A 70,904-nucleotide genomic window follows, 5' to 3' on the forward strand; every position below is an offset into this window, starting at 1 on the left:
TTTCTCGCCTCCAACAAACACCTCATGACCTGTTCTCTGTAGTCTGCGGCCCAGTGTGGCAACTCAGCCACTAAGACAATGGAGGCATTATGAGGTTGGTTGGTGTTTCAGAAAGATATTTCACAGATTTCTACATGTTTATGGGAATAAACATCCAGCAGGTGCTTTCCCAGAAATAGGTATCTGTTTATTTTTCAATGGGTGGAAAGTAAGAGTCCATTAACATGGCATTCCTGACTCAGCAGTGTTTGAAATCTGGCTGCATGATTACTTCATAATTTCCTTCCTTTTGTATTTTTTCCCCCTCTTTTTCACACAGACGTGACTGTAGAATAGCCATGCCAAATCAGACTTTGGTTCCACCTTGCTCAGCATGAATTGGAGGTTCCCCACCTCTGCCATAGGGTATAATGGAGTGCAAAGCAGACTCCCCCCCACCCTCACTTTCTGATAACCCTGAAGCGGGAGAGGGGCTCCAAACGTGGGGATCCCCTGCCCCCAACTGGGGATTGGCAACCCTGGATTTTCAAGAGCCTTTTTAAAAAGGCCATGATAACAATGCACTGATCTATCTACTAAGTCCTCTGAAGTCCTTGATAACCAGTTTGGTGTAGTGGCTAAGAGTGTGGACTCTTATCTGGGAGAACTAGGTTTGATTCCCAACTCCTCCTTTTGCACCTACTGGAATAGCCTTAGGTCAGCCATAGCTCTCGCAGAGTTGTCCTTGAAAGGGCAGTTTCTGTCAGAGCTCTCTCAGCCCCACTCACCTCACAGAGTGTCTGTTGTGGGGGGAGAAGGTAAAGGAGACTGTGAGCCACTCTGAGATTCAGAGTGTATGGCAGGGATATAAATCCAACATCATCTTCTTAAATTTGCAGCTTTAATTTTTTAAAAAGCGACTCTCTAGCTCCTTTTGTTCTAGACATATAATTGCAGATATATAAGGGAAAAGGCATATGTCTGCAAGGAAAACTTGTCCCCTTCCCACCCCCCACCCCCCAAAAAAAGAAAGCTGGGTATTCAGAAAAGCCTCCCGATAGTCAATCGTCGCTCCAATCCAATCCTTCCCCAAACTGGATTATTTTGTTACCTGCTCCTTTGTGGTGTTTTTTTGAATTGTCTGGTTTCACCTCATAGTTTTCTCCATCTGGATAGTTCTGCTGCAATATTAACCAACTTTCAGATGTCTGAAGACTGTCCCAGAGCACAGTTTAATAAGTTATCGCTGCTGTTTCCTACCGGAAACATATATTGGCCACTGTGTGACACAGAGTGTTGGACTGGAGGGGCCATTAGCCTGACCTGACATGGCTTCTCTTGTGTTCTTATGTGGCTCAGAGTGTTGGACTGGATGGGCCATTGGCCTGATCCAACAGGGCTTCTCTTATGTTCTTATGTGACACAGAGTGTTGGACTGGAGGGGCCATTGGCCTGATCACTCATGGCTTCTCTTATGTTCTTATGTCACACAGAGTGTTGGACTGGATGGGCCATTGGCCTGATCCAACATGGCTTCTCTTATGTTCTTATGTGACACAGAGTGTTGGACTGGAGGGGCCATTGGCCTGATCCAACAGGGCTTCTCTGATGTTCTTATGTCACACAGAGTGTTGGACTGGATGGGCCATTGGCCTGATCCAACAGGGCTTCTCTTATGTTCTTATGTGACACAGAGTGTTGGACTGGAGGGGCCATTGGCCTGATCCAACAGGGCTTCTCTTATGTTCTTATGTCACACAGAGTGTTGGACTGGATGGGCCATTGGCCTGATCCAACAGGGCTTCTCTTATGTTCTTATGTGACACAGAGTGTTGGACTGGATGGGCCATTGGCCTGATCCAACAGGGCTTCTCTTATGTTCTTATGTGACACAGAGTGTTGGACTGGAGGGGCCACTGGCCTGATCCAACAGGGCTTCTCTGATGTTCTTATGTGACACAGAGTGTTGGACTGGATGGGCCATTGGCCTGATCCAACAGGGCTTCTCTGATGTTCTTATGTGACACAGAGTGTTGGACTGGAGGGGCCATTGGCCTGATCCAACAGGGCTTCTCTTATGTTCTTATGTCACACAGAGTGTTGGACTGGAGGGGCCACTGGCCTGATCCAACAGGGCTTCTCTGATGTTCTTATGTGACACAGAGTGTTGGACTGGATGGGCCATTGGCCTGATCCAACAGGGCTTCTCTGATGTTCTTATGTGACACAGAGTGTTGGACTGGAGGGGCCATTGGCCTGATCCAACAGGGCTTCTCTTATGTTCTTATGTCACACAGAGTGTTGGACTGGATGGGCCATTGGCCTGATCCAACAGGGCTTCTCTTATGTTCTTATGTGACACAGAGTGTTGGATTGGAGGGGCCACTGGCCTGATCCAACAGGGCTTCTCTGATGTTCTTATGTGACACAGAGTGTTGGACTGGATGGGCCATTGGCCTGATCCAACAGGGCTTCTCTGATGTTCTTATGTGACACAGAGTGTTGGACTGGAGGGGCCATTGGCCTGATCCAACAGGGCTTCTCTTATGTTCTTATGTCACACAGAGTGTTGGACTGGATGAGCCATTGGCCTGATCCAACAGGGCTTCTCTTATGTTCTTATGTTCAGAGCGAAAGGAGCCTCAGACACCTAGTTTACGGTCGCCATTTTTTTAACTACTTAGCAATATGCGCATAACCGCATGTTTTAACCTATATGCACATGCGCATAGGCGCATAATGCATGCGTGCGCATAATAGTGGAGGGGGAAAAGAACCGCATGGTGCCGTCGTGTGTACGGTTTCACCGCAGAGTGATTCGAATTGCAGTAGGGCAGTAGGATCGATAATATCTGGAACAAAGATATTCGGAACAGAACCGAGTCAGTTTAACATGGACGCAACACGCTGTGTGAACAGGGCCTATGTCTGTTTTTACTTTTCCATATTATGTTTATACTGTAGCCTGGTCTTGAGACTGTAATAAACTCTGAGGTTGGATGCTGTGTCAGAACAAACCTCTGTTGTATGAAAGCTAGCTAAGACTATAAGATCAGTATCTTATTGATCGAAAAAGAATCAAGTTTGTAGCTCTCATCGTTAAATCATCAGACTGAAGGCACGGAACGCTGGTGAGTCATGGCCATAACGACGAGATATGTTTGGTGCCTCAGACGAAACACCCGGCGGCTGCTTCCTTTGTGTTGCCAATATTATTATAATAGTTTTGATGACAAATTAGTTTTCGGCTCTTCAAAGGCGCTCCACCCCAGCTTCCTGAAGTGTCGGCTTCCTTCTTCCTGATGCCCTATGACCCAGAAACAGGATGTCTACCTTTGCCCGTGGAATTCTCCAGACTCTCCTCTGCTCAACAGGTGAGCGTTGTGAGGTGTGTATGCGTTGAGCAACTCCAGATGTGGGGATGGAGTTTCATCTTAGGAATGCTTTAGTGAGGAACAGGCCAGGAGCGGAGTTCTGGAACCTCTAAACTTTATTGCGCTCTTTCTTTCTCACTACCCCCCCCCCAAAAAAAAACCCTTGCTTCTGGGCTCCATTGTACAAACCCCCTCTGAGAATTTTGCTGAACTAAAGATTTTACAAGAGCCCCGTGGCGCAGAGTGGTAAAGCTGCAGTACTGCAGTCGGAGCCCTCTGCTCACGACCTGAGTTTGATCCCAGCGGAAGCTGGTTCAGGTAGCCGGCTCCAGGTTGACTCAGCCTTCCATCCTTCCAAGGTTGGTCAAATGAGTACCCAGCTTGCTGGGGGGAAAGTGTAGATGACCGGGGAAGGCAATGGCAAACCACCCTGTAAAAAGTCTGCCGTGAAAAAGTTGTGAAAGCAACGTCACCCCAGAGTCAAAAACGACTGGTGCTTGCACAGGGGACTACCTTTATCTTTTTAATGATTTGACAAACTTTCTAATATTTCCCCCAACAAAAAAAATGGGAAAATAACTACAAAATATAAAGCAGACAGATGGAAATCTTCCTCATGCCACTGTGCCCACCACAGAGGAGAAAGTCATTTGAAAGATAGGATGGGAGTAAGGTTTTATTAGGACAATTCTAATTCAAGAAGCATTTTAAGGTAGATGCTGAGCTGATATAATTTAGCATCCCTTCCGGTGATGTCAGGGTACGATTGCTAATCCCCAGGTGGGGGCAGGGGATACCCCAGTTTGGAGGGAAATATCTGATGGGCACGCCATTATTCCCTATGGAGTCCAATTCCCATAGAGTATAATGGAGAATTGGTCTGTGGGTATCTGGGGCTCCGGGGGGGGGCTGTTTTTTGAGGTAGAGGCATCGCATTTGCAGCATAGCCTCCAATGCCTCTCCTCAAAACACCCTCCAAGTTTTTAAAGGATTGGACCAGGGGGTCCAATTCTATGAGCCCCCAAAGAAGGTGACCCTGTCCTTCATTATTTCCAATGGAGGGAAGGGAAGGCATTTAAAAGGTATGCACTCTCTTAAATGTGATGGCCAGAACTCCCTTTGGAGTTCAGTTATGCTTACAGCCTTGCTTCTGGTTCCACCCACAATGTCTCCTGGCTCCACCCCTGAAGTCCCCAGGTATTTCTTAAATTGGACCCGGCAGCCCTCTGTCAGGGGTGCGTGGCATACGCAAATGAGCTCCGGCATCTCTTTTTCTACGAGATGGCCTCGGTGAGGAATATTGGCATGGGAAGCTCCCTGCAGTCTAGCTTCTTTGTGAACAAAGCAGTGCAGAAGAAGAAGAATAACTGCAGATTTATACCCCGCCCTTCTCTCTAAATCAGAGACTCAGAGCGGCTTACAATCGCCTATATCTTCTCCCCCCACAACAGACACCCTGTGAGGTGGGTGGGGCTGACAGGGCTCTCACAGCAGCTGCCCTTTGAAGGACAGAGACTCAGAGCGGCTTACAATCGCCTCTATCTTCTCCCCCCACAACAGACACCCTGTGAGGTGGGTGGGGCTGGAGAGGGCTCTCACAGCAGCTGCCCTTTCAAGGACAACCTCTGCCAGAGCGATGGCTGACCCAAGGCCATTCCAGCAGTTGCAAGGGGGGGAGTGGGGGAATCAAACCCGGTTCTCCCAAATAAGAGTCTGCACACTTAACCACGACACCAAACTGGCTCTCGCTAAGAAATTCGGCACTGGCAATAGCCCAAATGCTGTTGGCAGATGGAAATGTTACAACTGTGGTGTGCCGTGGAACGTGGCACACTTTGACTCTCCGGGGCTAGCTAGGTTTGCCACCCTCCAGGTGGGACCTGGAGATCTAGAATTACAACTGATTTCCAGCCTATTAAGATTATTAGTTATTATTATTATAATTATTAGTTTATTTCTATTCCGCCCTTTCCCCCTTTTGCGGGGCTCAGAGTGGAGTACAGCAATCAATTCCCCTGGAGAAAATGGCTGCTTTGGAGGGTGGAGTCAGGGGCATTATACCCTGCTGAGGTCCCTCCCCTCTCCAAACTCCGCCCTCCCTAGGCTCCGCCCCAAGTTGCCCACCCAATGGCCACGACCCAAGTCTTTTTGCTATAGTGTGTTCTGGGAGCTTCTGAAGAAGAAGAAGACATTAGATTTGTATTCCGCCCTCCACTCAGAGCGGCTCACAATCTCCTTTATCTCCCTCCCCCACAACAGACACCCTGTGAGGTGGGTGGGGCTGGAGAGGGCTCACATTGCAGCTGCCCTTTCAAGGACAACCTCTGCCAGAGCTATGGCTGACCCAAGGCCATTCCAGCAGCTGCAAGCGGAGGAGTGGGGAATCAAACCCGGTTCTCCCATATAAGAGTCTGCACAATTAACCATTACACCAAACCGGCTTTACGATCTTTGTCTTCTCCCCCCACAACAGACACCCTGGGAGGCGGGTGGAGCTGAGAGAGCTCTCCCAGAAGCTGCCCTTTCAAGGATAGAATCTCAGAGCGGCTCACAATCTCCTTTACTCTCCTCCCCCACATCAGACACACTGTGAGGTGGGTGGGGCTGAGAAAGCTCTCCCAGAAGCTGCCCTTTCAAGGATAGAGTCTCAGAGCAGCCTACAATCTCCTTTACCTTCCTCCCCCACAACAGACACCCTGTGAGGTGGGTGGGGCTAAGAGAGCTCTCCCAGCAGCTGCCCTTTCAAGGACACAGTCTCCGAGCGGCTCACAATCTCCTTTCGCTTCCTCCCCCACAACAGACACCCTGTGAGGCAGTTGGGGCTGAGAAAGCTCTCCCAGTAGCTGCCCTTTCAAGGACAACCTCTGCCAGAGCTCTGGCTGACCCAAGGCCATGTTAGCAGCCGCAAGTGGAGGAGCGGGGAATCAAACTCGGTTCTGCCAGATAAGAGTCCGCACACTTAACCACTACACCAAACTGGCTGTCTCATACATTTGTCAGTCTTGAAGGTGCCATGAGCAGAGCTTTTTGTTTAGCAGAAATGCACAGGAATGCAGTTCCGGCTGGCTCGGTGTCAGGGGTTTGTGACCTAATATGCAAATGAGTTCCTGCTGGGCTTTTCCTACCAAAACAAATGCCCTGGCCCTGAGACAACTGTTGTGATTTCAGCTGCAGTAGATGAACACAGGCACTGTGTATGCTGGGCTGTAAAAAGGAATCAGAATTCTCATCCAAAAATGCCGTCAGCTACCTCAGGGATGCACATGTCCAAATATTTTGTTTGGCGACATTCTTAGCTTTGCTTTCCTCTAGTCCGGGGGTTATCGTGAGTCACGCAGGGCATGGACTCTCTGAAGTCTCCCGTAACTCCATCTACCGGCGTGAGAGATTTCAGCGTACCTTGCCTTCCCTCAGCTTTTCAAGCCTATCTTAAGAACATCGTATTGGAAGAGACAAACTAGACCAGGGAGGGCCAAATTGTGGCTTGGCAGCCAGGTGTGGCACATTTTTTTTAATTTATTTCTGTAAATTTATAGTCCGCCCTTTCCCATAATGGGCTCAGGGCGGATTCCAACATGGTAAAACAATTAAAACCATCAATAAAACGATCAAACAGTTAAAACAATTAAACTATTAAACAGATAAATTAGAAAAAAAAAACAGATATTAAGCAGGGCCTTCTCAGTGGCAGCACCAACGCAGTGGAAATGCGCTCCCTGAGGCCGTAAGAGCTCTGTGGGATCTCTCCCAATTCCGCAGAGCTTGTAAAACCGAACTTTTTAAACAGGCCTATAACGACTAGGGGAGAAGGCTGCCGCTTTTATGCTGTTGGGCAACTCCACCAGAAGGACCACCAACAGATAAACGGTATACTCCGTATAGCACCAATACTTTGCTTTAAATTGTTTTAAGTTATAACTGACTCTCCTATTGTTTCACATTTGGCATTGAGATGTTGGTTTTTATATGATTGTTAGCTGCCCCGAGTCCGTTTGGAATGGGCGGGCTATAAAGGGAAAGTAAATCAAATCAAATCAATCAATCAAGATCAATTTAAGGCACCGTGGATGGTGTGATCGCATAAATTAGGACATGAATGTCAGAGGCAAATCAGGTCTTCAGAAGATGTCCGCTGCATCAGCCCGATTTTTAGCAATCAAGACGGCAATCAGTGTTGGGAGGCCAGTTAGATGGTGTAATAAAATAAGGACTCCAGATGTCCTTTGGGCCAGCGATGGTCAAAAGATGTTGATCGGCGGATTCCCAGTAGTAATGTATGGCTGTGAGAGTTGGACCATGGGAAAGGCCGAGCGCAGAAGAATAGATGCTTTTGAGCTGTGGTGCTGGAGAAGACTCTTGAGAGTCCCTTGGACTGCAAGAAGATCCAGTCAGTCAGTCCTAAGGGGAATCAACCCTGACTGTTCCCTGGAAGGTCAGATGCTGAAGCTGAAGCTCAGATACTTTGGCCACCCAATGAGAAGGGAGCACTCCCTGGAGAAGACTCTTGAGAGTCTCTTGAACTGCAAGAAGACCACATCAGTCAGTTTTAAGGGAAATCAACCCAGACTGTTCCCTGGAAGGTCAGAGGCTGAAGCTGAAGCTCAGATACTTTGGCCACCCAATGAGAAGGGAGCACTCCCTGGAGAAGACTCTTGAGAGTCCCTTGGACTGCAAGAAGATCCAATCAGTCAGTCCTAAGGGAAATTAACCCTGACTGTTCCCTGGAAGGTCAGAGGCTGAAGCTGAAGCTCAAATATTTTGGCCACCCAATGAGAAGGGAGCACTCCCTGGAGAAGACTCTTGAGAGTCCCTTGGACTGCAAGAAGATCCAATCAGTCAGTCCTAAGGGAAATTAACCCAGACTGTTCCCTGGAAAGTCAGAGGCTGAAGCTGAAGCTCAGATACTTTGGCCACCCAATGAGAAGGGAGCACTCCCTGGAGAAGACTCTTGAGAGTCCCTTGGACTGCAAGAAGAGCCAATCAACCAGTCAGTCCTCAGGGAAATCAACCCAGACTGTTCCCTGGAAGGTCAGAAGCTGAAGCTCAAATATTTTGGCCACCCAATGAGAAGGGAGCACTCCCTGGAGAAGACTCTTGAGAGTCCCTTGGACTGCAAGAAGATCCAATCAGTCAGTCCTAAGGGAAATTAACCCAGACTGTTCCCTGGAAGGTCAGAGGCTGAAGCTGAAGCTCAGATACTTTGGCCACCCAATGAGAAGGGAGCACTCCCTGGAGAAGACTCTTGAGAGTCCCTTGGACTGCAAGAAGATCCAATCAACCAGTCAGTCCTCAGGGAAATCAACCCAGACTGTTCCCTGGAAGGTCAGAAGCTGAAGCTCAAATATTTTGGCCACCCAATGAGAAGGGAGCACTCCCTGGAGAAGACTCTTGAGAGTCCCTTGGACTGCAAGAAGATCCAATCAGTCAGTCCTAAGGGAAATTAACCCAGACTGTTCCCTGGAAGGTCAGATGCTGAAGCTGAAACTCAGGTACTCTGGCCACCCAATGAGAAGGGAGCACTCCCTGGAGAAGACTCTTGAGAGTCCCTTGGACTGCAAGAAGATCCAATCAACCAGTCAGTCCTCAGGGAAATCAACCCAGACTGTTCCCTGGAAGGTCAGAGGCTGAAGCTCAAATACTTTGGCCACCAAATGAGAAGGGAGCACTCCCTGGAGAAGACTCTTGAAAGTCCCTTGGACTGCAAGAAGATCCAATCAGTCAGTCCAAAGGGAGACCAACCCAGACTGTTCCCTGGAAGGTCAGAGGCTGAAGCTGAAGCTCAAAGACTTTGGCCACCCAATGAGAAGGGAGCACTCCCTGGAGAAGATCCGGATGCTGGGAAAGACAGAAGGCAAAAGAAGGGGACGGCAAAAGAGGAGACGGCTGGACAGCGTTACTGATGTAACTAACACAAATTTGAGCAGACTTCAGAGGATGGCGGAAGACAGGAGGGCCTGGCATGACTTGGTCCGTGGGGTCGCAAAGAGTCGGACTCGACTGTGCGACTGAACAACAACAACAAAATGACCTTCGGGGCTCATATGGGGAGAGACAGTCCCACAGGTTTATTTAAGGTGAAAGTTGCTTTCTTTCCACCTGTCTCTCCCTCCTGCCTGTCCTCTTCTGTTTGCCTGCCTGCCTGCCTTGTCTCGCAGCTCTCAAACATCGGATGTTTATTCTGCGTGGCTGTTAAGTAAGTTTGGCCACCCCTGACCTAGACATTGTCTCGAGCCCCAGCCCCCAAGGTAGGGGGTTTGCAAACAAGTCAGTGAGATAGACAGGCAGACTTCTTCCTGTTTACTCTCCCGGCTCTGTCTCTTTGAAGTATACTGATAGATCTCAGAGAAATTGCTTTTTCCTCTCCCTTTCTTTCTATCAAGAGCCCCGGGGCGCAGAGTGTTAAAGCGTAGAGGACTGGGGAAGGCAGTGGCAAACCACCCTGTCAAAAGTCTGCCATGAAAGCCTTGTGAAAGCAACGTCACCCCAGAGTCGGAAACGACTGGGGCTCGCGCAGGGGAGGACCTTTATCTTTTTACCTAGAAGGTGCCTGACTGGACTCAAGTTTATTCTATAAAACTGGTATTAACTAATAATAATAAACGACTGGGGCTTGCACAGTCCCCTGTGCGAGCCCCAGTCGTTTCCGACTCTGGGATGACATTGCTTTCACAACGTTTTCACGGCAGACTTTTTACCGAGTGGTTTGCCATTGCCTTCCGCAGTCATCTACGCTTTCCCCCCCCAGCAAGCTGGATACTATTTTACTGACCTCAAAAGGCTCTCCTTCCTTGGAGGTTTTTAAATAGAGGCTAGAGGGCCATCGGACAGCGATGAAGATCCTGTGAATTTGGGGGGAGGTGTTTGTGGGTTTCCTGCATTGTGCAGGGGGTTGGACTAGATGACCCTGGAGGTCCCTTCCAACTCTAGGATTCTATGACTGTTAAGAGCGGTTCCTCAGTGGAACAGGCTTCCTCCTTGGGAGGTGGTGGGCTCTCCTTCCTTGGAGGTTTCTAAACAGAGGCTAGATGGCCATCTGACAGCGATGAAGATCCTGTGAATTTAGGGGGAGGTGTTTGTGAGTTTCCTGCATTGTGCAGGGAGTTGGACTAGATGACCCTGGAGGTCCCTTCCAACTCTAGGATTCTATGACTGTTAAGAGCGGTTCCTCAGTGGAACAGGCTTCCTCCTTGGGAGGTGGTGGGCTCTCCTTTCTTGGAGGTTTCTAAACAGAGGCTAGATGGCCATCTGACAGCGATGAAGATCCTGTGAATTTAGGGGGAGGTATTTGTGGGTTTCCTGCATTGTGCAGGGGGTTGGACTAGATGACCCTGGAGGTCCCTTCCAACTCTAGGATTCTATGACTGTTAAGAGCGGTTCCTCAGTGGAACAGGCTTCCTCCTTGGGAGGTGGTGGGCTCTCCTTCCTTGGAGGTTTTTCAACAGAAGCTAAATGGCCATCTGACAGCGATGAAGATCCTGTGAATTTAGGGGGAGGTGTTTGTGGGTTTCCTGCATTGTGCAGGGGGTTGGACTAGATGACCCTGGAGGTCCCTTCCAACTCTAGGATTCTCTGATGCTAATATAAATGTGCTGTCCAAAAGATGCAAGATAGCTGCATTTGGCTGTTTTAGTGCTGAGACGACACCGTTGGAGTGAACACACAAGGAAGCTTAATTCTCCAAATCCTCAAGGCAGAAAAAAAAAATCCTAGTTTTTTTTTTGGGGGGGGAGGGGGTTGCATTTGGCGTCTTTGTACCTGCCACAGCAAGCCTACAGAAGCCTTATCTCCTTCAAAACCTAGCCCTTCCTTCCATCTATCCTTTGATCCCTCCTTGAAGGCATTGTTTCTCCTTTGTGAACAGCTGCTCTGGTTCTTGTGGGAACAGATCGCAAACGTAATCTGTCTGGGACACAGCGATTAGTGCTAACTCCCTAGACCACACAGTTCTGCTGAGTCCGGTCCTCTCTAAAGCACTGTCAAGGTTGACATGTCATTGTCTAGGGCAGGGCTGGCCAACGGTAGCTCTCCAGATGTTTCTTGCCTACAACTCCCATCAGCCCCAGTCAGCATGGCCAATGGTTGGGGCTGATGGGAGTTGTAGGCAAGAAACATCTGGAGAGCTACCGTTTTCCACCCCTGTGGTAGAAGAAGAAGAAGATATTGGATTTATATCCTGCTCTCCACTCCGAAGAGTCTCAGAGCGGCTCACAAACTCCTTTACCTTCCTCCCCCACAACAGACACCCTGTGAGGTAGATGAAGATATTGGATTTATATCCTGCTCTCCACTCCGAAGAGTCTCAGAGCGGCTCACAATCTCCTTTACCTTCCTCCCCCACAACAGACACCCTGTGAGGTAGATGAAGATATTGGATTTATATCCTGCTCTCCACTCCGAAGAGTCTCAGAGCGGCTCACAAACTCCTTTACCTTCCTCCCCCACAACAGACACCCTGTGAGGTAGATGAAGATATTGGATTTATATCCTGCTCTCCACTCCGAAGAGTCTCAGAGCGGCTCACAATCTCCTTTACCTTCCTCCCCCACAACAGACACCCTGTGAGGTAGATGAAGATATTGGATTTATATCCTGCTCTCCACTCCGAAGAGTCTCAGAGCGGCTCACAAACTCCTTTACCTTCCTCCCCCACAACAGACACCCTGTGAGGTAGGTGGAGCCAAGAGAGCTCTCACAGCAGCTGCCCTTTCAAGGACAACCTCTGCCAGAGCTATGGCTGACCCAAGGCCATTCCATCAGGTGCAAGTGGAGGAGTGGGGAATCAAACCTGGTTCTCCCATATAAGAGTCCACACACTTCACCACACACTTCACCACTACACCAAACTGGCTCTATAGAGGTTTATAGGGCTTTGGGGGGGGGAGCACAACAGGAACTCATTTGCATATTAGGCCACGCCCTGTCACCCATACAGGGCCTTTGAAGAAAAAAGCCCAGCGGAAACTCATTTGCATATTCGGCCACGCCTTCTGACACCGCCAGCCGGAACTGCGTTTCTGTGCGTTCCTGCTCAAAAATAGCCCTGGAGGTTTATAAGATTATGCCTGGGATAGAGAAGGTTGAGAAAGAAGTCCTTTTCTCCCTTTCCCACCATACGAGAACTCGTGGGGACTCCATGAAATTGCTGAGCAGTCGGGTTAGAACGGATAAAAAGAAGTCCTTCTTCACCCGAAGGGTGATGAACACGTGGAATTCACTGCCACAGGAGGTGGCGGCGGCGACAAGCATAGACAGCTTCAAGAGGGGATTGGATCAACATCTGGAGCCGTGCATCATTTTATAAACATCTGTCATGTCCCCGCTCCCTAGTCATCTCTTTTCTCAACCGAAAAGTCCCAGACTTTTCACCTTTTCCTCCGCCCCGTGCATAATTTTATAAACTTCTATCATGTCCCCCTGTTAACCATTTTTTCCCCCCAAGATCAAAAGTCCCAGACAATGTTCCCTCTAAGCCAGGGGTGGCCAACGGTAGCTCTCCAGATGTTTTTTGCCTACAACTCCCATCAGCCCCAGCCAGCATGGCCAATGGCTGGGGCTGATGGGAGTTGTGGGCAAAAAACATCTGGAGAACTACCATAGGCCACCCCTGCTCTTAGCTGTGGAGTCTTGTGAGCAAAAATTCTATGTGAGCTACTGGCATTAAAGTTGGGAGTTACTGCATAATTTATTTTACTCTGGGGTCATTTTTTCCTGAACTAAGACTCACTCCGCTTATAGGGAGATGCCAGGAGGCAGCCGTGTTGGTCTGAAGCAATAGAACAATGCAGTAGACAAGTGGCACCTTTAAGACCAACTAAGTTTTATTCAGAATTTAAGCTTTCGTATGCTCTTAAGCAGACTTCATCAGACAAATAGGAATGGAAGCAGCAATTCTTAATATAAGTGGGCAGCGTGGAATCATGGGGATGTTTTTAGCAGATTAAAAGAATCGCAAATCGGGATCTGTGTTTGTTAGCGTTAGGACGAAGCAGGGCTGAAAAAACACTAGAGGGTGATAAAAAAGCAGACTGCTGTTGCGGGTGTGAAGTGCCATAAATCTAGGTAACATTCTGGCTTTGTTAGTTTAAACAGAGGGCATGGTTACTCAAGAGATTATAACATCCATATAGTTTGCCATAGGATGGGAGGGGAGGGGGGGGAAGGAAGGAAGGAAGGAAGGAAGGAAGGAAGGAAGGAAGGAAGGAAGGAAGGAAGGAAGGAAGGAAGGAAGGAAGGAAGGAAGGAAGGAAGGAAGCCCTCTGGTTAGTCCTTGGATGGCAGCAGGGGTCGTTTTGTAAAAAAATAGGCGGCAGAGCTTATTAGCATAACTCATTAGCATATGCCCCCCCCACCAAAAGCAACCTGAAGAAAGAAAGGAGAGTCCCAGGCGAGTAAGGCCTGCTTGGGCTGGCTAGAGATCCAACCAGCCCAAGCAGGCCTCACTCGCCTGGGGCTCTCCTGGGCCACTCCCCCCCACCCATCGAAAGGCCAGCAAGCCACCCACCACCCAAAATCACATACGAAGTGGAGAAAGGGTGAGGCGGGATTCTCCAGGGGTTAATGAGGGCTGCTGGGGGTGTGGCAAAGCTCCTGGTGGCTGGCTAGCTGCCCGCTCTCCTAATCCAGGAATTGTTATGCAGCTGCACCTACTATTCAAAGGACAAGGTAGGTGGCGAGCCGCGAGGATGAGGGGGAGCCGTCAGAAAGGTTCAGGAGCTGGCTTCTCTTATGTTCTTCTGTCTGGGGCAGTGATGGTCTGCATTCGTGGTGTTGGGGGATCAAGAGTGGGAGGGCTTCTGGAGTCCAGGCACCACTGATGGACCTCTGGGTTTTGGCCACTGTGTGACCTAGAGTGTTGGACTGGAGGGGCCAGTGGCCTGATCCAACATGGCTTCTCTTATGTTCTTATGTGACACAGAGTGTTGGACTGGAGGGGCCACTGGCCTGTTCCAACATGGCTTCTCTTATGTTCTTATGTGACACAGAGTGTTGGACTGGAGGGGCCACTGGCCTGATCCAACATGGCTTCTCTTATGTTCTTATGTGACACAGAGTGTTGGACTGGAGGGGCCATTGGCCTGATCCAACATGGCTTCTCTTACGTTCTTATGTGACACAGAGTGTTGGACTGGATGGGCCGCTGGCCTGTTCCAACATGGCTTCTCTTATGTTCTTATGTGACACAGAGTGTTGGACTGGAAGGGCCACTGGCCTGTTCCAACATGGCTTCTCTTATGTTCTTATGTGACACAGAGTGTTGGACTGGAGGGGCCATTGGCCTGATCCAACATGGCTTCTCTTCTGTTCTTATGTGACACAGAGTGTTGGACTGGAGGGGCCACTGGCCTGATCCAACATGGCTTCTCTTCTGTTCTTATGTGACACAGAGTGTTGGACTGGATGGGCCAGTGGCCTGATCCAACAGGGCTTCTCTTATGTTCTTATGTGACACAGAGGGTTGGAATGGAGGGGCCATTGGCCTGATCCAACATGGCTTCTCTTCTGTTCTTATGTGACACAGAGTGTTGGACTGGATGGGCCATTGGCCTGATCCAACATGGCTTCTCTTCTGTTCTTATGTGACACAGAGTGTTGGACTGGAGGGGCCACTGGCCTGATCCAACATGGCTTCTCTTCTGTTCTTATGTGACACAGAGTGTTGGACTGGAGGGGCCATTGGCCTGATCCAACATGGCTTCTCTTATGTTCTTATGTGACACAGAGTGTTGGACTGGAGGGGCCACTGGGCTGATCCAACATGGCTTCTCTTGTGTTCTTATGTGACACAGAGTGTTGGACTGGAGGGGCCACTGGCCTGATCCAACAGGGCTTCTCTTATGTTCTTATGTGACACAGAGTGTTGTACTGGAGGGGCCACTGGCCTGATCCAACATGGCTTCTCTTATGTTCTTATGTGACACAGAGTGTTGGACTGGATGAACCATTGGCCTCATCCAGCATGACTTCTCTTATGTTCTTATGAGACACAGAGTGTTGGACTGGATGGGCCACTGGCCTGATCCAACAGGGCTTCTCTTATGTTCTTATGAGACACAGAGTGTTGGACTGGATGGGCCACTGGCCTGATCCAACAGGGCTTCTCTTATGTTCTTATGTGACACAGAGTGTTGGACTGGAGGGGCCACTGGGCTGATCCAACAGGGCTTCTCTTGTGTTCTTATGTGACACAGAGTGTTGGACTGGATGGGCCATTGGCCTGATCCAGCATGACTTCTCTTATGTTCTTATGTGACACAGAGTGTTGGACTGGATGGGCCACTGGCCTGATCCAACAGGGCTTCTCTTATGTTCTTATGTGACACAGAGTGTTGGACTGGAGGGGCCACTGGGCTGATCCAACATGGCTTCTCTTGTGTTCTTATGTGACACAGAGTGTTGGACTGGAGGGGCCATTGGCCTGATCCAACAGGGCTTCTCTTATGTTCTTATGTTCTCTGGGGAAGTCCCAGGATGCTATGCAGAAGCATGCAAGGGCACATCCCCTCTGTTCGTCCCTCCCCTTGAAAACCCTACACCAGTCAGCGGCAACACAATGGCCCTTTCTACCGCCACTGTACAACATTTATTTTAAAATACTTCTTGAAAATCTTTCAGGGGTAAAATGCAGAAGGAAGGAAAGGAAAGGTCCCCTGTGCAAGCAATCGTTTCTGACTCTGAGGTGACGTTACCTTCACAACGTTTTCACGGCAGACTTTCTTACGGGGTGCTTTTGCCATGGCCTTCCCCAGTCATCTCCACTTCCCCCCCAGCAAGCTGGGTACCTTGGAAGGATGGAAGGCTGAGTCAACCTCGAGCCAGCTACCTGACAACCCAGCTTCCACGAGGGATCGAGCTTAGGTCGTGAGCAGAGCTTAGGATTGCAGTACTGCACCTTTAACACCCTGCATCACGGGGCTCTTTTGGCAGAAGGAAAGCAAGAAGCCCGTCTCTGCCTTTATCAATGCCACTTGGCAGTCCTTCCTTTCCCGCTCTGCGTCGACAGTGTTGCAAAATAGCCTCTCTGCAATTTCATAATCGGCAGTGACATTTTTTGTTTTGTTTGTTTGTTTGAGTCTCCCTGTAAATGGATCCTGAACGCATCAGCTGTCTGTTTTGGGGGGAAGAAACAAATGAGTGTGCCTTTGGAAGGGGGGATCATGACTGGCTTTTTTCCTTGCGGTTTTGGTGAGGGGGGTGGTGGCTTCGGAGCAGGGCGTGCCCCCCCCCCACGTCAAAGCGGTGACTCAGTTTTGTGTTGCTTCAGCCAGCAGAGCGTCGGGCGGGTTATAAAAAGGCTGCCGAGGGGGTGGAGGCAGCTACTCGAGCAGCAGAGAAGCCCGAGGAGGAAGAGGGAGAGGAAAGCCGTCTGGACAGAAAACAGAAGCCGACTCGAGATGAAGATGCTCGTGGTCCTCCTAGCCTCTTGGCTGGTACTGGCAAGATCGGCCACCGTGGCCCCCAAAGGTGAGTTTAAGGAAGAGAGAAGGGAACTCTCCCAGGCTGGGCCTCTGCTCTCTGCTTCTTGATCGAGGGAAAGCCATGCGTTGGGCTGAACGGTCAGGCGAGATTTGCAAGGATAAGGCAGGGTGACACACTAGAGCGAGGGTGGCCAAACTGTGGCTCTTTCACACATATTGTGTGGCTCTTGAAGCCTCCACCGCCCCATTGGCTGGCTTCGAGAAGGCGTTTCTCTCTTTAAATCACTTCTGAAATCACAAGTTAGGTGTTGTGCTTCATGTGCGGACTCTTATCTGGGAGAACGGGGTTTGATTCCCCACTCTTCCGCTTGCAGCTGCCGGAATGGCCTTGGGTCAGCCATAGCTCTCGTAGGAGTTGTCCCTGAAAGGGCAGCTTCTGGGAGACCTCTCTCAGCGCCAACTGCCTCACAGGGTGTCTGTTGTGGGGGAGGAAGGTAAAGGAGGTTGCGAGCCGCTCTGAGACTTTGAGGTTCAGAGCGGAGGGCAGGGTATAAACCCAATATCATCATCTTCTTCTCCTCCTCCGAGCCAAGCCAGCCGGCAGCTTGGAAAATGCAGTTAAAGTTACTTGCTTTCCACCTCTCCCTCCCCCCATCTCTTTGCCTGCTTTCCTTCCTGTCTTGCAGCTCTCAAAATCCGACGTTCACGTCTCGCGGCTCTCAAAGATCCGACATTTATTCCGTGCGGCTCTTACGTTAAGCAAGTTCGTCCACCCCTGTGCTAGAGAACGTGCTCTGGCAGTGCAAACTGCGCTCCTAATTGCAGCTATCGACATGTCAGGACCAGTAAGGGCCACGCCACTGCGAATGCGGGCCTGTGCCAAATTCTGCAAAGTGGGGTGCCGGTGTTTGGCGGCTGAGCACTAGATTTGCCTGCCAAAGGCCTCAGGATTAACCCAAGGCTGGCCCGCTGGAAGGGACCTTCTTGTGGAGTTACTTCCAGACGACAGCCATGTCGGTTTGCTCCACGATATTCAATGGCTGGAAATAATTTTTTTACAAAATTGGCTCTGTAGGCGTCTTTTTGGACTCGTTATATTTACCATCTGCTCCAGCGGCATTCCAGATAATTAAATGTTGGGCTCCTAGGTATTCAAAGCCATCGCCTGGTTGAGGCAGCCAGGAAAACTTGCTCTCCAGTACGACAGGGTTTATCTCCGATTCCCGTATGGCTAGCTGCTTTCTGCTCTTTAAGAGAGCCAGTTTGGTGTAGTGGCTAAGTGTGTGGACTCGTATCTGGGAGAACTGGGTTTGATTCCCCACTCCTCCAACTTGCAGCTGCTGGAGTAGCATTGGGTCAGCCATAGCTCTCCTAGGAGTTGTCCTTGAAAGGGCAGCTGCTGGGAGAGCCCTCTCAGCCCCACCCACCTCAAAGGGTGTCTGTTGTGGGGGAAGAAGATAAAGAAGATTGTAAACCCAGTTTGGTGTCGTGATTAAGTGTGTGGACTCTTATCTGGGAGAACCGGGCTTGATTCCCCACTCCTCCACTTGCACCTGCTGGAACGGCCTTGGGTCAGCCATAGCTCTCTTATCTGGGAGAACCGGGCTGGATTCCCCACTCCTTCGCTTGAAGCTGCTGGAATGGCCTTGGGTCAGCCAGAGCTCTCTTATCTGGGAGAACCAGGTTTGATTCCCCCTCTCCTCCACTTGCAGCTGCTGGAATGGCCTTGGGTCAGCCATTGCTATTGCAGGAGTTGTCCTTAAAAGGGCAGCTGCTGTGAGAGCCCTCTCAGCCCCACCCATCTCACAGGTCTCAGTCCCACCCATCTCTGAGACTCTTTGGAGCGGAGGGTGGGATATAAATCCAATATCGTCTATCTTCTTAACCGATCCAGCATTTACGCTGGCTAGATTTAATGTACTGCCATCGGCAATTTTCACTGGAAGATGCCTAGGGTTGCCAATCCCCAGGTGGGGGCAGGGGATCCCCCAGTTTGGAGGCCCTCCCCCCGCTTCAGGGTCCTCAGGAAGTGGAGAGGGGGAGGGAAATGTCTGCTGGGCACTCCATTATTCCCTATGGAGACCGATTCCCATAGAGTATAATGGAGAATTGATCCATGGAGGGTGGGGGGCTGTTTTTTGAGGTAGAGGCACCAAATTTTCAGCATAGCATCCGGTGCCTCGTCTCAAAACACCCTCCAAGTTTCAAAAAGAGTGGTCCAGGGAGTCCAATTCTGCGAGCCCCAAAAGAAGGTGCCCCTCTCCTTCATTATTTCCAGTGGAGGGAAGGCATTTAAAAGGCGTGCGGTCCCTTTAAATGTGATGGCCAGAACTCTGCTCAGAGTTTAATCGTGCTAGTCACAACCTTGCTTCTGGCTGCTGGGCACTCCATTATTCTCTATGGAGACCGATTCCCTTAGGGTATAATGGAGAATTGATCTGCGGGTATCTGGGGCTCTGAACAGTGCTCCCCTTAAGCTGAGTTAGCGTGAGCTAGCTCACAGATTTTTAGTCTCCAGCTCACACATTTTTGTCTTAGCTCGGGAAGAAGGACCCCAGAGCACAATAATTTATGCAGTAGCTCACAATTTTAATACCAGTAGCTCACAAAGAATATACAAAGTAGAATTTCTGTTCACAAGACTATGCAGCTTAGAGGGAACATTGGCTCTGAGGGGGGGGAGCTGTTATTTGAGGTAGAGGTACCAAATTTGCAGCGTAGTATCTAATGCCTCCCCTCAAAAGACCCTCCAAGTTTCAAAAAGATTGGACCAGGGAGTCCAATTCTAATAGCCCCCAAAGAAGGTGCCCCTATCCTTCATTATTTCCAGTGGAGGGAAGGCATTTAAAAGGAGTGCGGTCCCTTTAAATGTGATAGCCAGAACTCCCCTCAGAGTTCAATCGTGCTAGTCACAACCTTGCTCCTGGCTCCACCCCTAATGTCTCCTGGCTATACCCTCAAAGTCCCCAGATATTTCTTGAATGGGACCTGGCAACCATATTCCAGACTGGTAGCCCTCATGTGGGGAGAGAAAGTCTAGGGAAGCGTCCCACATCTCTCGCCTGCCCCGCACCCTCAACCGGCATGCCCCCCACCATGGTAGGAATCTGATGGCCATGGAGAACCAGCATGGTGTCAAGGTCAGAGTGTCGAACTAGGATCTGGGAGAACCAAGTTCGAATCCCCACTCTTCCACGGGACTTTGCAGGGTGACCTTGGGGGCACTCACACGCTCCCAGCCTCACCTACCTCACAGGCAGGAGTCGTTTTGAAGAAAAATAGGTGCCAGAGCTCATTAACATAACTCATTAGCATACACTGCTACCCTCCCCAGCCAAAAGCAACCTGATGCAAGAAAGGAGAGCCCCGGGAGAGTGAGGCCTGCTTGGGCTGGCTGGAGATCTAGCCAGCCCAAGCAGGCCTCACTCACCCGGGGCTCTCCTGGGCTGCATCCCCCCCAGTCAAAAGATCAGCAAGCCACCCACCGCCCAAAATCACATAAGAAGTGGAGAAAGGGTGAGGCGGGCTTCTGCAGGGGTTCATGAGGGCTGCTGGGGGTGTGGCAAAGCCCCTGGTGGCTGGCTGGCTGCCCCTTCTCCTAATCCAGGGATTGTTATGCAGCTGCACCTCCTATTCCATGGGCAAGGTAGGTGGGGAGGAAGAGGGGGAACCCTCAGAAAGGTTCAGGAGCTGTGCTCCTGTGAGCTCCGGCTGAATCTGAGGCCTGCTCACAGTGTTGTGGTGAGGATAAAATGCAGGAGGAGAGAATTATGCAAGCTGCCTTGGTTCCCCTTGGGAAGAAAAGTCAGGTTGAGTTCAGTTCCGTTTATTATTACAGTCATTGACCAAAACATTTTAGTCATCTAGAACAGGAGTCCCCAACTCCCGGGCGTGGACCAGTTCTCGTCCATTGCCTGTTAGTAACCGGTCCGTGAGTTGTATAATTATTTCATTTTATATAACAATGTAGTAATAATAATAATAATAAGACATTGGATTTATATCCTGCCCTCCACTCCAAATCTCTGAGTGGCTCACAATCTCCTTTACCTTCCTCCCCCACAACAGATGCCCTGTGAGGTAGGTGGGGCTGAGAGAGCTCTCCCAGAAGCTGCCCTTTCAAGGACAACTCTGCGAGAGCTATGGCTGACTCAAGGCCATTCCAGCAGCTGCAAGTGGAGAATCAAACCTGGTCCGCCAAATAAGAGTCCACACACGTAACCACTACACCAAAATAAACTGCACAGCTGTATCATCCCCAAACCATCCCGCCCCTCCCCGTTCCGTGGAAAAATTGTCTTCAACAAAACTGGTCCCTGGTGCCGAAAAGGTTGGGGACCACTGATCTAGAACAACCTTAAAAGTACCTTATAAAAAGTCCCACAAAGAATCTGCGTGTTAAAATTTGATGACATGAGGGTTATAACAGTAAAAAAAAAGAATTTAAAAGATTATTATTTAACCCTTTAAACCATTCTAAAAAGTCGTTTTAAAGTTCGTTAAAAGATTTACAGTTTGGCCTATTTGTCTCACGTTTTACGTTCTTTATAAACCTGGGAACAGAACCTAGCCACACACACAAGTCAAGTATAAACAAACCAATTTTAAAAACTCACTCCAAATGCATGCAGGGCTTAGCTGCTTCATTGCAGAAATCCAGTGTTTTTTGAGGCTCAAACTGTCCCTTGTCATTTACAGTTTCTGCACTTCAGAATGACAGAAAGCTCTGATTAATCGCTGGGTGTAGAGCTGTGCGCACTTGGGCACTTACTCAGAGCTCTTCATCAGCGAGAACAGAATTCAGTTAATTCTCAGCTTGATTTCCTGCCGTCATTTTTGCGGCTGGATATTCCTGCCTTTTGGCCGGCGTAATACATATGTCTCTCTCCTAAACAGTCTGTAGAGGTGAACGGCACAGGTGAAATAGGATTTCAAAACAAGGTGTTCATCGCTTGTAGCCTCTTGGAACCCAAAACTATTTACACGTTGAACTACTACTGCTGTAAATGGCTGATAACACTGACAACTTGAGTTCTGCTGGCAAAAAAATAATAATATCCCAAGCATTGTTGAATTTAGTGTGGGTGCGGCTGGCCCAAGTATGAGATGTGTTCCTATTTGTGTGCTGTGCTTAGCTTTAATTGGAAAAATATGGAATTCTTTTAAGGCTGACAGAGTTTCTTAACCGATCTCTCTCTCTCTCTCTGCTCACAAGACTCTGCAGCTTAGGGGGAACATTGGCTCTGAGGGAGGGCTGTTTTTTGAGGTAAATGTACCAAATTTGCAGCATAGCATCTGATGCCTCTCCTCAAAAGACCCTCCAAGTTTCAAAAAGATTGGACTAGGGGGTCCAATTCTGTGAGCTGGTCTCTCTCTCTCTCTCTCTCTCTCTCTCTCAAAGCCAGACTGTGTTGCAGTCTTGTGAAGAGTCAGTGTGGGATTGCAATAAAAAAGGCCAACGCCATGCTGGGAATTATGAGGAAGGGAACTGAAAACGAATCAGCCAGTATCATAATGCCCCTGTATAAATCAATGGTGCGGTCTCATTGGAACACTGTGTACAATTCTGGTCACCGCACCTCAAAAAGGATATTATAGCATTGGAAAAAGTCCAGAAAAGGGCAACTAGAATGATTAAAAGTTTGGAACACTTTCCCTATGAAGGAAGGTTAAAACGCTTGGGGCTCTTTAGCTTGGAGAAACGTCGACTGCGGGGTGACATCATAGAGGTTTACAATGGAGAAAGTAGAGAAAGAAGTACTTTTCTCCCTTTCTCACAATACAAGAACATATGAAGCTGCCTTATACTGAATCAGACCTTTGGTCCATCAAAGTCAGTATTGTCTTCTCAGACTGGCAGGGTCTCAAGCTGAGGTTTTTCACACCTATTTGCCTGGACCCTTTTTTGGAGATGCCAGGGATTGAACCTGGGACCTTCTGCTTCCCAAGCAGATGCTCTACCACTGAGCCACCATCCCTCCCCAACTCGTGAGCATTCAATGAAATTGCTGAGCAGTCAGGTTAAAACGGATAAAAGGAAGTACTTCTTCACCCAAAGGGTGATTAACATGTGGAATTCACTGCCACAGGAGGTGGCGGTGGCTACAAGCATAGCCAGCTTTAAGAGGGGATTGGATAAAAATATTGAGCAGAGGTCCATCAGTGGCTAGTAGCCACAGTGTATATATATATGTGTGTGTGTGTGTGTGTGTGTGTGTACATACACCTCTCTCTCTCTCTCTCGGCTTGGCTTCGCGAACGAAGATTTAAGAAGGGTGCAATAGTCCACGTTTGCTGCAGGCTCGCTGGTGGCTGACAAGACCAATGTGGGACAGGCAGGTCCGGCCACAGCGGCTGCAGGGAAAAGTCTGATTTCGACCGCAAGTAAGGATGCCCGTTGACCGCGGCTAGCCAACTGGGGTGGGGGAGACGAGCTTACACACACGAACACATATATTGGCCACTGTGTGACACAGAGTGTTGGACTGGATGGGCCGTTGGCCTGATCCAACATGGCTTCTCTTCTGTTCTTATGTGACACAGAGTGTTGGACTGGATGGGCCATTGGTCTGATCCAACATGGCTTCTCTTCTGTTCTTATGTGACACAGAGTGTTGGACTGGAGGGGCCATTGGCCTGATCCAACATGGCTTCTCTTCTGTTCTTATGTGACACAGAGTGTTGGACTGGAGGGGCCATTGGCCTGATCCAACGTGGCTTCTCTTATGTTCTTATGTGACACAGAGTGTTGGACTGGAGGGGCCATTGGCCTGATCCAACATGGCTTCTCTTATGTTCTTAGAGTCCTCACAATAATTCCTTTTTTCTTCAAAAAGGGCAGCTCTGACCACAGCTGGTCAAGGTTTCAAATATAGGGTAAATTCTGGAGGTCTGTCCCATGGAATATTGCACAGAAACCATAATAAGACGACGACACTGGATTTATATTCTGCCCTCCACTCAAGAGTCTCAGAGCGGCTCACAATCTCCTTTATCTTCCTCCCCCCGCAACAGACACCCTGTACGGTGAGGCTGAGAGAGCTCTGACAGAAGCTGCCCTTTCAAGGACAACTCCTGTGACAGCTTTGGCCGATCTAAGGCCATTCCAGCAGCTGCAAGTGAAGGAGTGGGGAATCAAACCCGGTCCTCCCAGATAAGAGTCTGCGTACTTAACCATGACACCAAACTGGTGTTTGGTGTAAAGAAGGCGTAAAGAAATCAGTGTAGCTGACGGATAGTTTAATAGCGTGAAGTCAGTGCTTGAGGGAAATGCAGCTGCAGATGTCCCTTGGTAGGATGCCCACTTAAAACAAACCCTTCACTGCTCAAGGGACCGTCTGCCCTTGAACGGCTGTGCTGCGAAAGCTGCTACTGCGAAGCACTTCCAGGGAGTTCTATCAATTGCTTCCAAAAATCTCAGCCAGAGTTCTCTGTTGATTTGGGGGGAGGTTTCCTTTGTCCTTCTGGGAAGGAGAACCCCGGTGGCCTCTTCGACGACAGCTTTGTCAGGGAATCTTGGATCACCTCGTTTCTTCTCAACGTGGAAGGAAAGCAAAACAAAGGGACCCAGCAGGGTTTGGCTTTAGCTGCAGGGCTTGTGCAAACTGTGTGGGCCCCTACAGCTGAGCCTGGAACCAAAACTGCTGTTTTTTTGCTGGGGAAGTGTCACCGGGTGTGCACACGCACGCTTGGTGGGATCCTGGCTGCCTCGCCAAGTGGTTTCCTTCCAGGTGCTTTGTGAGGGCAAGCCCTGCAAACTGTTTACCTTCCTCCCAGCAGAACTGGAAGGGGATTCTCAGCTGATGTTTGCCAAGAACTTAAAGCAAGCTTTGTAAGGTGTGGCAGCCGTTGGCCTTGGCTGGCGAGGAGAACACCCCGAGCTCCTCTTGTCCCAGGGCTACAGTTTGCTCCGGAGCAGAGGTGGCCAAACTTGCTCAATGTAAGCGCCGCATAGAATAAATGACAGACGTTTGAGAGCCGCAAGACAAGAATGTCAGACGTTTGAGAGCCGCAAGACAGGAAGGAAGGAAGGAAGGAAGGAAGGAAGGAAGGAAGGAAGGAAGGAAGGAAGGAAGGAAGGAAGGAAGGAAGGAAGGAAGGAAGGAAGGAAGGAAGGAAGGAAGGAAGGAGAACTGCAGATTTATACCCACCCCTCTTTCTTATTTATTTATTACTTATTTATTACATTTGACTTATATCCCGCCCTCTCCGCAAGCAGACTCAGGGCAGCTCACAGTATCTACACAGTTAAACCAATAAAATATATAAAACCATAATTTACATTTTCCAGTTTACAATTTTTTAAAACCATTATATAGTGCTGAATCAGAGCAGCTGTTTTTTTAAAAAAACCATTATATAGTGCTGGATCAGAGACTCTCTGAATCAGAGTCTCAGAGCAGCTCACAATCTCCTATATCTTCTCCCCCCACAACAGACACCCTGTGAGGTGGGTGGTCTGAGAGAGCTCTTACAGCAGCTGCCCTTTCAAGGACAACCTCTGCCAGAGCTATGGCTAACCAATCTCCTTTACCTCCCCCCCCCTCCACAGCAGACACCCTGTGAGGTGGGTGGTCTGAGAGAGCTCTCACAGCAGCTGCCCTTTCAAGGACAACCTCTGCCAGAGCTCTGGCTGACCCAAGGCCATTCCAGCAGGTGCAAGTGGAGGAGTGGGGAATCCAACCCGGTTCTCCCAGTTAAGAGTCCGCACACTTCACCACGACACCAAACTGGCTGTTCCCCTGAGGAAGGAAGGAAGGAAGGAAGGAAGGAAGGAAGGAAGGAAGGAAGGAAGGAAGGAAGGATATAGATGAGGAAGGGAGAGGTGGAAAGAAAGCAATTTTAACTTTAAATGCATTCTCTAAGCTGCTGGCTGGCTTGGCTTGGAGAAGTGATTTCAAGAAACTTTAAAGGCCTTCTCCAAGCAGGCCGAAGGGGTGGTAAAGGCTTCAAGAGCCACAGAATGTGCGTGGAAGAGCCACGTTTGGCCACCCCTGTTCCAGAGGGTGGCTGCGTTGGTCTCCAATAAAATACCTCGATCTGAGCCCCGTGGGTCCTTAGAGACCTGTGATATTTTTAAGTAGCTTTGACTCTCAACAGCTTGTACGGCCAAAATCTTCTTGGTCTCCAAGGTGCTACTGGACTCCAATCAATCCAGACTTCTGCAAGCCAGTTCGACGTTAGGAGCTAATCCGAACTCTAACCTGGAGGACTGGGGTTGATTCCTTATATGCAGCCAGCTGGGTAACCTCGAGCCCGTCCCTATTCTCTCAGACGTCTCTCAGCCTCACCTGATGGACAAATGCCGTCCCTTGAAATGTGATGGCCAGAACTCCCCTTTGGAGTTCATTTATGCTTGTCACAACCTTGATCTTGGCTCCACCCCCAAAGTCTCCTGGCTCCACCCCCAAAGTCCCCAGATATTTCTTAAATTGGACTTGGCAACCTTATGAAAGACCCTTCTCTACCTGAGACCTTGGAGGGCGGCTGCCAGTTTGAGTAGACAAGAAGACTGGCCATGAGGAACCCAGGGCCATCTTCATGTGCGTCCAAGCTCTCGTTTTCCAACAAGGGACTTCTCCTGACAGGCGTTTCCTTGCTGGCCTCCCCAGTTTAACAGTAGAGCCAGTTTGGTGTAGTGGTGAAGTGTGCGGACTCTTATCTGGGAGAACCGGGTTTGATTCCCCACTCCTCCACTTGCACCTGCTGGAATGGCCTTGGGTCAGCCAGAGCTCTGGCAGAGGTTGTCCTTGAAAGGGCAGCTGTCTGTGAGAGCCCTCTCCAGCCCCACCCACCTCACAGGGTGTCTGTTGTGGGGGAGGAAGGGAAAGGAGATTGTGAGCCGCTCTGAGACTCTTCGGAGTGGAGGGCGGGATATAAATCCAATATCATCTTCATCTTCTTATCTTCTTCTTCTATAACAGCAGGAGGAATCCAGGAAATATTGATGCCAGGGTAACTAGATCATACCAAAATGTTACCAGCACCAACTGTTGTTTTAAGTCGTTTTATTCAGTTGTTAAATTACTGCAGTCCGAAGCTCTGCTCACGACCTGAGTTCGATCCCCGGCGGAAGCTGGGTTTTCAGGTAGCCGGCTTGAGGTTGACTCAGCCTGCCATCCTTCCAAGGTCGGTCAAATGAGTCCCCAGCTTGCTGGGGGGAAAGTGCAGATGACCAGGGAAGGCAATGGCAAACCACCCCGTCAAAAGTCTGCCGTGAAAACGTTGTGAAAGCAACGTCACCCCAGAGTTGAAAACGACAGGGGCTTGCACAGGGGGACCTTTCCTTTCCTTAAGACCAACAAAAGAGCCTCGTGGCCCAGAGTGGTAAAGCTGCAGTACTGCAGCCCTAAGCTCTGCTCACGACTTGAGTTCGATCCCCGGCGGAAGCTGGGTTCTCAGGTAGCCAGCTCGAGGTTGACTCAGCCTTCCATCCTTCCGAGGTTGGTCAAACGAGGACTCAGCTTGCTGGGGGGAAAGTGTAGATGACCGGGGAAGGCAATAGCAAACTACCCCGTAAAAAGTCTGCCGTGAAAACATGGCGAAAGCAACGTCACGCCAGAGTCGGAAACGAGTGGGGCTTGCACGGGGGACCTTTCTTTTATCACTAATGTGAGATTAGATTTTATTACTGCTGTTATTTGACCAATGTTGTAAGCCGCCCTGAGCCTGCCTCGGCGGAGAGGGCGGGGTATCAATTTAATAAACTAAACTAACTAAACTATAAAGCCTCCCTAGTAAAGAAGAGTGAGCAAATCCCAGAGCCTGAGGAACCAGTCCTGTTTCCTTCTCCGGCCTGCTTCCTGAGTCGGAGGTGGTTTTGGACAGCTTCCTAATCAGCCTTTTGCCCCTTCATTACAGGGCTCCTTAGCTCTTGCCCAGAACAGCCTCCTCCTTCCATGTGGGAGCTCAGCATGAGGATGCTGGACTCCATATTAAGAACATAAGAGAAGCCATGTTGGATCAGGCCAACGGCCCATCAAGTCCAACACTCTGTGTCACACAGTGGCAAAAAATGTTATATACACACATACACTGTGGCTAATAGCCACTGAAGGACCTGTGCTCCATATTTTTATCTAAACCCCTCTTGAAGGTGGCTATACTTGTGGCCGCCACCACCTCCTGTGGCAGTGAATTCCACATGTTAATCACCCTTTGGGTGAAGAAGTACTTCCTTTTATCCATCTTAACCTGTCTGCTCAGCAATTTCATCGAATGCCCACGAGTTCTTGTATTGTGAGAAAGGGAGAAAAGTACTTCTTTCTCTACTTTCTCCATTCCATGCATTCTACTTTCTCCATTCCATATTCCAGTTCTCAAGGAAGAGTCTCGGTCTTCCTGGCATAAGCGGGTGTTGACAGTTGCACAAGAGGCTGAAGTTCAGTAGGTGCAGCTTAGGGTTCCAGTCCGGCGTTGTGGTTAAGTGCGCGGGCTCTCATCTTGGAGAACTGGGTTTGATCCCCCACTCTTCCACTTGCATCTGCTGGAACGGCCTTGGGTTAGCCATAGCTCTTATAGGAGTTGTCCTTGAAAGGGTAGCTGCTGGGGGAGCTCTCTCAGCCCCACCCACCTCACAAGGTGTCTGTTGTGGGGGAGGAAGATAAAGGAGATTGTGAGCCACTCTGAGACTCTGAAATTTGGAGTGGAGGCCAGGATATAAATCCAATGCCTTCTTCTTTGAGAGCCACACGGTATGTGTGAAACAGCTACACGTGGCTCTCAAGTCATAATTTGGCCACCCCTGTGCTGTGTCATTATGTAGTCTGAGTATAAGGCCCAACAGCTCCTCGGCTCACAGCTGATTTCACTAAGCAATACAGCATCATGCAGAGAGGCAACAGACAACCTCCTCTGAAGAGCCCCCACTCTGCAGCATGGGAAAATAAGAACATAAGAGAAGCCATGTTGGATCAGGCCAATGGCCCATCCAGTCCAACACTCTATGTCACATAAGAGGAGCCATGTTGGATCAGGCCAATGGCCCATCCAGTCCAACACTCTGGGTCACATAAGAACATAAGAGAAGCCATGTTGAATCAGGCCAATGGCCCATCCAATCCAACACTCGGTGTCACATAAGAACATAAGAGAAGCCATGTTGAATCAGGCCAGTGGCCCATCCAGTCCAACACTGTGTGTTGCACAGTGGCCAAAAAAACCAGGTGCCATCAGGAGGTCCACCAGTGCGGCTAGAAGCCCTTCCACTTTGCCCCCTCCCCACAAGCACCAAGAATACAGAGCATCACTGCCCCAGACAGAGTTCCAACAATACGCTGTCCCCTCTTGAAACTGGCTATGCTTGTAGCCGCCGCCACCTCCTGTGGCAGTGAATTCCACATGTTAATCACCCTTTGGGTGAAGAAGGACCTCCTTTTATCCGTTCTAACCCGACTGCTCAGCAATTTCATCGAATGCCCACGACTTCTTGTATTGTGAGAAAGGGAGAAAAGGACTTCTTTCTCTACTTTCTCCATCCCATGCATAATCTCGTAAACCTCTGTCATGTCACCCCGCAGTCGACGTTTCTCCAAGCTAAAGAGCCCCAAGCGTTTTAACCTTTCTTCCTAGGCAGGAAAGGGTTGCTGGCAGTGCGTGACTGAAGGGCAGAAAGGCGAATGAGAGGATGGGTTCAGACGTTCGGAACAAGCGGAACCCAAGATGTTCAGGGTATGAGCTTTTGAGTGTCAAAATCCCTTTGTCAGGTTTGTCAGCGAGCTTTGGCCAGGGCTGTAGCCCGAGGGGGCCCAACGGGGCTCTGCCCCCTTCTGATTTTGCGTCGACCCCCCCCCCAGCAGGCACCATCTGCCTGCTCTTGAGGCTCAATTCATCAATGCCGCCTGGCACTGCCAGCTTGCTTCTGGACATCAGTGCCCCATCAAGAAATTTTCCCCTGCAGTGTTGAGGAGGAGGGAAATTGGATTTATACCCCGCTCTTTGCTAGTCTCGGAGCGGCTTCCAAATCTCCTTTCCCTTCCCCCCCCCAAAAAACAGACACCCTGTGAGGTAGGCGGGGCTGAGAGAATTCTGACAGAAACCGCCCTTTCAAGGACAGCTCTGCGAGACCCAAGGCCATGCCAGCAGCCGTAAGTGGAGGAGTGGGGAGTCAAGCCCAGTTCTCCCAGGTAAGAGTCCACACACTTAACCATTACACCAAACTGGCTGTCTAGGGGAACTCTGCGAGAGCTGTGCTTGACCCAAGGCCATTCCAGCAGCTGCAAGGGGAGGAGTGGGGAATCAAACCCGGTTCTCCCAGATAAGAGAGCTCTGGCTGACCCAAGGCCATTCCAGCAGGTGCAAGTGGAGGAGTGGGGGAATCAAACCCGGTTCTCCCAGATAAGAATCCGCGCACTTAACCACGACACCAAACTGGCTCTCTCTCTCGAACCCAGTTCTCCCAGGTTCTACGCCAACATTCTAAGTGCTAACACCAGGCTGGCTCACCACTCTGGTATCACCCCTATTCCATGGATTCAGGGCTCTACCAGCACAAACTGCAGTTGTGAAAAAAGTGATTATTAGGAAAGGGACTGTGAATAAAACGGCCAATATTGTAATGCCCCCAACTGGATCTATGATGCGGCCTCATTTGGAATATTCTGTCCAGTTCTGTTCACTGCACCTAAAAAAAAGATATTGCAGAGCTTGGGAAAGTATAGCGGAGGGCAAGCCAGTTTATGATGAAGAAAAAGAAGAGACTGGATTTATACCCCTCCCTTCGCTACACGAAGGAGTCTCAGAGCGGCTTACAAATCTCCTTTCCCTTTCTCTCCCCCAAAACAGACACCCTGTGAGGTAGCGGGGGGGCTGAGAGAGCTCTGACAGAAACTGCTCTTAAGTAGAACAGCTCTGTGAGAACCTGTGACTGACCCAAGGTCACATCAGCAGCTGCAAGTGCAGGAGTGGAGAACCAAACCTGGTTCTCCCAGATAAGAGCCCGCGCATTCACCACTGCACCAAACTGGCTCTGCATGAGTTCAGTCTCTCTCCTGCTTCTCATTGCTTCATCATGTCCAAGCTAAAAGTTGTGCCTCCTACAGTTTTGTAGCCTCAACTTTCCAGATCTGAGCAAATGAGAGATGAGCCAGAGGTTAGGAAGATCCTGAGCATTTCCTGTTCCTTTGGGTTGCTCGGTGCCCCTGGGGGAAGTGATAAAGGGATGAGCCTTCTCTCAGCGTAGCATGCAATTGACTTGGTGTTATTTCCTGGTGAGCACTTCTGGCGTGAGCTATTTCAGGATCCCGGCTGCCGGGAATGAGGTTCCATTTGCATGAGAGAACCAGTTTGGTGTAGTGGTGAAGTGTGCGGACTCTTATCTGGGAGAACCGGGTGTGATTCCCCACTCCTCCATTTGCACCTGCTGAGATGGCCTTGGGTCAGCCATAGGTCTGGCAGAGGTTGTCCTTGAAAGGGCAGCTGCTGTGAGAGCCCTCTCAGCTCCACCCACCTCACAGGGTGTCTGTTGTGGGGGAAGAAGGTAAAGGAGATTGTGAGACGCTCTGAGACTCTTCGGAGTGGAGGGCGGGATATAAATCCAATATCTTCATCTACCTCACAGGGTGTCTTTTGTGGGGGACAAAGGTAAAGGAGATTGTGAGCTGCTCTGAGTCTCTTCGGAGTGGAGGGCGGGATATAAATCCAATATCTTCATCTACCTCACAGGGCGTCTGTTGTGGGGGAGGAAGGGAAAGAAGATTGTGAGCCGCTCTGAGACTTTTTGGAGTGGAAGGCGGGATATAAATCCAATATCTTCATCTACCTCACAGGGTGTCTGTTGTGGGGGAGGAAGGGAAAGGAGATTGTGAGCCGCTCTGAGACTCTTTGGAGTGGAGGGTGGGATATAAATCCAATATCTTCATCTACCTCACAGGGTGTCTGTTGTGGGGGAGGAAGGGAAAGGAGATTCTGAGCCACTCTGAGACTTTTTGGAGTGGAAGGCGGGATATAAATCCAATATCTTCATTTACCTCACAGGGTGTCTGTTGTGGGGGAGGAAGGGAAAGAAGATTGTGAGCCGCTCTGAGACTCTTCGGAGTGGAGGGCGGGATATAAATCCAATATCTTCATCTACCTCACAGGGTGTCTGTTGTGGGGGGGGGGGGAAGGAGATTGTGAGCCACTCTGATACTCTTCGGAGTGGAGGGCGGGATATAAATCCAATATCTTTTTCTTCTTCTTCAACACTGGCTGATTCTGCACTCATCTCGCTCCGTGCCAGGCTTCTGTTTCTCTCCGGAGCAAGCTAGCGATTTCGCAACAGCTGCTCCGCGCCGCCATTCTGCGCGGGGGGGAACCCATGATTTGCTGCACTGCAGCATATAAACCTGTTTTTTCCAGGTTTACACTGCAGTGTGGCAAACCACGGGTTTTCGCCGGGCAAAATGGCAGTGCGGAGCTGTTGCGAAATCACTAGGTTGCTCCAGAGAGAAACAGAAGCCTGGTGTGGAGCAAGATTAGTTACCACAGCATATTGTTGGAACACTCTGATTGGGGCAGTGATGCTCTGTATTCTTGGTGTTTGGGAGGGCACAGTGGGAGGGCTTCTAGTGTCCTGGTTCCACTGGTGGACCTCCTGATGGCCCCTGGTTTTATTGGCCACTGTGTGACACAGAGTGTTGGACTGGATTGCCTGATCCAACATGGCTTCTCTTATGTAAGACCTCACCTGGAGTCTTGTGTTCAGTTTTGGGCACCACATTTTAAGAAGGATATAGACAAGCTGGAAGAGGTCCAGAGGAGGGCAACGAAGATGGTGAGGGGTCTGGAGACCAAGTCCTTTGAGGAAAGGTTGAAGGAGCTGGGGATGTTTAGCCTGGAGAGGAGGTGGCTGAGAGGTGATAGGATCACCATCTTCAAGTACTTGAAGGGCTGTCCTAAAGAGGAGGGTGTGAAATTGTTTTCTGTGGCCCCAGAAGGTCAGACCAGAACCAACGGGTTGAAATTAAATCAGAAGAGCTTCTGGCTCAACATTAGGAAGAACTTCCTGATTGTTAGAGCGGTTCCTAAGTGGAACAGGCTTCCTTGGGAGGTGGCGGGCTCTCCTTCCTTGGAGGTTTTTAAACAGAGGCTAGATGGCCATCTGACAGCAATGAGGATCCTGTGAATTTAGGGGGAGGTATTTGTGGGTTTCCTGCATTGTGCAGGGGGTAGGACTAGATGACCCTGGAGGTCCCTTCCAACTCTAGGATTCTATGTCCTTCTGTCTTGGGCAGTGCTGCTCTTTATTCTTAGTGCTTGGGGGGGCACAGTGGGAGGGCTTCTAGCCCCACTGGTGGACCTCCTGATGGCACCTGGTTTTTTTGGCCACTATGTGACACAGAATGGTGGACTGGATGGGCCATTGGCCTAATCCAACATGGCTTCTCTTATGTTCTTATGTGACACAGAGTGTTGGACTGGATGGGCCATTCGCCTGATCCAACATGGTTTCTCTTATGTGACACAGAGTGTTGGACGGGATGGGCCATTGGCCTGATTCAAAATGGCTTCTCTAATGTTCTTATGTGACACAGAGTGTTGGACTGGATGGGCCATTGGCCTGACCCAACATGGCTTCTCTTATGTGACACAGAGTGTTGGACTGGAGGGGCCACTAGCCTGATCCAACATGGCTTCTCTTATGTTCTTATGTGACACAGAGTGTTGGACTGGATGGGCCATTGGCCTGACCCATCATGGCTTCTCTTATGTTCTTATGTGACACAGAGTGTTGGACTGGAGGGGCCACTGGCCTGATCCTACATGTCTTCTCTTAGGTTCTTATGTGACACAGAGTGTTGGACTGGATGGACAATTGGCCTGATCCTACATGTCTTCTCTTAGGTTCTTATGTTCTTAGTGTGGAATCAGCCTCACTTAGAACAGTTCTGTCAAGAATGGCTCTCAAAAGATCTCTTTTAGCCCCAGCTGCCTCACAGGGAGAAAGGAGATGGGCAGCCTCTCTGAGACTCCCAGTAAAGAGCGGGGTATAAATGTCTTGAGATTGTTCAGAATGCCAGGAGGTCTCCAGGTGCCACTTGGAGGTTGGAGAACAAGCGTAAGTTCCATGCGAAAAGCGGCTCTAGACAGAAATGTACTTTTTAAAGACGTATCGCCCAATTCACGCAAGCTTAAATGTTCAATAGTCATAGAAGAAATTCTAGCAGGAGCTCCTTTGCATTTTAGGCCACACATCCCTGATGTAGCCAATCCTTCAAGAGCTAACAATGCTCTTTTTTGTAAGCTCTTGGAGGATTGGCTACATCAGGGGGTGTGGCCTAATATGCAAAGGAGCTCCTGCCAGAATTCCACCCCTTCATAGAATCCTAGAGTTGGAAGGGACCTCCAGGGTCATCTAGTCCAACCCCCTGCACAAGGCAGGATACTCACAAAGACCTCCCCCTAAATTCACAGGGTCTTCATTGCTGTCAGGTGGCCATCTAGCCTCTGCTTCAAAACCTCCAAGGAAGGAGAGCCCACCACCTCCCGAGGAGGAAGCCTGTTCCACTGAGGAACCGCTCTAACAGTCAGGAAGTTCTTCCTAATGTTGAGTCTCAAATTATTCCATTGGCAGTGAGCCTCAAAAACTGTGTGGAGACAATCTTGTAACAAAGGCCAGGAGATTGGTCCTCTCGAAAAATCTTATGAATAAGCAGTGTATCTTTCCTCTCAGCAGCAACGATAAGCTTGACAGCGCGGCAGGCAAAACCGGTCTAACCCTGTTGTGGTCAAAAAGCTTTGTCCAAGTTACTGCTTGTCCCTATAATAAATTACAAAATAGTGCATCAGCTTACCTATAACTTATATCAGGGAACACACATGACTTCCTTAAAAACCAATAAAAACATATTTGCATTCAAATAACATTTGAATTGCTGGAGAACATAAGAGAAGCCCTGTTGGATCAGGCTAATGGCCCATCCAGTCCAACATTCTGTGTCACACAGTGGTCAAAAAAATTGACACATATATATAAATTGACACACACACACACACACACACACACACACACACACACACACATATATATATATATATATATATATATATATATATATATATATATATATATATATATATATATATATATATATATATATATCCGTAGCAGTGAATTCCACATGTTAATCACCCTTTGGGTGAAGAAGTACCTCCTTTTATCCATTCTAACCCAACTGCTCAGCAATTTCATTGAATGCCCATGAGTTCTTGTATTGTGAGAAAGGGAGAAAAGTACTTCTTTCTCTACCTTCTCCATCCCATGCATAATCTTGTAAACCTCTATCATGTCCCCCCGCAGTCGATGTTTCTCCAAGCTAAAGAGCCCAAGCATTTTAACCTTTCTTCATAGGGAAAGTGTTCCAAACCTGTAATCATTCTAGTTGCCCTTTTCTGCATTTTTTCCAATGCTATAATATCCTTTTTGAGGTAATATCCTTTTGGAGAAGACTCTTGAGAGTCCCTTGGACCCCTTGGACTGCAAGAAGATCTGATCAGTCAGTCCTAAGGGATATCAACCCAGACTGTTCCTTGGAAGGTCAGATGCTGAAGCTGAAGCTCAAATACTCTGGCCACCAAATGAGAAGGGAGCACTCCCTGGAGAAGACTCTTGAGAGTCCCTTGGACTGCAAGAAGATCCAATCAGCCAGTCCTAAGGGAAATCAACCCAGACTGTTCCCTGGAAGGTCAGCTGCTGAAGCTGAAGCTCAGATACTTTGGCCACCAAATGAGAAGGGAGCACTCACTGGAGAAGACCCTGATGCTGGGAAAGACGGAAGGCAAAAGAAGAAGGGGGCGGCAAAAGAAGAGATGGCTGGACAGCGTTACTGATGTCACAAACACGAATTTGGGCAGACTTCAGAGGATGGTGGAAGACAGGAGGGCCTGGCGTGACTTGGTCCAGGGGGTCGCAAAGAGAAATCTTTCACATTCTTAACACTGCTTCACTCTGACGTTTTAGGCAATAGCATTGTAAATCTACTGGGGAAATGGGATTACAATTTCTGGTACTTTCTGGTACTGGCCTGTTATTTCCTTCTTCAGCTTTTTTTTTTGTCCTTCTCCCCTCAGATGACGGAGCAGAGGTGCCGGTATCTCCCCCCACAGAGGAATTCCTCCAAAAGGAAATCAACCCTATGGAGAACCTGCCATTCCAATTTGTACTACAGGAGGAAGTCGACCCTTTTATGGACCCTGTGGACCAGCGGGAAGGTGAGGGTTAGGGGGTCTCCGTTTGCTTTTGACCTAGCCTGGAAATAGGGTTGCCAATCCCCAGGTGGGAGCAGGGGATCCCCTGGCTTGGAGGCCCACCCCCCGCTTCAGGGTCATCAGAAAGCGGGAGGAGGGGAAGGAAATGTCTGCTGGGAACGCTGTGATTCTGTAGGGAGTCTAATTCCCAAAGGAAATAATGGAGAATTGATCCCCAGGTATCTGGGGCTCTGGGGGTGGCTATTTTTGAGGTAGAGGCACCAAAGTTTCAGTATAGCATCCGGTTCCTCTCCCTAAAATACCCCCCAAGTTATAAAAAGATTGGACCAGGGGGTCCAATTCTATGAGCCCTAAAAGAAGGTGCCCCTAGCCTTCATTATTTCCTAGGGAAGGAAGGCAGTTTTAAAAATGTACGGTCCCTTTAAACGTGATGGCCAGAACTCCCTTGGAGTTCAATTATGCTTAACACAGCCTTGCTCCTTAGGGTTGCCAATTCCCAGGTGGGGGCAGGGGATCCCCTGGTTTGGAGGCCCTCCCCCCGCTTCAGGGTCGTCAGAAAGCGGGGGGGGGGGGGAGGAGAGGGGAGGGAAATGTCTGCTGGGAACTCTATTATTCCCTATGGAGATTTATTCCCGTAGAAAATAATGCGGAATTGATCTGCGGTTATCTGGGGCTCGGGGGGGGGATGTTTTTTAAGGTAGAGGCACCAAATTTTCAGCACAGCATCTAGTGCCTCTCCCCAAAATATCCCCCAAGTTTCAAAACGATTGGACCAGGGGGTCCCATTCTATGAGCCCCAAAAGAAGGTGCCCCTATCCTTCATTATTTCCTATGGAAGGAAGGCATTGAAAAGGTGTGCGGTCCCTTTAAATGTGATGGCCAGAACTCCCTTTGGAGTTGAATTATGCTTGTCACAGCCTTGATCTTGGCTCCACCCCCAAAGTCTCCTGGCTCCACCCCCAAAGTCCCCAGATATTTCTTGAATTGGACTTGGCAACCCTATTGCTCCTGGCTCCACCCCCAGTGTTTCCTGGCTCCACCCCAAAGTCTCCTGGCTCCACCCCCAACATCTCCTGGCTCCACCCCCAAAGTCCCCAGATATTTCTTGAATTGGACTTGGCAACCCTATTGCTCCTGGCTCCACCCCCAGAGTCTCCTGGCTCCACCCCAGTGTCTCCTGGCTCCACCCCCAAAGTCTCCTGGCTCCACCCCCAGTGTCTCCTGGCTCCACCCCAGTGTCTCCTGGCTCCACCCCCAGAGTCTCCTGGCTCCACCCCCAGTGTCTCCTGGCTCCACCCCAGTGTCTCCTGGCTCCACCCCCAAAGTCTCCTGGCCCCACCCCCAAAGTCCCCAGATATTTCTTGAATTGGACTTGGCAACCCTATTGCTCCTGGCTCCACCCCCAGAGTCTCCTGGCTCCACCCCAGTGTCTCCTGGCTCCACCCCCAAAGTCTCCTGGCTCCACCCCCAGTGTCTCCTGGCTCCACCCCAGTGTCTCCTGGCTCCACCCCCAGAGTCTCCTGGCTCCACCCCCAGTGTCTCCTGGCTCCACCCCAGTGTCTCCTGGCTCCACCCCCAAAGTCTCCTGGCCCCACCCCCAAAGTCCCCAGATATTTCTTGAATTGGACTTGGCAACCCTATTGCTCCTGGCTCCACCCCCAGAGTCTCCTGGCTCCACCCCCAGTGTCTCCTGGCTCCACCCCAGTGTCTCCTGGCTCCACCCCCAAAGTCTCCTGGCTCCACCCCCAGTGTCTCCTGGCTCCACCCCCAACATCTCCTGGCTCCACCCCCAACATCTCCTGGCTCCACCCCCAGTGTCTCCTGGCTCCACCCCAGTGTCTCCTGGCTCCACCCCCAAAGTCCCCAGATATTTCTTGAATTGGACTTGGCAACCCTATTGCTCCTGGCTCCACCCCCAGAGTCTCCTGGCTCCACCCCCAGTGTCTCCTGGCTCCACCCCAGTGTCTCCTGGCTCCACCCCCAGAGTCTCCTGGCTCCACCCCCAGTGTCTCCTGGCTCCACCCCAGTGTCTCCTGGCTCCACCCCCAAAGTCTCCTGGCTCCACCCCCAGTGTCTCCTGGCTCCACCCCCAGAGTCTCCTGGCTCCACCCCCAGTGTCTCCTGGCTCCACCCCAGTGTCTCCTGGCTCCACCCCCAGAGTCTCCTGGCTCCACCCCCAGTGTCTCCTGGCTCCACCCCAGTGTCTCCTGGCTCCACCCCCAAAGTCTCCTGGCCCCACCCCCAAAGTCCCCAGATATTTCTTGAATTGGACTTGGCAACCCTATTGCTCCTGGCTCTACCCCCAGAGTCTCCTGGCTCCACCCCCAGTGTCTTCTGGCTCCACCCCCAAAGTCTCCTGGCTCCACCCCCAGTGTCTCCTGGCTCCACCCCAGTGTCTCCTGGCTCCACCCCCAACATCTCCTGGCTCCACCCCCAGTGTCTCCTGGCTCCACCCCAGTGTCTCCTGGCTCCACCCCCAAAGTCCCCAGATATTTCTTGAATTGGACTTGGCAACCCTATTGCTCCTGGCTCCACCCCCAGAGTCTCCTGGCTCCACCCCAGTGTCTCCTGGCTCCACCCCCAAAGTCTCCTGGCTCCACCCCCAGTGTCTCCTGGCTCCACCCCAGTGTCTCCTGGCTCCACCCCCAAAGTCTCCTGGCTCCACCCCCAAAGTCCCCAATATATTTCTTGAATTGGACTCGGCACCCCGAATAGTTCTTAACTTTCCTTTCCGTGTGTCCTTCCCCAGTGCTTGAGCTGCCGTTGCTGATCCATGGGGAGCCGCAGGGGGGCTTCTCCGCCTTCGCCCCCAGAGGCCTGAAGCCCTCCGGCAGGGGCCGCCCGCGCTACCCCAGCAACCTGCCCGAATTCCCCCCAGGCCGCCCCACCCTCGGCAACCTCAACAGCATCTGCGCCGAAGAGAGGCAGGGGGCGGCCTACGGGCCCTGGAACCTGCCCAGCACCGGCTTCAGCCACCTCAGTCGCCAGGGGGAAGCCCTCAACGACCTGGAGTCTAGCATGGGCCAGTGCTGCCAACTTGCCGAGGACAAGAAGCTGGACTGCAGCCTGGCCACGGTGAGTTGTCTTCGTCGTTGGGTTGCCAATCCCCAGGTGGGGGCAGGGGGTCCCCCGGTTTGGAGCCCCCCCCCTGCTTCAGGGTCCTCAGAAAGCGGGGGGAGGGGAGGGGAATGTCTGCTGGGAACTCTGTTATTCCCTAGGGAGATTTATTCCCATAGAAAATCATGGAGAATTGATCTGCGGGTATCTGGGGCTCTGAGAGGGCTGTTCTTTGGGGTAAAGGCACCACATTTTCAGTATAGCATCTAGTGCCTCTCCCCAAAGTACCCCCCAAGTGTCAAAAAGAAGGTGCCCCTATCCTTCATTATTTCCTGTGGAAGGAAGGAATTGAAAAGGTGTACCATCCATTTAAATATGATGGCCAGAACTCCCTTTGGGGTTCAATTGTGCTTGTCGCAGCCTTGATCTTGGCTCCACCCCCAATGCCTCCTGGCTCCACCCCCAAAGTCCCCAGATATTTCTTGAATTGGACTTGGCAACCCTAGGAGATTCCTAGAGAATGGAGGGCAGGGTTGGGTACTCAGCAGTGTATAATGTCGTAGCCCAGAGATGTATTCTGGAGATGTCATTTGGGGAGAACGTCAGTCCTTCCTGGAAGCTGGCAACCCTACAACCTACCCATTTGCTTTAGGGTTGCCAGTTCTTCTCCAGCTGCCCGCAGGGGACTTTTTTTTAATGTGAACATATGAACATATGAAGCTGCCTTCTACTGAATCAGACCCTTGGTCCATCAAAGTCAGTATTGTCTTCTCAGACTGGCAGCGGCTCTCCAGGGTCTCAAGCGGAGGTTTTTCACATCTATTGGCCTGGACCCTTTTTTGGAGATGCCAGGGATTGAACCTGGGACCTTCTGCTTCCCAAGCAGATGCTCTACCACTGAGCCACCGTCCCTCTGTGTGCGTGGTGCAGTGACATCACCTGGATACGACACGCCGCGCAGGCACGTTATGGGGGGACGATCTAGGAAATCGTGGGGGACTCTATGGTTTCGCGCAGGGATGCTCTAGGAAGTCACGGGAAACTCTATGGCAGGGATGGCCAAACTGCGGCTCTTTCACACATATTGTGTGGCTCCTGAAGCCCCCACTGCCCCATTGGCCAGCTTGGAGAAAGTACTTCTCTCTTTAAATCACTTCTCCAAGCCAAGCTAGCTGGCAGCTTGCGAATGCATTTAAGGTTGCTTTCTTTCCACCTCTCCCTTCCTCATCCCTCCCCCATTTTTTCTCCTTCCTTCAGGCTCTCAAACATCTGATGTTCATGTTTTGTGTCTCTCAAAACATCTGACATTTATTCTATGTGGCTCTTATGTTAAGCAAGTTTGGTTTCGCACAGGGACGCTCTAGGAATTTGAGGAAAGTTCTATGGTACCATAGAGTTTCCCCCCTCAAAAAAAATTGCTAGAGTGTCCCATAGAATTTATTGCAATTTCCTAGAGTGTCCCTGTGTGACATGCCTGGTGCGATATGTCACTTCTGGGTGGTGTCATTGTGCTGCATGTGCACTGCTCAGCAGTGGGACTCTTCAGGGGACGAAGATCCCCCCAGTGGCCTCCTCCCTGCCAGCAGGTTGGGGCCTGCCAAACTGCGATATCCCCCGCCCCTGGCGGGAACTTGGGAGCCCGAATTTGCTTTCACTTCTCTGTTGGGTTTAGGGTTGCCAAGTCCAATTCAAGAAATATCTGGGGACTTTGGGGGTGGAGCCAGGAGACTTTGGGGGTGGAGCCAGGAGACATTGGGGCGGAGCCAGGAACAAGAGTGTGACAAGCATAATTGAACTCCAAGAGAGTTCTGGCCATCACATTTAAAGGGACACCGCACCTTTTTAAATGTCTTCCTTCCATAGGAAATAATGAAGGATAAGGGCACCTTCTTTTGGGGCTCATAGAATTGGACCCCCTGGTCCAATCGTTTTGAAATTTGGGGGATACTTTGGGGAGAGGCACTAGATACTATATTGAAAATTTGGTGCCTCTACCTCAAAAAACAGCTCCCCCAGAGCCCCCGAAACCTCCAGATCAATTCCCCATTATACCCTATGAGAAGACGTTTCCCTCTCCACCCCCCTCCACCCCGCCCCCCTCCTTTCTGGGAAATCTGATGCAGGAGACAGAACTCACTCACCTCCGGAGGTGCAAAGGCACATGGTCCTTTGGGGGCGTGTCTGGGCTCCCCTCCCTTCACCGGCCAGCTGACTGGGGGCGGGAAGCAGCCTGAGAAAACGGAAGAGCTCTGGCTGCTGCTATCGGGGCTGGGTGGGAAGGGCTGCCGTTCTCCCCCTCCCCCCCCCCCCGCTTTCCCTTTTATGGCCAGCGGGAGGAGGAGGCTCCAAATCGGGGGTCTCCAGGCCTAGCGGGGGATTTGGGACCCCTAGTTGGGTTCCATGTGCAAAGGAGTCTGGGTAAGGCAAGTTGCTCAGCAGGTATGTGATGCCACTCTAGGGCTTCCATTTCTCTTCAGACTCTCTGGTATGCCATCGAATCCACCCTCTATAGCAGCCACTTTCTCCACAGAGACTGCTCTCTGCGTTTTGGAGACGGGTTCTAATTCTGGGAGACCGAATCACAGAGTCAGGAGGGCCCTTAGAGGCTCAAAGCAGGATCAGCCTAGAGTGATTTTGTGAAATTCTATTCATATATCTTTAAGAAATTTCTAAAGGTTGTTAGCGATTCAGTCACGGTCCAGTTTTGTGTTTGTGGACTTTCTTCTGTGGTTCTCTCCTCCTGGGGTTCACCGTAACTGTGGAGTTTCAAGGCTGATGCCTTGGGAGAATTCTAGTGGAGAAATTCTTGGTCTGTGTTGAAAAATACCTGGAGACTTTGGGGGTAGATCCAGGAGAGGGGGGGTTTGAGAGAGGGGAGGGGCCTCAGCATGGTACACGGCCCTAAAGCCCACCCTTCCAAGCTGCCGTTTCCTCCAGGGGAGTCGATCTTTGCCAGCTGGAGATCAGATGTCAAAGCGGGGGACCTCCAGGCCCCACCTGGAGGCTGGCAACCGCAGCTTGCTCAGATACTGCGACGGCTGCGAGGTCCATGCAAACGACGCCTTTGTATCCGATGCAACCTCACCTCTCCCAAGCCAGCCGAAAAGGCTGAAGAGGGTAGACGGATCCACGGTCCAGAAGCTGTGACTTCCTGATGGAACCGGCTTTGAGGGGCTTTTGAGACCTTCCCTTCTAAGATGCGTCTGAATCGGAAGTCTGAACGGGAAGGCTTCTCCCTTCTCATCCCAGATATGTGGGGGCTATGCTGCGTTAGAATACAAGAACTCCCTTTTCTCCTTTTCTCACAATACGGGAACTTGTGGACATTCAATGAAATTGCTGAGCGGTCTAGTTAGAACAGATAAAAGGAAGTCCTTCTTCACCCGAAGGGTGATGAACACGTGGAATTCACTGCCACAGGAGGTGGTGGCAGCTAAAAGCATAGCCAGCTTCAACAGGGGATTGGATAAAAATATGGAGCAGAGGTCCATCAGTGGCTATTAGCTACGACGTATTGTTGGAACTCTCTGTCTGCGGCAAGTGAAGCTCTGTATTCTTGGTGCTTGGGGGAGGCAACAGTGGGAAGGCTTCCAGTGTCCTGGCCCCACTGGTGGACCTCCTGATGGCACCTGATTTTTTTGGCCACTGTGTGACACAGAGCATTGGACTAGATGGGCCATTGGCCTGATCCAACATGGCTTCTCTTATATCCTTAGATGGAGCCGAGATTAGCCACAAGGTATACATGGAACACTCCGTCTGGGGCAAGTGATGCTCTGTCTTCTTGGTGCTTGGGGGAGGCAACAGTGGGAGGGCTTCTAGTGTCCTGGCCCCACTGATGGACCTCTTGATGGCACTTGGGGTTTTTTGGCCACTGTGTGACACACAGTGTCGCACTGGATGGTCCATTGGCCTGATCCAACATGGCTTCTCTTATGTTCTTAAGTGACACAGATTGTTGGACGGGATGGGCCATTGGCCTGATCCAACATGGCTTATCTTATGTTCTTATGTGACACAGAGTGTTGGACTGGATGGGCCATTGGCCTGATCCAACATGGCTTCTCTTAGGTTCTTAGGAGGCACAGATTGTTGGACTGGATGGTCCATTGGCCTGATCCAACATGGCTTCTCTTATGTTCTTATGTGACACAGATTGTTGGACTGGATGGGCCATTGGCCTGATCCAACATGGCTTCTCTTATGTTCTTATGTGACACAGTGGATGGTCCATTGGCCTGATCCAACATGGCTTCTCTTATCTTCTTAAGAAAGCATTTTTGTGCCAAGCCCAGAGAGACGTGCTCTTTGGCCTGCCGCTGCTTCCCTGGTGTGGCAGCCATCTTCTAACTCTGCGCTGACCCTTCCTTTCTCCTGCTCCTGTCTCAGTGGTCCCATGTTCTGGAGAAGTTCTGCGATGCCGAATTCTCTGTGAAGACCAGGCCTTACCCCTGCTGCAAACTGGAGGGGGCCAGCAAGGACAACTGCTTCGCCAACCTGGCCCCTTTCCCGAATTACGACTACGTCGGCGCCCAAGGCCAGCGAGAGAAGTTGGGCGACTGCACCCACAGCGACCCCTCCTGGTGCAAACCCAAAGACCTGGTCCCCGCTCGCAAGCTGCCTGCCCTCTCCTTCCCCCCGGGCCGACCCACCAATGCCAACATCAAGAACATTTGCAAGCTGCGCAAATTCCGGCCCGTCTACCTCCCCAGCACCCTCCCGAAGACAGGCTTCGGCTGGTTTGTGCGCCAGGCCCGGGCGCTCAACCGCCTGGAAAACGAGTTCAAGAAATGTTGTCGGAAGGAGAATGTCGGCTGTGCTCAAAGAGGGGTGAGTGAGCGGGGAGGAGCCCGGGCAAATCTCCCACAAGTTGGCACAGTTTCCCAGGATCCCTTGCTCCCTGAATTACCAGACATTCCACACCTTGCGGGCCTTGCTCTCAACCAAAGTGTCTTAGCCTCCCGCAGCTGGGAGAGTGCCCTCGCTCGGGGGGAATCTAGACAAGGCGCCAAACCTCCTGGTTTTCCCTGACAGCAGCTTTTCTGTACCTTTTAAATAGAGATGCCAGCCTCCAGGGGGGCACCTGGGGATCCCCTGGAATTATAGCTCATCTATAATCCCCTGGAATTATAGCTCATCTGGAGGCTGGCATCTCATTTCCCCCTGGAGAAAATGGATGGTTTGAAAGGGTGAACTGTATGGCCTTGTGCCCCACGGAGGTCCCTGGCCTCTCCTAGCTCCAACCCCAAATCTCCAGGAATTAGGGTTGCCAATCCCCAGGCGGAATGGGGAGGTCTTCTTCTTCCGTGCATAATCAGCTCGCACACACTTCTTTACGATCGATGTGCCTTTCAATCAGATCAATTTCACCACTCTTGCATTGCAATTCCTGTTGGTTATATAGGCCCAACCAATAAGCCTTAAAGAAAGTGTGGAATATTCTAAGTTTCTATATATTATTAGGGTTTGTAGAATCTTTCGGGATCAAGTGCCGTGTTCTACTGGAGAAAGTTTTCCTTCCAGACGTTTCGTTCTCGGCTGCGGAGAACATCCTCAGTGGCGTTGCAGCCGGAGCAGGCGCTCCGACCTTCTTGGCTGCTGTGCATTGAGTTCAATGTGCTCAATGCACAGCAATGCACAATGTGCACAATGCACAATGTGCTCAATGCACAGCAGCCAAGAAGGTCGGAGCGCCTGCTCAGGCTGCAACGCCACTGAGGATGTTCTCCGCAGCCGAGAACGAGACGTCTGGAAGGAAAACTTTCTCCAGTAGAACACGGCACTTGATCCCGAAAGATTCTGCAAACCCTAATGATGTTACCAGCCGTGAAAACCTGAAATCTTTGATTTCTATATATTCCCACCAAATACGTCCTCTCCCTTTGGCTGTGTTCAAATAATATTTCCGCAGACGCTTAAAGCCGTAGCGCAGCGCGACAGGATTAATCGATTTTATTTCCCCCGTTTCGCTTCCACGCTTTATCACCAGATAGAGCTTATTTCCGTCATCAAAAAGCATTTCTCTCACATCCAGTGTTTTACTCTCACTCTCGTTAGAATCACCGTGATATATAGATTCTTTACATAATTTTTAAAAAAGGGGGATGCGGAGCGTCTCCAACAGCCATTTCACATCGGCTACGGCGCAGTATAAGGCGCAAATTATGTAAAGAATCTTATATAATTGAATCCATATTGGTCCCAGGTCTGATGAAGACTGGAAAGAAACAAGTTACTTCATGTTTGTTTATTTATTTATTTATTTGGTGACTTCTATCCCGCCCTTCCCACAAGTGGCTCAGGGCGGCTTACAACAACAATAAAACTATAAAACAGTAAAATCAGAGCAAGTTATTACGTCTAAAATCAGACAATTAAAACCTAAAAACCTTAAAATTAAACATTAAACTATACAGTATAAACACAAAAATCTGGTAGCTACATTATCTCATCAGGCATAGGCTAACCGGAAGAGGGCTGTCTTACAGGCCCTGCGGAACTGAGCAAGGTCCCGCAGGGCCCTCGCCTCTTCCGGTAGCTGGTTCCACCACATAGGGGCCATTGTGGAAAAGGCCCTGTCTCTAGTTGCCTTGAGACGCACTTCCTTGGGCCCGGGGATGATGAGCAGATTTTGAGTGCCAGACCTCAGTGCTCTCTGGGGAACGATTGGCTTGTCACTACACTACTTGGGGACTTGAATGTACACGTTTTGGACATTGAACATATGAAGCTGCCTTCTACTGAATCAGACCTTTGGTCCATCAAAGTCAGTCTTGTCTTCTCAGACTGGCAGCGGCTCTCCAGGGTCTCAAGCTGAGGCTTTTCACACCTATTTGCCTGGAGCCTTTTTTTGGAGATGCCGGGGATTGAACCTGGGACCTTCTGCTTCCCAAGCAGATGCTCTACCACTGAGCTTCTATATAATTCTTAGTAATAGGCTTGCCAATCCCCAGATCCCAGCGGGGGTTCTTCCGCTTTCCCAGGTTCCTTCCCGCCCCCAGTCAGCTGGCCCCGCCCCTAAAGCCACCATGTGACTTTCCCCCTCAGGAGACTTCAGTCTCCGATTGAAAGGCTTCCTCTTGGGATGGGGTGTCTGTGTTACTTTGCAGAAGCTGGCAGCAACTTGTGAGTAGAGAGGCCAATCCCTCACTTCAGAAACGGGGGGGAGGGGGGGGGAGGGAAATGTCTGCTGGGTTCTTCCATTATTCCCTATGTGGAGATTGATTCTCATAGGGGATAATAGAAGAAGATATTGGATTTGGGGATAATGGGGAATTGATCTGGAGGTTTCGGGGGCTTTGGAAGGGGGGACTGTTTTTTGAGGTAGAGGCACCAAATTTTCCCCATAACATCCAGTGCCTCTCCCCAAAGTACTCTCCCAAGTTTCAAAACGATTGGACCAGGGGGTCCAATTCTATGAGCCCCAAAAGAAGGTGCCCCTATCCATTATTTCCTAGGGAAGGAAGGCATTTAAAAAGGTGTGCTGCCCCTTTAAAGGTGATGGCCAGAACTTCCTTGGAGTTCATTGATGCTTGTCACACCCTTGTTCCTGGCTCCGCCCCCAAGGTCTCCTGGCTCCACCCCCAAAGTCCCCAGATATTTCTTGAATTGGACTTGGCAACCCTACTTAGCAAATTGGTCACTAGCTTGTATTTTTTGTTCTGTTATCCATTATAGTGACCTCTCTTGGATTGTATTCTTCTCCACCTGGAGGATGGCAACCCAATTGAACACTCTTTGTGATCCAGATACCATTCTCTGGCTCCCTTGCTTTCTGGGGAGTGGGGGGGGGTCTCCTGCCACCCACCATCACCCCCAGCATGCCTTTTGCTTTTCTCTCCAGTGGGGAAAAGTCCTGACTCAGTTCTGCAAGCAGGAGGGCTCCGTGAAGACCAGGCCCCACTTTTGCTGCAAAGAAGCGGAGGCTGAGGACCGCCTCACTTGCTTCGCCGACCAGGCCCCCTTCCCCGCGTACGACAAGGAGATCCGGGTGGTCAACCTGGCGGAAATCACCCCTTCGCTCCTGGACCAGCTCTGCGGCCAGGTCACCCTGCTTTCCAAGCAGTAAGTCTGGCTTTTATTTCACTTCCGGTAGAGCAGGGAGACACAAGATGGTAGCTGGGAAATACCTGGAGATTTGGTGGGTGGGTGGAGCATGAGGGGGCGGGGTTTGGAGAAGGGGAAGGGGGGCCCCTCTCCATGGCTCTTCAGGGTCTCAGGCTGAGGTCTTTCCCATCACCTCCTACCTGGTTCTATCAACTGGAGGTGCCGGGGATTGAACCTGGGACCTTCTGCATGCCAAGCAGAGGCTCTGCCACTGAGCTATGGCCCCTCTCCATGGCTCTCCAAGGTCTCAGGCTGAGGTCTTTCCCATCACCTCCTGCCAGGTCCTTTTAACTGGAGATGCTGGGGATTGAACCTGGGACCTTCTGCAGGCCAAGCGGAGGCTCTGCCACTGAGCTATGGCCCCTCTCCATGGCTCTCCAGGGTCTCAGGCTGAGGTCTTTCCCATCACCTCCTGCCAGGTCCTTTTAACTGGAGATGCTGGGGATTGAACCTGGGACCTTCTGCGTGCCAAGGTTATGGCCCCTCTCCGTGGCTCTCCAGGGTCTCAGGCTGAGGTCTTTCCCATCATCTCCTGCCTGGTCCTTTTAACTGGAGATGCCGGGGATTGAACCTGGGACCTTCTGCAGGCCAAGCGGAGGCTCTGCCACTGAGCTATGGCCCCTCTCCATGGCTCTCCAGGGTCTCAGGCTGAGGTCTTTCCCATCACCTCCTGCCTGGTCCTTAAATTGGAGATGCTGGGGATTGAACCTGGGCCCTTCTGCATGATAAGCAGAGGTTCTGCCACTGATCTATGGCCCCTCTCCATGGCTCTCCAGGGTCTCAGGCTGAGGTCTTTCCCATCACCTCCTACCTGGTCCTTTTTAACTGGAAATGCCGGGGATTGAACCTGGGACATTCTGCATGCCAAGCAGGCTCTGCCACTGAGCTACGGCCCCTCTCCATGGCTCTCCAGGGTCTCAGGATGAGGTCTTTCCCATCACCTCCTACCTGGTCCTTTTTAACTGGAGATGCCAGGGATTGAACCTGGGACCTTCTCCATGCCAAGCAGAGGCTCTGCCACTGAGCTATGGCCCTTCTCCATGGCTCTCCAGGGTTTCAGGCTGAGGTCTTTCCCATCACCTCCTGCCAGGTCCTTTTAACTGGAGATGCCGGGGATTGAACCTGGGACCTTCTGCACACCAAGCAGAGGCTCTGCCACTGAGCCACGGCCCCCAGCTCCAGCTAGGTAGCATGCAGATTGAGACAAATAAATGTACTCGCAAAGGAGGCTGCAGCTGGGCCTCCTCCTTCCAACCCATCGAGACGGTTTATTCATTACATTCTCTTATTGGCTGCCTTTCGAACCACGGGGAGCCCAAGGTGGCTCCAGGAAAGCCCAGAACTATCACAGGCTGCAGGGCAAGGCAAAATGGAGTCTCCGACCCATGAAACTTTCCGATCCTTTGAGTTTTTTAACATGGCCGGAGCCAAAGTCCTCTTCCTTATTGTTCTGCAATAATTTATCCCTCTGGGATTTTCTGGGCAAGAGAGATTTCCAACAGACCAGTTCTGCTGGTTTGTGAGCTCGCTCACCCCACCTGGTGGCTGCAACTCTCAGTGCACTTTTTGGACCTTTACCATCTGGCATAGGGGTGGGCCAAACTGTGCGGCTTTTTCACACACGTGTGGCTCTTGAAAATCCCAACGCCTTTCGACCAGTTTGGAGAAGGCACTCGAGAGCCAGTTTGGTGTAGTGGTGAAGTGCGCGGACTCTTATCTGGAAGAACTGGGTTTGATTCCCCACTCCTTCACTTGCACCTGCTGGAATGGCCTTGGGTCAGCCATAGCTCTTGCAGAACTGTCCTTGAAAGGGCAGCTTCTGGGAGAGCTCTCTCGGCACCATCCACCTCACAGGGTGTCTGTTGTAGGGGAAGAAGGTAAAAAGAGATTGCAAGCTGCTCTGAGTCTCTGAGATTCAGAGTATAGGGCGGGATATAAATCCAATCAGTAACTACTTCTTCTACTTGTCTCTGTAACTTCCAGGGCCAGTTTGGTGTAATAGTTAAGTGTGTGGACTCTTATCTGTCCGCCGGTGGTGCGTTCTATTTATTGTTTTTGCTGTTAATTTTAATATGGTGTTTTAACTTTGACATGTAGGTTTTTAATTGTTATTATTATATGTTGTGATCTGCCTTGAGCCCGTTTACGGGAAAAGGCGGAACATAAGCCTACTAAATAAAAATAAATAACCGGGCTGGAATGGCCTTGGGTCAGCCATAGCTAGCACAAGCTATTGTGCACAAACAAACACTCTTAACTGGTGTATATAAAGTTCTATTATAATGAAATGAACAGCCTACAACAGTGGGTATACATTCATACAGTATAAATAGAAAACAACAGTCTCAAAACAATATACCCAGGAGGACCCCACACAGTCACTGAGTTTTCCAAAATGAGTACACAGACTCAAAAATAATGTTCCACAGGAGTCCCTCCGTTGTTTGTTGACTTCTGAAGGACAAATTCTAGCCTTCACGCAAACCCCGGATTTGATTGCGTTCCGCTGCTCCTGCAGCTTCCTCGTAAGTCAACTGAAAACTCCAGCCCAGTTCTTTCTCAAACGCCCATTTTGATATCTTAATTTGCGGCTGGAGTTTTCAGTTGACTTACGAGGAAGCTGCAGGAGCAGCGGAATGCAATCAAATCCGGGGTTTGCGTGAAGGCTAGAATTTGTCCTTCAGAAGTCAACAAACAACGGAGGGACTCCTGTGGAAAATTATTTTTGAGTCTGTGTACTCATTTTGGAAAACTCAGTGACTGTGTGGGGTCCTCCTTGGTATATTGTTTTGAGACTGTTGTTTTCTATTTATACTGTATGAATGTATGCCCACTGTTGTAGGCTGTTCATTTCATTATAATAGAACTTTATATACACCAGTTAAGAGTGTTTGTTTGTGCACAATAGTTTGTATTGTTGTATTTTTGGATTTCATATATTGTGCTGCCACTGTTCTTTTGCATAGCTAGCACAAGAGCTGTCCTTGAAAGGGCAGCTTCTGTCAAAGCTCTCTCAGCCCCACCCACCTCACAGGCTGTCTGTCGTAGGGGAAGAAGGTAAAGAGAGATTGTAAGCTGCTCTGAGTCTCTTATTCAGAGAGAAGGGCAGGGTATAAATCTGCAGTCGTCTTCTTCTTCTTAAATCACTTATCCAAGCCAAGCCAGCTGGAAGCTTGCAGAATACATTTAAAGTTAAAGTTGCTTTCTTTCAACCTCTCCCTCTCCCCATCTATTTGTCTGCCTGCCTGCGCATCTTGCGGCTCTCAAACATCTGACGTTCATTAGACAAGATAGGTGGGGAGGAGGAAGAGGGGGAATCCTCCGAAAGGTTCAGGAGCTGCACTCTTGTGAGCTCCTGCTGGATTCAAGGCCTGGTCCGGCCTATATGTGCTGGTATTGTCGGTCCATCTGTCTGACGACTCACACGTGGCTTCGTGTCGTTCTCTAGGAAACACGTCCCTGCTTTGGTGCAGAACATCACGGAGCCCTGCTGCACACTGGAGGGGGATGAGAGGACGCAGTGTGCTCAGGAAGAGGTGAGAGTCGGGGGGTGAGGGAACAGGCCCTGGCCTGTCTGAGCTGAGCCACGGAGGAAGCTACAGGCTCAGTTCAAGGGTGTCCGTGGGGCTTCGGGCACTGAAGTACTTTTGGGGAATTGAGGTTTCAAGACTTGGGGGAGGGGGCTTTCCACTTTCAACAGACCGTGGGCTGGATTCTACAGAACTGTGCTGCTGCAAACCACACTTTCCTCTGGTGCACAGAGCTTTCATAAGAACATAAGAGAAGCCATGTTGGATCAGGCCAGTGGCCCCTCCAGTCCAACATTCTGTGTCACAGAAGAACATAAGAGAAGCCATGTTGGATCAGGCCAGTGGCCCCTCCAGTCCAACACTCTGTGTCCCATAAGAACAGAAGAGAAGCCATGTTGGATCAGGCCAGTGGCTCATCCAGTCCAACATTCTGTGTCACAGAAGAACATAAGAGAAGCCATGTTGGATCAGGCCAGTGGCCCCTCCAGTCCAACACTCTGTGTCCCATAAGAACAGAAGAGAAGCCCTGTTGGATCAGGCCAATGGCCCCTCCAGTCCAACATTCTGTGTCACAGAAGAACATAAGAGAAGCCATGTTGGATCAGGCCAGTGGCCCCTCCAGTCCAACACTCTGTGTCCCATAAGAACAGAAGAGAAGCCATGTTGGATCAGGCCAGTGGCTCATCCAGTCCAACATTCTGTGTCACAGAAGAACATAAGAGAAGCCATGTTGGATCAGGCCAGTGGCCCCTCCAGTCCAACACTCTGTGTCCCATAAGAACAGAAGAGAAGCCCTGTTGGATCAGGCCAATGGCCCCTCCAGTCCAACATTCTGTGTCACAGAAGAACATAAGAGAAGCCATGTTGGATCAGGCCAGTGGCCCCTCCAGTCCAACACTCTGTGTCCCATAAGAACAGAAGAGAAGCCATGTTGGATCAGGCCAGTGGCTCATCCAGTCCAACATTCTGTGTCACAGAAGAACATAAGAGAAGCCATGTTGGATCAGGCCAGTGGCCCCTCCAGTCCAACACTCTGTGTCCCATAAGAACAGAAGAGAAGCCATGTTGGATCAGGCCAGTGGCTCATCCAGTCCAACATTCTGTGTCACAGAAGAACATAAGAGAAGCCATGTTGGATCAGGCCAGTGGCCCCTCCAGTCCAACACTCTGTGTCCCATAAGAACAGAAGAGAAGCCATGTTGGATCAGGCCAGTGGCTCATCCAGTCCAACATTCTGTGTCACAGAAGAACATAAGAGAAGCCATGTTGGATCAGGCCAGTGGCCCCTCCAGTCCAACACTCTGTGTCCCATAAGAACATAAGAGAAGCCCTGTTGGATCAGGCCAGTGGCCCCTCCAGTCCAACACTCTGTGTCCCATAAGAACAGAAGAGAAGCCATGTTGGATCAGGCCAGTGGCTCATCCAGTCCAACATTCTGTGTCACAGAAGAACATAAGAGAAGCCATGTTGGATCAGGCCAGTGGCCCTTCCAGTCCAACATTCTGTGTCACAGAAGAACATAAGAGAAGCCCTGTTGGATCAGGCCAGTGGCCCCTCCAGTCCAACACTCTAAGTCACATAAGAACATAAGAGAAGCCATGTTGGATCAGGCCAATGGCCAATCTAGTCCAACATTCTGTGTCACAGAAGAACATAAGAGAAGCCATGTTGGATCAGGCCAGTGGCCCATCCAGTCCAACACTCTGAGTCACATAAGAACATAAGAGAAGCCATGTTGGATCAGGCCAGTGGTCCATCCAGTCCAACACTCTGAGTCACATAAGAACATAAGAGAAACCATGTTGGATCAGGCCAGTGGCCCCTCCAGTCCAACACTCTGTGTCACAGAAGAACATAAGAGAAGCCCGTTGGATCAGGCCAGTGGCCCATCCAGTCCAACACTCTGAGTCACATAAGAACATAAGAGAAGCCATGTTGGATCAGGCCAGTGGCCCATCCAGTCCAACACTCTGAGTCACATAAGAACATAAGAGAAGCCATGTTGGATCAGGCCAGTGGTCCATCCAGTCCAACACTCTGAGTCACATAAGAACATAAGAGAAACCATGTTGGATCAGGCCAGTGGCCCCTCCAGTCCAACACTCTGTGTCACAGAAGAACATAAGAGAAGCCCGTTGGATCAGGCCAATGGCCCATCCAGTCCAACACTCTGAGTCACATAAGAACATAAGAAAAGCCATGTTGTATCAGGACAGTGGCCCATCCAGTCCAACACTCTGAGTCACATAAGAACATAAGAGAAGCCATGTTGGATCAGGCCAGTGGCCCATCCAGTCCAACACTCTGAGTCACATAAGAACATAAGAGAAGCCATGTTGGATCAGGCCAGTGGCCCATCCAGTCCAACACTCTGAGTCACATAAGAACATAAGAGAAGCCATGTTGGATCAGGCCAGTGGTCCATCCAGTCCAACACTCTGAGTCACATAAGAACATAAGAGAAACCATGTTGGATCAGGCCAGTGGCCCCTCCAGTCCAACACTCTGTGTCACAGAAGAACATAAGAGAAGCCCGTTGGATCAGGCCAATGGCCCATCCAGTCCAACACTCTGAGTCACATAAGAACATAAGAAAAGCCATGTTGTATCAGGACAGTGGCCCATCCAGTCCAACACTCTGAGTCACATAAGAACATAAGAGAAACCATGCTGGATCAGGCCAGTGGCCCCTCCAGTCCAACACTCTGTGTCACAGAAGAACATAAAAGCCCTGTTGGATCAGGCCAGTGGCCCATCCAGTCCAACATTCTGTGTCACACAGGGGCCAAAAGTACCTGGGCGCCATCAGGAGATCCATCAGTGGGGCCAGGACACTATCACTGTCCCCACCCCCCACCCCCCAGCACCAAGAATACAGAGCATCACTGCCCCAGACATAAGAACATAAGAGAAGCCAGGTTGGATTAGGCCAGCGGCCCATCCAGTCCAACACTCTGAGTCACACAGTGGCCAAAAAACCAGGCAACATCAGTGGGGCCAGGACACTCGAAGCCCTCCCACCGTTGCGCCTCCCAAGCACCAAGAATACAGACCACCACTTGCCCCAGACAGAGAGTTCCAACAATACGCTGTGGCTAATAGCCACTGATGGACCTCTGCTCTAGATGTTTATCCAATCCCCTCTTGAAGCTGTCTATGCTTGTAGCCACCGCCATCTCCTGTGGCAGTGAATCCCATGTGTTAATCACCCTATGGGTGAAGAAGGACTTCCTTTTATCCGTTCTAACCCGACTGCTCAGCTATTTCGTTGAGTGCCCACGACTTCTTGTATTGTGAGAAAGGGAGAAAAGTCCTTCTTTCTCTACCTTCTCTATCCTATGCATAATCTTGTAAACCTCTCTCCTGTCACTCCTCAGTCGACATTTCTCCAAGCTAAAGAGCCCCAAGCGCTTTAAGCTTTCTTCATAGGGAAAGTGTTCCAACTTTTGAATCATTCCAGTTGCCCTTTTCTGCACTTCTCTTATGTTCTTATGTGACACAGAGTGTTGGACTGGATGGGCCATTGGCCGAATCCAACATGGCTTCTCTTCTGTCCTTGTGTCTGGGACAGCGCTTCTTGGTGCTTGGGAACTGTGACGGAACCGGCCCGATTCTGCCTTCAGACTCGGTCCCGTCAACTCCCTATTGAGTCGCCAACTCCTGGAGGGAGCTATTTCTCCTCCGGCCACTTGGGCTCGCTGCCACCACCTGCTCAGTCTAGGGGTTCGGATTGAGAGGAACAGGACTCCCAATCCCCCTCTCCAGCTCTGAGGTCCAGGCCTCAAGGTCCTCTGCCACCCTGTACTTGGGATTCACAGAGACCACAGCACTTCTTCAGGGAACCCCTGGAGGATTGGCACCTTATCCAACCACAGGCCTTCCCCCTTCCTCGGGGCCCCCTTCATAAAGCAGCGTGGTCTAAGCGGTTGGGGATCTATGTGGTACAGAGTTTGACTGCCAGCATTCAAAACAGTAAAAATATTTAATGAAAAGAGAAAGAAAAGAAAAGAAAAACAAAACAAAACAAAAACAGTTACATGTAAAAGTTTAGCACAGCACAGCATGACAAATAAAAGGTGGATTTAAACGCATCCTACTGTCCCTGGTCTAACTTGCCCTGCCTTGTGAATGACTTACTCGGTCTGACTGCCTGGGGTCCTCTTCCTCTTGATTAGGCCTCTCCCACAGGCAGGAGCCCACACACTGGCAACCTCTTCCTTTGAGTGCCGGCTGCGAACTGGCCTTTTCCCGCCTAACTAAAATAAATAAAACAAAAGAACTTCCTGCCCCTCTAGGAGGCTTTCCCCCTAGAGTTGCTGGTTTAACTCTGGAAGGGAGGGGGGGATGGAGGGAGGCTAGGCCAAAGCCTGCTTTAGTAGTTTAATGTTCCCTTCCAACGAAGCACCAACATTAACTAAGATGGCGTTCCTCCACAGGAACTAAGAGTGGGAGGGCTTCTGGAGTTCTGGCCCTGCTGGTGGGTCTCCTGAGGGCCCCAGCTGGATCCAACATGGCTTCTGTTATGTTCTTATTCCCCACTCCTTCACATGAAGTCTACCGGCTGACCTTGGGCCAGTCACGGCTCAGCTCCACCTACTTCACAGGGTGCTCATATTGGAGGGGAGGAAAGGAATGCATTGTAAGGCACTTTGAGACTCTGGAAAGCAGAGAAAAGCAGAGTATAAAAAACCGCTCGTCCTCTTCTTTGCCCACTTAATGTGTCTTTTTTTTTTGTCTCTTCCCAGAAACGTGAGTTCATCGCCACCCTCTGCAACTCCCCCAAAGCCTTTTGGAAGGACACGAAGAAATGCTGCGCTCAAGCTGAAGACGCGGCCCGCGTCGCCTGCTTCGATTCCAGCTACCTGAGAAACGTCACCTTGGCCAGCGCGGCGCAGCCTCTCCAGCCCACCGTGCCGGCAGAATAAATCAGAACAGACTGCTCACCCCCTTCGAAAAGACACCTTGCCCTCCTTGTTGGCCTGCCCCACTCGGGGAGCGAGTTAGCCGTTTCCTTGGCCTGTAGACCATCAGATCTGTAAGCCGTCGCCACCCCCTCCCCTCCCTCAGCACGCACTGGCCTTCCGTTCAAGGGGGCGTCTCGCGCTCTCAGCTTCATGCACTTTATCTCTCGGGCAGTTGCGGCAGACCAGTCCCAGCTTTTACATTCTTGAGCCTGTCTGGTTTTGCCTTCCGGGCCGAAGCGCTGAAAGGCATCCGTTTCACCCAGAGAGATAGGAGAGGCCGCTTTCTTTTTTGGCACCGGGCCTCTGAGTCACTTTGTAAAGTTAGGTCACTCCCACCGAAAAGAGCACCTCCAGGTCTTGGTGTGAACTTGACCTCCTCTCCCACCCCGAGTCCTGCCCTTGGATTGGTTTAAAGCCAACATCGCACAGGAGGCAGGGTGCAGTGTAGCAATAATTGTGTCAATAAGACTATTAAGAGAGTTATGAAGACACTCTGTGTCACACAGGGGCCAAAAAACCCAGGTGCCATCAGGAGGTCCACCAGTGGGGCCAGGACACTAGAAGCCCTCCCACTATGCCCCCCTAAGCACCAAGAGAAGCCATGTTGGATCAGGCCAATGGCCCATCCAGTCCAACACTCTGTGTCTCATAAGAACAGAAGAGGAGCCATGTTGGATCAGGCCAATGGCCCATCCAGTCCAACACTCTGTGTCACATAAGAACAGAAGAGAAGCCACGCTGGATCAGGCCAATGGCCCATCCAGTCCAACACTCTGTGTCACATAAGAACATAAGAGAAGCCATGTTGAATCAGGCCAATGGCCCATCCAGTCCAACACTCTGTCTCACATAACAACAGAAGAGAAGCCATGCTGGATCAGGCCAATGGCCCATCCAGTCCAACATTCTGTGTCACATAAGAGGAGCCATGTTGGATCAGGCCAATGGCCCATCCAGTCCAACACTCTGTGTCACATAGGAACATAAGAGAAGCCATGTTGAATCAGGCCAATGGCCCATCCAGTCCAACACTCTGTGTCACACAGGGGCCAAAAAACCCCAGGTGCCATCAGGAGGTCCACCAGTGGGGCCAGGACACTAAAAGCCCTCCCACTGTGCCCCCCTAAGCACCAAGAGAAGCCATGTTGGATCAGGCCAATGGCCCATCCCATCCAACACTCTGTGTCACACAGAGGCCAAAAAATCCAAGTGCCATCAGGAGGTCCACCAGTGGGGCCAGGACACTAGAAGCCCTCCCACTGTGCCCCCTCCCCCCACAAGCACCAAGAATACAGAGCATCACTTGCCCCAGACAGAGGGTTCCAACATTACACCGTGGCTCTCTGCTCAATTGAAACGGAGCCGGCTGGTCTCCAGCGAGTGACGTCTGGTGCCGATTTAGCGTGGAGGCCGCTGTGCAGGAACAAGGCCCGAAGGACTTGGAAGAGGGAATATGTTTGTGAACCGCTTTTCTGCTGTGCTTTGGAAGCGTAGCATCGCCTGCAGACCAGAAGAACGGGGCGGTTGCGACAGGAAATGATCCAGAGCAGACTTGAGTCCAAAAGGCAGGGGAGCTGCTGGGCTGGCATTTCCTCCGCTGAGCCCTGTTTCTGCGTCTTGGTCACGGCGGCTCAGTCGTCTCCCCCAGCTTCTGGCGACGTATTTTTATATCCTCGCGCGAGGTTTGCAGACAGCCCTGCCAGAGGCATTGGGTTTTAATAAATCCTTTTTTTGTGGAAAAATAATCTCAGTTGTCTGACTTCATTCTTCTGTCTTCCTGAACTTCTCTGAGAGCAGGGCTTTTTTTGGTAGCCAAGCCCAGCAGGAACTCATTTGCGTATTAGGCCACGCCCCGTGATGTCATCGCTGTTTCACATAGGGGTTTTTTGTAGAAAAACCAAGCAGGGACTCAGAAGTAGAGTGTCTAGATCATGTGATGCGATGGTATCGCTTTACTTTGCTCTGGTAAGACCTCACCTGGAGTCTTGTGTTCAGTTTTGGGCACCACATTTTAAGAAGGATATAGACAAGCTGGAACGGGTCCAGAGGAGGGCGACAAAGATGCTGAGGGGTCTGGAGACCGAGTCCTATGAGGAAAGGTTGAAGGAGCTGGGCATGTTTAGCCTGGAGAGGAGGCGGCTGAGAGGTGATAGGATCGCCGTCTTCAAGTACTTGAAGGGCTGTCCTATAGAGGAGGGTGTGGAATTGTTTTCTTTGGCCCCGGAAGGTAGGACCAGAACCAATGGGTTGAAATTAAACCAAAAGAGTTTCCGGCTCAACATTAGGAAGAACTTTCTGACTGTTAGAGCGGTTCCTCAGTGGAACAGGCTTCCTCGGGAGGTGGTGGGCTCTCCTTCCTTGGAGGTTTTTCAACAGAGGCTAGACGGCCAACTGATAGCAATGAGGATCCCGTGAATTTAGGGGGAGGTGTTTGTGAGTTTGTGGGTGCATTGAGCAGGGGGTTGGACTAGATGACCCTGGAGGTCCCTTCCAACTCCATGATTCTATGATTTGCATATTAGCCCACACCCCCTGATGCCAAGCCAGCCGGAACTGCGTTTCTGTGCGTTCCTGCTAAAAAAATGCCCTGCCTAAGAGCATTGCTGTTACGTTGCTTTCATGGATGGGCATTGGCATGAACACTCTAATAAGGATTGTTCGGAAGGATAAGAGCCCCAAGGACACAAAACACACAAGAAAAAGAAGACCGTAGATTTATACCCCACCCTCCACTCTAAATCTCAGTGTCTCAGAGCGGCCTACAATCTCCTTTCCCTTCCCCACCACCAACACCCTCTGGAGCTGAGAGAGCTCTGACAGGAGCTGCCCTTTCAAGGACAACTCCTGCGAGAGCTCTGGCTGACCCAAGGCCATTCCAGCAGCTGCAAGTGGAGGAGTGGGGAATAAAATCCAGTTCTGCCAGTTAAGAGTCTGCACACTTAACCACTGCACCAAACTGGCTCTCATCTATACCAAACTGGTGTAGCTTAGAGCTTAGACTTCTTTAGTTTAGCGGTGGGGGAGGGGGGAGGTGAGCAGTGCGGGGTGGGTGTTTAATAGATTATTATACAGTTTGGAGAAAGGCACCGAGGAAGTCCTTCACCCAAAGGGTGATTAACATGTGGAATTCACTGCCACAGGAGGTGGTGGCGGCTACAAGCATAGCGAGCTTCAAGAGGGGATTGGATAAAAATAAGGAGCAGAGGTCCATCAGTGGCTATTAGCCACAGCGTATTGTTGGAATCCTCTGCTTGGCGCAGTGATGCTCTATATTCTTGGTGCTTGGGAGGGGGGGCACAGTGGGAGGGCTTCTAGTGTCCTGGCCCCACTGGTGGACCTCCTGATGGCACCTGGGTTTTTTGACCCCTGTGTGACACAGAGTGTTGGACTGGACGGGCCACTGGCTTCGCTTATGTTTTTATGTTCTCCTTTATTTTATTTATTTATTTAATGGACTTATATCCCGCCCTTCTCACCGAAGTGTCTCAGGGCGGCTTACAACATAATGGTTCATAGAATTCAATTTAAAACGTTTACAAATACAATTAAAACCAGAATTAATAAAACCAGCGGTCTATAAGAGCATTTTTGTTCCATCCAGAGATGTTCTCATTATCAGTTAGGTGTTATAGGCTTGCCGGAAGAGGGCTGTCTTACAGGCCCTGCGGAACTGCCCTAGGTCCCGCAGGGCCCGCACCTCCTCCGGCAGCTGGTTCCACCAATAAGGTGCCGCTGTTGAGAAGGCCCGATCCCTGGTGGATTTTAGATGGGCCTCCTTTGGCCCCGGGGACTACCAGCAGGTTTTGTGAACCGGAGCGTAGTACTCTCTGGGGAACGTGTGGGGAGAGACGGTCCCTAAGGTAGGCAGGTCCTAGGCCATATAGGGCTTTAAAGGTAATGACCAACACCTTGTACTGGACTCGGAATGTTACTGGCAGCCAGTGCAGATCCCGGAGCCCCGGCCGAATGTGCTCCCATCTTGGGAGCCCTAATAACAGCCGGGCAGCAGCGTTCTGCACCAACTGCAGTTTCCGGGTCCGGCACAAGGGTAGCCCCATGTAGAGGGCATTACAGTAGTCCAACCTCGAGGTGACCGTAGCATGAATCACTGTTGCTAGGTCGTCGCGCTCCAGGAAGGGGGCCAACTGTCTCGCCCGCCTAAGGTGAAAAAAAGCGGACTTGGCAGTGGCTGCTATCTGAGCCTCCATCGTCAGAGAAGGCTCCAATAGCACCCCCAGGCTCTTGACCCTGCCCGACGATTTTGGTGTAAGAGAGCTAGTTTGGTGTAGCGTGAACTCTTATCTGGGAGAACCGGGTTTGATTCCCCACTCCTCCACTTGCACCTGCTGGCATGGCCTTGAGTCAGCCATAGCTCTGGCAGGAGTTGTCCTTGAAAAGTCAGCTTCTGGGAGAGCCATCTCAGCCCCACCCACCTCACAGGGTGTCTGTTGTAGGGGGAAGGAGATAAAGGAGATTGTAAGCCACTCTGAGTCTCTGACTCAGGGAGAAGGGCAGGGTATAAATCTGCAGTTCTTGTTCTTTTTATTTTATTTTATTTTATTGGATTTATAGCCCGCCCTCCCCGCCGAAGCTGGCTCAGGGCAGCTTACGACAATAAAAACACTTACAGTACTGGACATTCACTAAGTACAACCTTGGACAGTATAACAATTAAAAACAATTTGGTGCTAATGCTAAATTCCAGGACCTTCAGCCTTCTTGAGTATCCTCGTACGTTGCTATCAATGAAAACCGAGTTGAAAGAAAGCTGTCTCACAAGCCCCTAAATGCAGGGGAGGGACGGTGGCTCAGTGGTAGAGCATCTGCTTGGGAAGCAGAAGGTCCCAGGTTCAATCCCCGGCATCTCCAAAAAAGGGTCCAGGCAAATAGGCGTGAAAAGCCTCAGCTTGAGACCCTGGAGAGCCGCTGCCAGTCTGAGAAGACAATACTGACTTTGATGGACCCAGGGTCTGATTCAGTAGAAGGCAGCTTCATATGTTCATGTGTTCAATTGCTCACAAATGCAATCCTAAAGGGGAAGCAATGCGATGGTTTGCCACCAGGGGGCACCTCAGACTTTGCACTGTCCAAATTTGGAAACCAGATCCATAATCCCCGCTTTGATTCATTCCCAGGCCAGATTAACGCTTCTCAGCTCCGGCCTGCGTCGACAGACCTCTCGAGGTAGGCACAAGGCCCTGGGGAGGGGAGGCAGTCCTCAATGTCTCTGATTTGGAGGCCCTCCTCTCCCTCCAGGGTTATCAGAAAGCGGGGGGTGGGTGGGAATGTCTGCTGGGCACTCCGTTATTCCCTGTGGAAGCCAATTCCCATAGGGTATAATGGAAAATTGATCTGTGGGTATCTGGGGCTCGGGGGGGAGGGGCTGTGTTTTGAGGTAGAGGCACCAAATTTTCAGCATGGCATCTGGGGACTCTCCTCCAAAGACCCTCCAAGTTTCAAAACGATTGGACCGGGGGGGGGGGGGGTGTTGTTCCAATTTTATGAGCCCCCAAAGAAGATGCCCCTATTCTCCGTTATTTCCTACGGAAGGATGGCATTTAAAAAGAGCACGGTCCCTTTTAATGTGACGGCCAGAATTCCTTTCGGAGTTCCGTTGCGCTTGCCAAACCCTTCTCCTGGCTCCACCCCCCAAAGTCCCCAGATGTTTCTTGAGTTGGACTTGGGTACCCTAGGGGTGAAACCGGAACAGGGGGCTCGTGCAGAACCCTCGCAGCTCAGACTGGGCAAACCCACAGAAATAAACGCCCCTAATTCAGCGGTTTGATTCACAAGCACCTCTGCCTTATCTTTGCTGCCCCCCCCCCCCCCCAGGCTTTCCTATCCTTTTGGGAGTCACATAAATGAAGAAGCGGGCCTGCATACGAAAGCTTCTACCCGAGAATTTCTTGCTCTTTTTTTTTTTGTGTGTGACCAAACTTTTTGTTTTGCAATATATTGAAATAAATTCATCTATTCAAATTCAAATATACTTCTCCAATACATTACATATTTTCCTCCCCCCCCCACCTCTTATTCATGACCTCCGCCGGTACTTATAACAAATTAAAAGCATATTAAAGGTAAATTCACAATTATAAAATCTTTAGAAAGAAAAAAAATTATCATTCATTAACCTTTTCTCTAATAATCACTTAGCACTTATTAAACACAACGCTCATAATTATTAATTCAGTTCCAGAGTTCCCTAGGGTTGCCAAGTCCAATTAAAGAAAAATCTGGGGACTTTGGGGGCGGAGCCAGGAGACTTTGGGGGTGGAGCCAGGAGAAATTGGGGGTGGAGCCAAGAACAAGGATGTGACAAGCATAATTGATCTCCAAGGGAGTTCTGGCCATCACATTTAAAGGGACAGCACACCTTTTAAAATTCCTTTCTTCCATAGGAAATAATGAAGTATAGGGGCACCACCTTTTGGGTCTCATAGAATTGGACCCTCTGGTCCAATCGTTTTGAAACTTGGGGGGTATTTTGGGGAGAGGCACTAGATGTTATACTAAAAATTTGGTGCCTCTACCTCAAAAAATAGTCCCCCCAGAGCCCCCAATACCAACGGATGAATTCCCTATTATTCCCTATGGGAATCGTTCTCCATAGGGAATAATAGAATGCCCAGTAGACATTTCCCTCCCCCCCACGCTTTCTAAAAGGGGGGAGGGCCTCCAAACCAGGGAATCCCCTGCCCCCTCCCTCTCACACACACACACACTTACCAGATCTTCTTCCGGAGAACTCTTGCTGTGAAAGCGAAAGCAAAAGAAAGGGCGGGGCTGTTCTCCCAAGCCCTTCTGCTCCCTGCCCAGCCTTAAAGGGGCAGACATTTTACAAACGGCTCAGGAGCTCTATAATGAAGCCTACAGGTATGTTCTCCACCCCCTCCACCCCCCACCCCCCGCTTCCCACTTCTTGAAGACCGGGAGATGAGGCTGCAAACCCAGGGGACTCCCGCCAGAGCGGGGGGGTTGGGAAGCCGAGAGTTCCCCCATCTTAGCCTTATCTTAACTCTCATATATATATATATTTACCAAATAACTATGTTCTACTAATACTTTTATCACAATATCACAATTCCTCTTTATCATTAAAAGTTCAATTAACGTGGTCATACACTACTAAATATCTTTTCACCATAATAAAATTTCTACACAAAGAGTTATCTTTCAATAAACCTTTCTCTATAACTCACTTAGTATTTATTAACCGGAACAGGGGGCTCGTGCAGAACCCTCGCAGCTCCGACTGGGCAAACCCACAGAAATAAACGCCCCTAATTCAGCGGTTTGATTCACAAGCACCTCTGCCTTATCTTTGCTGCCCCCCCCCCCACAGGCTTTCCTATCCTTTTGGGAGTCACATAAATGAAGCGGGCCTGCATACGAAAGCTTCTACCCAAGAATTTCCTGCTCTTAAAGGTGCCTCTGGAACCAAACCTTGTTCTAAAGTTCTGTTCTGAGCACGAAAGTTTCTACTCAGGATGAGACAATGTTGGTCTTAAAGAACTCACACTTTGCTCTGGAGTTCTATTCTGCACACGAAAGCTTCTACCCAGAATCAAACTGACCGTTTTCGCACACAGCTCGCCTTGCAGTCGCAATCCTGTTTCCCTCCACAGCGTCTGTCGGATTTCCCACCATCGGCGCCGGAGTTACAGGAAGTGCCGCGGCTTTTGCGTAGCAAACGTAAACTGGGTTTTAGCGGTTTACGTTTGCTACGCAAACGCCGCGGCACTCCCTGTAACTTCGGCGCAGATAGTGGGAAATCCGACCAGACGCTGCGGAGGGAACAGGATTGTGACTGCAAGGTGAGCTGTGTGTGAAAACGGACACTGTGTTGGTCTTAAAGGAGCCATCAAACTCAAACTTTGTTCTGAAGTTCTGTTCTGGACACAAATGTTTCTGTTGTTGTTGTTCAGTCACACAGTCGAGTCTGACTCTTTGCGACCCCCCTGGACCAAGTCACGCCAGGCCCTCCTGTCTTCCACCATCCTCCCGTCTGCTCAAATTCATCTTAGTCACATCAGTAACGCTGTCCAGCCATCTCCTCTCTTGCCGTCCCCTTCTTCTTTTGCCTTCCATCTTTCCCAGCATCGGGGTCTTCTCCAGGGAGGGCTCCCTTCTCATTGGGAGGCCAAAGTCTTTGAGCTTCAGCTTCAGCCTCTGACTTTCCAGGGAACAGTCTGGGTTGATTTCCCTTAGGACTGACTGACTGGATCTTCTTGCAGTCCAAGGGATTCTCAAGAGTCTTCTCCAGGGAGTGCTCCCTTCTCATTTGGTGGCCGAAGTATTTGAGCTTCAGCTTCAGCATCTGACCTTCCAGGGAACAGTCTGGGTTGATTTCCCTTAGGACTGACTGACTCAATCTTCTTGCAGTCCAAGGGACTCTCAAGAGTCTTCTCCAGGGAGTGCTCCCTTCTCATTTGGTGGCCGAAGTATTTGAGCTTCAGCTTCAGCCTCTGACCTTCCAGGAAACAGTCTGGGTTGATTTCCCTTAGGACTGACTGATTGGATTTTCTTGCAGTCCAAGGGACTCTCAAGAGTCTTCTCCAGGGAGTGCTCCCTTCTCATTGGGTGGCCAAAGGATTTGAGCTTCAGCTTCAGCCTCTGACCTTCCAGGGAACAGTCTGGGTGGATTTCCCTTAGGACTGACTGATTGGATCTTCTTGCAGTCCAAGAGACTCCCAAGAGTCTTCTCCAGGGAGTGCTCCCTTCTCATTGGGTGGCCAGAGTTTTTGAGCTTCAGCCTCAGCATCTGACCTTCCAGGGAACAGTCTTAAACTGGGTTGGTCTTAAAGGTGCCACTGGACTCACATTTTGTTCTAAAATTCTGTTCTGCACACAGAAGTTTCTACCCAGAATCGTTGGTCTTACAGAAGCCACCGGAGTCAAACTTTGTTCTGTTGATTCAGACGGACAAGGTGACCCACCTGAACAGGTCGAGCAGATAACTGAGCATTCGGCAGGCTTAATTGTGTAGGCTGTTGGATTCGAGTCCACAAGATTCTCCAGGTAGACGTTGTTGGGAGTCAACACCCCCAAAAGATCTCTAAAGTGCTGCTGGACTTGGATTATGCTAACCCTGCAAACTCCCAGACAGCCTGCTAGTCCTGTGAAGAAGAAGATGATGATATTGGATGTATATCCTACCCTCCACTCCGAATCTCAGTCTCTGAGCAGCTCACAATCTCCTTTCCCTTTCCCCCCACAACAGACACCCTGTGAGGTGGGTGGGGGCTGAGAGAGCTCTCCCAGCAGCTGCCCTTTCAAGGACAACCTCTGCCAGAGCTATGGCTAACCCAAGGCCATTCCAGCAGGTGCAAGTGGAGGAGTGGGGAATCACACCCGGTTCTCTCAGATAAGAAGAAGACTGCAGATTTATACCCCGCCCTTCTCTCTCTGAATCAGAGACTCCGAGCGGCTTACAATCTCCTATATCTTCTCCCCCCACAACAGACACCCTGTGAGGTGGGTGGGGGCTGAGAGGGCTCTCCCAGCAGCTGCCCTTTCAAGGACAACCTCTGCCAGAGCTATGGCTAACCCAAGGCCATTTCAGCAGGTGCAAGTGGAGGAGTGGGGAATCACACCCGGTTCTCTCAGATAAGAAGAAGACTGCAGATTTATACCCCGCCCTTCTCTCTCTGAATCAGAGACTCCGAGCGGCTTACAATCTCCTATATCTTCTCCCCCCACAACAGACACCCTGTGAGGTGTGTGGGGCTGAGAGCTCTTCCAGCAGCTGCCCTTTCAAGGACAACCTTTGCCAGAGCTATGGCTAACCCAAGGCCATTCCAGCAAGTGCAAGGGGAGGAGTGGGGAATCACACCGGGTTCTCCCAGATAAGAAGAAGAAGACTGCAGATTTATACCCCGCCCTTCTCTCTCTGAATCAGAGACTCAGAGTGGCTTACAATCGCCTATATTTTCTCCCCCCACAACGGACACCCTGTGAGGTGGGTGGGGCTGAGAGAGCTCTTCCAGCAGCTGCCCTTTCAAGGACAACTCCTGCCAGAGCTATGGCTGACCCAAGGCCATTCCAGCAGCTGTGAGTGGAGGAGTGGGGAATCAAACCCGGCTCTCCCAGATAAGAGTCGGCGCACTTCACCACGACGCCAAACTGGTTTGTGGAGCAATTTGAAGCAAAAAAAAAAAAAAAAACACAGTAGTAGTCCGAGGCCTTTTTGAAACACTGTGCCCAGCCTTCCCAACAAATTCTGGAGCTGAACCTCAGACAACAGGCCAGGACCCCACATCTGCACGGCTTCTGGCACAGGCCCCCTTGGCTTCTTTTGCATTTTTCGAGGAACGGAAAGCAGCCGGATTCCTTGCTGCCGGAGCCACGGGTCAGCAAAAACTGTCCACTCCAAATCCGGGACTGCGGTCTGTGTGTAAACAGATAGGGTTGCCAAATCCAATGCAAGAAATAGCTGGGGACTTTGGGGGTGGAGCCAGGAGACACTGGGGATGGAGGCAAGAGCAATGCTGTGACAAGCATAATTGAACTCCAAAGGGACTTCTGGTTGTCACATTTAAAGGAACCGCGCACCTTTTAAATGTCTTCCCTCCATTGGAAATAATGAAGGATAGGGGCACCTTCTTTGGGGGCTCATAGCATTGGACCCCCTGGACCAATCTTTTTGAAACTTGGAGGGTCTTCTGAGGAGAGGTACCAGATGCTATATGGCAAATTTAGTGCCACTACCTCAAAAACAGCCCCCCTCCAAGCATCAGATACCTGCGGATCAATTCTCCATGATACCCTGTGGAAATCTTTCTCTATAGGGAATAATGGAGTGCCCAGCAGACATTTCCCCCCTCCCTCGCTTTCTGATGACCCTGAAGTGAGGAGAGGGCCTCCAAACCGAGGGGTCCCCTGCTACGGTTGCCAAGTCCAATTTAAGAAATATCTGTGGACTTTGGGGGTGGAGCCAGGAGACATTAGGGGTGGAACCAAGATCAAGGCTGTGACAAGCATAATTGAACTCCAAAGGGAGTTCTGGCCATCACATTGAAAGGGACGGCACACCTTTTCAATGCCTTCCTTCCATAGGAAATAATGAAGGATAGGGGCACCTTCTTTTGGGGCTCATAGAATTGCACCCCCTGGTCCAATCTTTTTGAAACTTGGGGGGTATTTTGGGGAGAGGCACTAGATGCTATACTGAAAATTTGGTGCCTCTACCTCAAAACACAGGGGCCCCCCCAGAGCCCCAGATACCGCGGATCAATTCTCTATTATTTTCTATGGAAATAAATCTCCATAGGGAATAATAGAGTTCCCAGCAGACATTTCCCTCCTCTCCCCCCCCCCCCGATTTCTGACGACCCTGAAGCGGGGGGAGGGTCTCCAAACCGGGGGGGGGTCCCCTGCCCCCACCTGGGGATTGGCAACGCTATCCCCTGCCCCCACCTGGGGGCAGGCAGCCCTATAAACAGAACAGATTCCCAGAAACACTCCAGCGCTAATTCTTGACCCCTTTAGGTTGACTCCTTTACCCCCCCCCCCAAAAAAAAATTCCAGCCCTGTTCTTTTGGTTTCGGAATGGGCAAGAGGCGGGGAGGGAGGGGGCGGCCCTGAGGGAAGCTGGAATATCACACTGTGGAGAGAAACCTGGCCCATGCCTCTATTTAAAGCAAACAATCCCAAGCCCCCCGGGCACCGTATCAGGGGTGGTGTATTGGGCAGCTCCGCCAACGGGCGGGCAGGCCTCCCAAACAAACAGGCCTTTAACAACAAGTCCCCCGCTCCGCTTTCCAAATTCCAGAGTTCACAGGGGAAAAAGAGATGGTCCTGTGTGTCTAAAGGCACGACCCGAGATCAGCTGCGTGAGGACTGAGACCAGCCCAAACGCCCCCATGGCCCCTGCCCGACACTCCTTCTTTAGTGAAATGGTGGCTGGTTCCTTTGGAAGCCAGGTTTAAGCGCACAGAAAGGCTAACCCTGTTTTCAAGGCCACACGTCTCTTCTCTCCTCGCTTCTCCCGGCCGTGGAAAGTTACGGGAGCAGATCCTATAAAGAAGCTGGCAAGCGGCCCAACAGACTGGGCTCGGTGGTAAAATGGCAGGACTCCTCTGGAGTACAAAGAATCTGTAGGAGTATAATCTGTAGGTGGCCAGTTTGGTGTAGCGGTGAAGTGTGCGGACTCTTTATCTGGGAGAACCGGGTTTGATTCCCCACTCCTCCACTTGCGGCTGCTGGAATGGCCTTGGGTCAGCCATAGCTCTCGTAGGAGTTGTCCTTGAAAGGGTAGCTTCTGGGAGAGCTCTCTCAGCCCCACCCACCTCACAGGGGATCTGTTGTGGTGGGGGAGGAAGATAAAGGAGATTGTGAGCTGCTCTGTGACTCTGAGATTCGGATTGGAGGGCGGGGATATAAATCCAATATCTGTATCATCGTCTTCTTCTTCAGGTAAGAGCCGCATAGAATAAACGTCAGATGTATGAGTCACAGGGCATGAACATCAGTTGTTTGGGAGCCACAAGACAAGGAAGGAAGGAAGGAAGGAAGGAAGGAAGGAAGGAAGGAAGGAAGGAAGGAAGGAAGGAAGGAAGGAAGGAAGGAAGGAAGGAAGGAAGGAAGGAAGGAAGGAGGGGGGGAGGGAGGGAGAAGGAGGGAGGGAAGGGAGGAAGGAAGGAAGGAGGGAGGGAAGGGAGGGAGGAAGGAAGGAAGGAAGGAAGGAAGGAGGGGGGGAGGGAGGGAGAAGGAGGGAGGGAAGGGAGGAAGGAAGGAAGGAGGGAGGGAAGGGAGGGAGGGAGGAAGGAAGGAAGGAAGGAAGGAAGGAAGGAAGGAAGGAAGGAAGGAAGGAAGGAAGGAAGGAAGGAAGGAAGGAAGGAAGGAAGGAAGGAAGGAAGGAAGGAAGGAAGGAAAATAAATGGGGGAGATGGAGGTGGAAGGAAAGCAACTTTAATCTTAAATGTATTCTCCAACCTGCCAGCTGACTTGACAAAGTGATTTAAAGAGAGAAATGCCTTCTCCAAGCCAGCCAACAGGTGGGGGAACTTTGAGAGCCTCACAATATGCGTGAAAGAGCCAAATGTGGTTCCCAAGCCAAAGTTTGGCCACCCCTGGTATAAAGAATCTAAAAGAGATGGCAGAGTGGGTGACAGAAGAGAGTTGCCTCACAGCCTCCCCCCCCTCCCCCGACCCCTGCTGGCTTTCTTCCTTTATAACTTGTATTTTCCTTTTTTTGTGGTGTGTTTACTAGGTCCTCTCCCTCAGTGCCCTGTACTTCTTCTGTAATAACAGAGTAGTGCCCTGGCTTCCTCACACAGATGCTTAACTCTTAAAAACAGAAGAGAAGCCATGTTGGATTGGGCCAGTGGCCTATCCAGCACAACACTCTGTGTCACATAAGAACATAAGAGAAGCCATGTTGGATCAGGCCAGTGGCCCTTCCAGCCCAACACTCTGTGTCACATAAGAGAAGCCATGTTGAATCAGGCCAATGGTCCATCCAGCCCAACACTCTGTGTCACATAAGAACATAAGAGAAGCCATGTTGAATCAGGCCAGTGGCCCATCCAGTCCAACACTCTGTGTCACATAAGAACATAAGAGAGGCCATGTTGGATCAGGCCAGTGGCCCATCCAGTCCAACACTCTGTGTCACATAAGAGAAGCCATGTTGAATCAGGCCAATGGCCCATCCAGTCCAACACTCTGTGTCACATAAGAACATAAGAGAGGCCATGTTGGATCAGGCCAGTGGCCCATCCAGTCCAACACTCTGTGTCACATAAGAACATAAGAGAACCCATGTTGGATCAGGCCAATGGCCCATTGTCCAACACTGTGTCACATAAGGGAAGCCATGTTGAATCAGGCCAATGGTCCATCCAGCCCAACACTCTTTGTCACATAAGAGAAGCCATGTTGAATCAGGCCAATGGTCCATCCAGCCCAACACTCTGTGTCACATAAGAACATAAGAGAAGCCATGTTGGATCGGGCCAGTGCCCCTCCAGTCCAACACTCTGTGTCACATAAGAGAAGCCATGCTGAATCAGGCCAATGGTCCATCCAGCCCAACATTCTGTGTCACATAAGAGAAGCCATGTTGAATCAGGCCAATGGTCCATCCAGTCCAACACTCTGTGTCACATAAGAACATAAGAGAAGCCATGTTGGATCAGGCCAGTGGCCCATCCAGTCCAACACTCTGTGTCACAGAAGAACATAACAGAAGCCATGTTGGATCAGGCCAGTGGCCCATCCAGCTCAACACTCTGTGTCACACAGTGGTCAAAACCCAGGGACCATCAGGAGGTCCACCAGTGGGGCCAAAATTCCAGAAGCCCTCCCACTCTTACCCTCCCCCCCAGGTACAAAGAAGACAGAGTTTCCCTGCCCCAGACAGAAGAACGATAAGAGAAGACATGTTGGATCAGGCCAGTGGCGCATCCAGTACAACACTCTGTGTCACACAGTGGCCAAAAAAGCCAGGGGCCATCAGGAGGGTCCATCAGAGGGACCAGGACACTAGAAGCCCTCCCACTGTCCCCCCCCCCCCACCAAATACCAAGAATACAGAGCATCACTGCCCCAGACATAAGAGAAGCCATGTTGGATCAGGCCAACACTCTGTGCCACACAGTGGCTAAAACCCAGGGGCCATCAGGAGGTCCACTAGCAGGGCCAAAACTCCAAAAGCCCTCCCACTCTTGCCCCCCCCAGAAGACAGAGCATCACTGACCCAGACAGAAGAACAATAGGAGAAGCCATATTGGATTAGGCCAGTGGCGCATCCAGTACAACACTCTGTGTCACACAGAGGCCAAAACCCAGGGGCCATCAGGAGGCCCACCAGTGGGACCAGAATTCTACATGTTCTCCCACTGTTGCCCACCCAAAACACAGAGCAACCAGAGTGCCAGGCCTTTGCGTCTGCTTCACTTGGTCCATCTCTGCTTCCACCCACCACATTTTGTTTGGCCTGTTGGTTCTCGCCCTGTAAGCACCGTCTGTCACTGGATCTAGGCTGCTTTCATCCCTCCATCCGCAGCTCCAAACCCCTGGCCATGTTTCCGTCTGCACCCGCATCCCCTCCCCAAGCTGTTAGTGCCACCGCGGGGGTGCCGGAATCGCCCGGAATTTCCATTCCCGCCCTCTTATGAATCTCTTCTTTCTCAGGTCAATGAAGCAGAGAGAAGAAGCTGTCCGTGAGCTGGGTGCTGCAGTCGCTGGGCTTTTCGGAGGTCACCGGGTACCTGCGCCAGGTGCGGCGTCTTGCCTTTCATGGCCTGCCAAGGGGCGGCACGGCGGCATTCCCCTGCATACTTTGGAACA

The 70,904-nt window shown here is 50.6% G+C and overlaps 1 protein-coding gene across 1 annotated transcript; it reads left to right on the top strand.

Annotated features, from left to right (window-relative positions):
* Positions 1–16,403: 16,403 nt before the first annotated feature.
* Positions 16,404–55,680, top strand: ECM1 (extracellular matrix protein 1). Its single transcript, XM_060261236.1, has 7 exons — positions 16,404–16,814; positions 35,816–35,956; positions 38,703–39,028; positions 43,400–43,840; positions 46,854–47,074; positions 50,565–50,652; positions 55,392–55,680. The coding sequence occupies exons 1-7, from the start codon at positions 16,481–16,483 to the stop codon at positions 55,569–55,571; spliced, it is 1,731 nt and encodes a 576-aa protein (XP_060117219.1). The 5' UTR covers positions 16,404–16,480; the 3' UTR covers positions 55,572–55,680.
* Positions 55,681–70,904: the final 15,224 nt, after the last annotated feature.

This window comes from Heteronotia binoei, chromosome 1, assembly GCF_032191835.1.
Source record: "Heteronotia binoei isolate CCM8104 ecotype False Entrance Well chromosome 1, APGP_CSIRO_Hbin_v1, whole genome shotgun sequence".
NCBI lineage: Eukaryota > Metazoa > Chordata > Lepidosauria > Squamata > Gekkonidae > Heteronotia > Heteronotia binoei.

Excerpts from the sequence above, each read along its gene's own strand:
- ECM1 (XM_060261236.1), top strand. The coding sequence starts at position 16,481 with ATGAGTGTGCCTTTGGAAGGGGGGATCATGACTGGCTTTTTTCCTTGC. Across the intron at positions 16,815-35,815 it reads GGCCACCGTGGCCCCCAAAG|ATGACGGAGCAGAGGTGCCG; the intron begins GTGAGTTTAAGG and ends TTCTCCCCTCAG. Across the intron at positions 35,957-38,702 it reads CCCTGTGGACCAGCGGGAAG|TGCTTGAGCTGCCGTTGCTG; the intron begins GTGAGGGTTAGG and ends GTCCTTCCCCAG.